The 72,089-nt window shown below is 40.4% G+C and overlaps 2 protein-coding genes, 1 non-coding gene and 1 pseudogene across 4 annotated transcripts; 2 read left to right on the top strand and 2 right to left on the bottom strand.

The window, feature by feature from the left end:
• Positions 1–17,779: 17,779 nt before the first annotated feature.
• LOC110744989 (plasma membrane ATPase 4) lies at positions 17,780–24,778 on the top strand. Of its 2 annotated transcripts, XM_021945037.2 has the most exons (16): positions 17,782–18,049; positions 19,837–19,956; positions 20,073–20,309; positions 20,682–21,443; positions 21,558–21,680; positions 21,784–21,888; positions 21,991–22,135; positions 22,230–22,394; positions 22,494–22,732; positions 22,849–22,881; positions 22,972–23,053; positions 23,134–23,294; positions 23,391–23,564; positions 23,709–23,891; positions 23,973–24,154; positions 24,416–24,778. In XM_021945037.2, exons 1-16 carry the CDS (start codon positions 17,990–17,992, stop codon positions 24,510–24,512), a joined length of 2,868 nt encoding a protein of 955 aa, XP_021800729.1. In that variant the 5' UTR covers positions 17,782–17,989; the 3' UTR covers positions 24,513–24,778. The 2 variants fall into 2 exon arrangements, with proteins under 2 accessions (XP_021800728.1, XP_021800729.1); XM_021945036.2 differs by having other exon boundaries at positions 17,780–18,049; positions 22,230–22,732.
• A 10,284-nt stretch (positions 24,779–35,062) lies between these two features.
• Positions 35,063–35,665, bottom strand: LOC148297198 (antimicrobial ginkbilobin-2-like protein). Its single transcript, XM_088253778.1, has one exon. It carries the CDS (start codon positions 35,663–35,665, stop codon positions 35,063–35,065), a length of 603 nt encoding a protein of 200 aa, XP_088109904.1.
• A 20,736-nt stretch (positions 35,666–56,401) lies between these two features.
• LOC148297197 (small nucleolar RNA R71) lies at positions 56,402–56,508 on the top strand. Its single transcript, XR_015833223.1, has one exon. It is a non-coding gene; the product is annotated as a small nucleolar RNA R71 (small nucleolar RNA).
• Positions 56,509–67,531: 11,023 nt separating this feature from the next.
• On the bottom strand, positions 67,532–71,104 carry LOC110758418 (flavonoid 3-O-glucosyltransferase-like; annotated as a pseudogene).
• Between the last annotated feature and the right edge of the window lie 985 nt (positions 71,105–72,089).

Genomic DNA, 72,089 nt, shown 5'->3' with positions numbered 1-72,089 from the left:
CCAAAAAGCATTGGTGGGGCTAAAGGGTAGTGGCAGTGGGCATTGGCAATAATAGGACACACACACTTAGTTGAATTTTCGTTTTGCAATTTGTCCTCAAAAGCTGCATGGGTCTAGGCTCTAGGATTGAAATAGAAACATACCATTTTCTCAGTCCTTGCCATTTTTTATTCTCATTTGCTTGTCCTCTTAGGTTTCTAAACCCCACTAGCATTATATAATGCATAGCCTTTAATAGGAACTATACATAAATTATACAATTGAATGGAGTTAAAGTTGGTCTATCCTGCAGATATGGGCTTAATCAAGTTAGTTAGAGCGGATGCACTCTTTACTCTGATATGAGTTTGAATCTTCCTTCTCGTACTTATTTTTTTAGTATAAGCGATAGTTTAAATTATAGGGGAGATGAATTTCCTGTAGTTTAGATTAGATTAAAGCATAATATCGCTTGTATACCCACAAAAAAAAAAAGTTGGACTATCCTAAAACCCTTTTATTTTTGTTTTTAAATGTTGGACTTCTGGAAAAAGCAGAAATTCCATTTCAGCTACATTGCTTCTTTTTTTTTTTTTTTTTTGATGACATAGGGGAAAAAAAAACCCAAACAAAACCTACACAACACGAACTAAACGGGGCCTAGAGACCAAATCAACACACGCCTATGTCCATATTATAGATGCCATTAGCAAGATAGTCTGCCAAGCAATTCCGCTCCCGATAGACATGTTGAAGATCCCAATCACTGATCAAATTCATAAAATCCCAGCAACTAGATAACAAACCAGCAAGGGGATGACCTCCAATAGTATCATGATTTTTCATGAGATGCACAACAAGCACTAAATTTATTTCAATCACAAGATTAGAGATCCCTCGAGCCACAACAAGCTGCAAACCAAAAAACAACCCCCATAATTCAGCTTCCAAAATCTGTCATGTCCCCAAGTTAACAAAAAATCCACCAACCCAATCACCCAAGGAATCACGGATTACAGCTACATTGCTTTTGATATTGAGAAAGAACAGAAAAACAAACAAAAAAGAACAAATAAAAAAAAAAGTGCAACACTTTGTCATGTTTTTCCATCTTGGCAACACAAAAGTGGATTTCAATCTTGGCAAAACTTTTACATTTTCAAGTTAAATTTCATTACTTCTTGATCATGATAAATCTGTCATTTTCATGACCTTTAGATCCTGATCATTCAGAAAATCCATTATTATGTTTCCTTCAAGTAGTAAAATCGAGGATGGCATTAGGTTTTTTTTCTTGGTCAAATAATCCTACTGACCCACATTAATTTGTAGACCTCATATTTCACTGACATATTATCCCCCTTGTGATTCTTTGATCCTTTGACAATGTTCTACCACACGAGATGCCGCTTCTTCTGTTATTTGACTTCCAATAATGTAAGGGAATGGAAATTGCACAACTCCAAGTTGCTTTATTTTATTTGGTTTTCGAATATATATATATATTTATCTTGTACTGAAAGATAAGCTTAATGCTCCTTTGGAGCTCAAAGGAGCAAATTTGCCAAAAATGCCCCCACCCCTTCCTCTATTTTTTTTTTTGGCAAGTCAAAGTGCCCCCACCTCCTCCTTTATTTTTGTTGGTAAGTCAAAATGCCCTTAATTTGTTTCTCCACATACTTGAGGTCTAGTAATGTTATCAAAATGCCCCTACCCCCTCTATTTTTGTTGGTAAGTCAAAATGTGTGAGAAAACCCCCTTCTCAGTTCTTAACTCTATCAAAAGAAAAAAAAAATGTCCCTAATTCATCTATGGCCATATTCGTCATTGGACCTGTCTAATCCAAATGTAAAGTATTGGGAATCCTTTGTTTTTCTACATGCCTAAGGTCTAGTAATGTCATCAAAATACTAATTAACTCTTAATTTAGTAATATTTTTCTTTTAATTTCTGAAAGCGCCAAACTTCAATTCCCCTCCCTTTATTGTTGAACCAAGAGAATAAAGACCATGATCAAAATGATCATTTTTAACTAGTGGGAAACCTTTGAGCTAGCTTTGACTGAGTTATCCAATATTTTCCGTCCACACAATGCCATCTCATTATCATTTTGAAGTCAATGTGGTTAAATTTTGTTACATAATGAGTGAGGAATGTCGGCCGGTTCATAACTTCTTCTTCTTTTTTCTTTTGCCTCTACAGTGAATTCACTTTGGCAACATGTTAGGTACCTTGATAGTACAAATACCCTACATTTTTGTTCCTTTGCTTTGCATTGACAGGTGAGGTTTGGATAATGCACATGTACCTGTAGTCCTCCATGATAATGGTAATTAATGCGTCCAAAGAAAAAGCCAAATCAACAATGTCTAGTATCGATCCCAAAGGGCCAGTTTTGAGATTAGCTTTCGAGCCACCGGCTTGTTTTTACTTCTTCTCAACCTGTAAATAGTATATTGTACTGAAATATGACTTAGGGTTTATGTGCTGATTAAATTTGAGTTTAGAATGTTTTCATGTTTGATAGTTCAATTTGGATTGGATTGGAGTTGAGTTTAAAATCACTCTTATGAGTTTCACCTCTCTAAATGAGACTTGTAAGACATAATGTTAACGCAACTTTCCTTTCCTAGCACACACGAAAGTCAACTTCACAATCTCAGCAATTAGTTTTTCCTACTGTAAATCGGATTTCCTGCTATAAATCGGATTGTATTTATGTCTATATTATTTCCTACCTTAAGTAGATTTCTTGTATCATTATAAATAGGGACTTTGTGTAATCTGTTTAATACAAGGAAATATATTCTTTACATGGTATTAGCCTAACCTAGGGTTTCCTCCCTCTCCCTTATTCGATCCTCTTTTCCTTTAGGTCCACCTCATGGCTTTGTCTGAATCCACCATCTCCCTCCCTAACCCCAACTCTTCTCATTTTATCAAGCTTACTGACTCCAACTATCTCATTTGGCTCCGCCAACTCAAACCCTTTTTAGTCGGTCATGACCTCTGGAAATTTATTGATGACACTCATAAACAACCTTCTGCCTGCCCACACCTCCACTTCTACCACCTCAACACCCACAACCACCACCGCCACTCTTACCCAAACAAATCCCGCCCATGCTCAGTGGTACCAACAAGACCAACTCATTGTTAGCTACATCACCAGTACACTCTCTGAGTCCATTCTCTCTCTCACCGTCGGCTACACTTTTGCCCCGGATATCTGGGAGTGTCTCCAACGCCACTTCTCTCAATCCAGTATGACCAGTGAATCTGCTCTCCGTTTTCAACTCATGGATATGCAAAAAGGCTCTCAACCCATTGATGCTTACCTTCGTCATGCTAAGTCCCTTGTTGATTCACTAGTTGCCATCAATGAACCTGTCTCCCCAAAAGAACTTGTCACCGCTGTGCTCCGAGGCTTAGGACCTGATTAGAAAATGCTTGTCATGGCAATTCTCAATTTTCCTCCGCTTCCTGACTTTGCTTATTTTCATGCTTGTTTGTTAGCTTTCAACGCACAGGCTCCTCAAATCTCTCCTGATTAAAACACAGTGCTAATGGCCACCCAGTCATTTCCTAACACCGCCGGCCACACTTCCTTCAATTCCCACGGTGGTGGTGGCTCCTCCAGCAACAGGCGTGGTGGCTGCGGTGGCTGGCGCAGTCGCAGTCGCAGCTGTGGTGGCTGGTGCAACTTCTCACCTTTCTGGAGCAACCCGTGGAATGGCTCCCAACATCCTCAATGGCCTAATCAATCGTGGCATCCTTTTGCTCCAAGTTCCAGACCCCGAAGCAACTGGCCTTCCTTTTAGCCCTTTTAGGCCCAATCTGCCGCTTCTAGCAAACACTCTACCCGGCCCAACTTAGCTCCTGATGTCTTGGGACCCTACAATGGCCTAGAATCCTTTCCTTCCTTTGTTGGGGCTGAATTCATGCAGCCACCTGACTCCACTTGGTACCCTGACATAGATGCCACTCATCACATGACTGGTAGTTCTTCTAATCTTCAAAATCAACAGTTATATCAGGGTAATAATTCTGTATTTCTTGGTAATGGAGATTCTCTCTCTATCTCTCATACCGGCTCTCTTCCTCTTCCTTTAGGTTCTCACTTTTTCTCTTAAAAATGTCTTTTGTCTTCCTTCTCTTCATACTAATCTACTCTATGTTGCCCGTTTTACTCATGATAATTTAGTTTTCTTTGTCTTTACTCCCGAATTTTATCAAATCTATGACTTACGTACTAGTTCATTACTCTTTCAGGGCCCTTTTAAAGATGTTCTTTACCCACTTTCCCTCTCCTCTCACTCATCCACCGTCCCTCGTGCCCTTACCACCATGCACTCTCCTACTTGGCATTGTCGCCTTGGCCATTCATCCCATCATGTGCTCTCTCACTTAGCGCCATCTTAGGATTTAAAGTTTCTCATGCTTTCTGTAAGGATTGTGCACTTAGCAAATCCACCAAACTATCATTTATTAGTAATACAACTTTTTCCCCTTCTCCCTTTAATTTAATTCACTCTGATGTATGGATGTCCCTAGTTACTTCTGTTACTGGTTATCGCTATTATGTCTTGTTTACAAATGACTTTTCCCGCTACTCCTGGATGTATCCTATGCATCGTAAAAATGAGGTCTTTTCTCACTTTCAAATCGTTCTTGCCATGGTTAAAAATCAATTTCACACAACTGTGCAAATCCTTCAAAGTGACAATGGCACTAAATATGTTAATAATGCTTTCTCTGATCTTTGCATTCAACTAGGCATCCATCAACGTCTCTCATGTCTCCACACTCCCCAACAAAATGGCCTAGCTGAACGTAAACACCAACACATTGCCACCATGATCTGTACCCTCCTTACCACTTCTCACACTCCCCACAATCTCTGGGGAGAAGCTGCCCTCACTGCTGTCCATCTCATCAACCTCCTACCTACTCCTAATCTTCAATGGGACACCCCATACACTTGTCTCTTCCAACATCCTCCCTCCTACTCTCATCTCCGAGTGTTTGGGTGTTCTTGTTTCCCTTACCTTGGACCATATATTGAAAATAAACTCATCAACCGCACCCTTGAATGTGTTTTCCTTGGATACAATTCTCACCACAAAGGTTACCGTTGTTTACATCTCTCCACGGGTCGTGTTTACACGTCCCGTCATGTTTTATTTAACGAAACACATTTTCCATTTGAGCATTTACAGGTTTCATCTTCTTCAGAGTATGTGGATATTGAATTCCACCCAATTCTGTCCTCCTCCGCACCCGGGCCCAAATCAATCACTCATACCGCATACCCAGACTCGAAAACTCACAGCACCTCCCTGGTGCACACCTTTCCAGTTACTGCAGTCACAAGCCATGACCCCGGCCCCTCTGCACCCCCTAGTCCACTCTGCGACACTTCTTCAGCGTCAACCCAGCCATTGCTCCAAACTTATTCCCGACGCCTCGCATACACCTCTGTACACTTGTGCCTGCCCCAATTCTATCAGCTCCAAACCCCCCAGTTCCAACAGCTCCGCAATCTCTCGCTCCTGCCCATGTTCCTCCCATGCGCACCCGCCTTCAGGATGGCATTCAAAAGCCTAAGCTTCATACCGAGGGTACTATTAAATACCCCCTTCCCCGTGCCTTATTAACTGTTGTTGATCATACTGAACCCACTTGTTTTTCACATGCTACTAAGCATCATGAATGGCGTGACACCATGACTAAAGAGGTCAATGCACTTTTCAAAAATCATACATGGTCTTTGGTTCCTTCCTCTCCTTCTCAGAACTTGGTTGGGTGCAAATGGGTTTTTCGGATTAAGAGTCACTCTGACGGCTCCATTGAACGCTACAAAGCCTGTCTAGTTGCCAAGGGTTTTCATCAACGTCTGGGCATAGACTATGTTGAAACCTTCAGTTCTGTTGTCAAGCCTGCCACCATTTGCACTGTTCTCGGTCTTGCAGTTTCTCGTGGTTGGTCCCTTCGTCAACTTGATGTCAAAAATGCTTTTCTCCATGGGTTTCTTCAAGAAGATGTCTACATGGCTCAACCCTCTGGTTTCATTGATCCCACTCGTCCTTCTCATGTTTGCAAACTCCACAAAGCACTATATGGCCTCAAACAAGCACCTCGTGTTTGGTTCCATCGCATCAATACTTTCCTTCTCTCTATGGGCTTTACATTGAGCCAAGCTGACACTTCATTATTTATTTTTCAACAGGCCTCCCATACCATCTTTCTTCTTCTATATGTCGACGATATCGTGGTAACTTGTAGTTATTCCACTCATCTCCAACAATTCATCTCTCTTTTAGGTGGCCACTTTGACATCAAAGACCTTAGTCCGCTCAGCTATTTCTTTGGTTTACAAGTTCTTCATAAGGATGGCACTCTCCACATCAATCAACTCAAATATGCACATGATCTTTTATAGAAAGCCAATCTTCTCAACTCCAAGCCCGCATCTACCCCATTGGCTGCCAAGGTTCTCCTATCTGTCTCTGATGGTGTTCTAATCTCTAACCCAACCGAGTATCGCGAGCTTGTTGGCAGTTTACAGTATCTCACTCTTACTCTCCCTAACATATCTTTTGCAATCAACACTGTTGCTCAATTCATGAGTGCCCCTCGCACCTCTCACCTCGTTGCCGCCAAACGGATACTAAGGTACATCAAGGGCACTATTGATCTCGACCTCACCTTCACTCCTCAAACTGCCGCAGCCCACCTCTCCACCTACTCTGATGCCAACTCGGTTGGGTGTCCTGATTCTAGTCGGTCAACCACTGGATATGTGATTACTCTTGGAACTAACCTCATCTCATGGTATTCCAAGAAACAACCCACAGTATTGAGCTCTAGTACATAATCGAAATACCGTGCCCTCTCTCATGCTTGTGCTGAAACCACTTGGCTCTGCTCCCTTCTTCATGAATTGGGATCTTCGGTTCCCGGTCCAACTCTTTTGTGAAAATCTCAGCACCACGTACATGGCTGCCAATCCAGTTTTCCATGCCCACACAAGTCACATTGAGTTGGACTATCACTTTGTCCGTGAAAAGGTTGCTCTTGGAAGTCATCAAGTTTGCTCTGTTCCTTCTGTCGACCAACCTGCGAACCTGTTTATCAAAGCCCTTCACAATCTCCTCCTAGCAATTAGCTTTTCCTGCTGTAAATCGGATTTCCTGCTATAAATCGGATTGTATTTATGTCTATATTATTTCCTACCTTAAGTGGATTTCTTATATCAGTATAATCTGTTTAATATAAGGAAATATATTCTTTACACATAATATGTTGGATTGTTGTTTGATTTAATAAGTCTGACCCAACAAATGTGTTAGTTAGAAATATACCAAAATAGAAGTGTAAAGTAACTTAATTCAGACACAAGCAAAATATATCAATAGAAAAACATAAACAAGTAGAGGATAGAACTCATCACGATTATGCCCTAATTAGTAATGTTCTAATTAAAGATTAATAAGTCCTGACAAATTGACCCAGACGACAAAGAGTAAGTTAATGTCCACTTAAATTTGATGGACATTTATGACAAAAACAAGTATAAACTAAAGCTATAGAGGAATTGCCTCTCCCTTTTTGATGGACAAGTATGAATTTGACCTCTACAATAATTCAAGAGAATGCCACTACACACTTAGCGTGTTGCATGGTTGTAATCGGTGGTATAAATATTTCCAAGAAGTGTCCTACCAAATCGTCTTTTCAATGGCATTGGATCCAGTCAAGTACATTTTTTGGTATATGTCACATGTTATCAGAGTTTGTACAACATGTTCTGCTATTTTAATACTAGAAGTTGAAAACTATATGCATCTCCATGAGAGAGAGAGAGAGAGAGAGAGAGAGAGAGAGAGAGAGAGAGAGAGAGAGAGAGAGAGAGTTAATTAATCATATACATACCCCTTCGCTAATCAAAGGGTTACATGAAAAATGTCTGTCAATGGCTATGATTAATCACAAAATAATCTCAATTAGCCGGTTGGATATGTCTGATTTCCAGAAACATATTTCTCCAGTGTAGGGTTATTAGCACCGACTTCCCATGTTACCACTACTACTATTGCAATGGAGGCGTCAAAATTGGTGGCTTGGCTCACTAATTAACACACGAGATTAATTACTATTAACAAAACATAAATAAACACATTTGGTATATGAGATAATATGACCCTAACTTTTAACATTAATTAGTGCAGATAATGCCTTCCTTTGTCTAAACCTTGATTAGAAATAAGAAAAATAGAAAACAAGTAAATACGCTTTGTCAAATGAGATTAGTTTAGCCGCAAAGTTACAACTAACGGGCAAGATATATTACTAGAAAAAGGGGCAAAAGCCACGTTTCGTCTAGAAAATTAACAGATGACATTTGCCTGCGTACGTTTTCAGGTGTGCATGGTGAAAGCAAAACGAGATGAGTGTTTTTTGTTTTGGAAATGGGTTGGTCATGATCATACTAATTTTTTATTAAATTTCAACTCTCAATAATTTCACAAGATATGGCTAAACAAAGAGTAGTTAACAGAACATAAAAGTTGTCAAGACATGGCATCACGCCAGTGAGACGAGCGTCACGCAGCTCGGTTGTCAATTTGGTTTTTAATTTGAATACAAAATTAATAGTCAGATTAATTAAGCAATCAGGCGTCACTACAAGAAAAAAGGTCTTTCGCGACGAAATCTTTTGCGACCAATCCAAATTTGGTCGCCAAATAGGGTTATGGGCGACGGAGTTTTTTAATTCGTCGCCAATAATTTCATCAGATTTATGAACTAATTGACCATAAAATATGTCCGAATGGCGACCAAAAGATTTGGTCGCTAGGGGAGGAATTGGCGACCAATATTAAGATTGGTCGCCTTTAAGCTTGAAAATTATTGGCAACCAAAGTATTTCGTCTCTAAGATTGCTTGCGTCGTCTCTAAATTTGAGATGCTGCGAAAATATTTTGTGAGATGCCGCCCAAATATTTTGTGAAACTTGGCGACCAATTGTTTTGGTCGCGGTTCCTGTAAAAAAGAATATAAAGTATTAAAATTATGTCGTTTTCCTTATTTGACGGATGCCGACCAAATAGCTTGGTGGCTAATTCTAGGAGACTATAAATTAAAAACATTTCCCTAACCGGTTACTTCCCCCAATTTACTTCTCTCGTATCCAGTCTCTCCATCTTCCCCCAATATATTCACTAACAATTAAGAGTTTATTTATACTTTCATTAAATATAACATAAGATTTTGTGGTATTCAATAGTGTAAATATTTTAAATTGAAGATCAAATTCATTCATTGTATTCATATAGGGTCAAGGAGTGTAGCTCTAAAAAATCATCAAAATCGGAGTTAAAATCACCGTTAAATTGTGATTTTTCGTTTATAACCGTCGAAAAGTTTTGTCCCGTTACTAGATCTCTGGATGTTTGTTTTTTGCGATTTTTGGGGTATACGATCTCGAAGTATATGCAACTAAGTACTGTTTGGCCTTTTCGCGGGAACCCTTCTTTATAGGCGACCAACTAAGTACTGTTAGGCAACGAAATAAATTGGTCGCGTAAAGATTTTGGCGACGAAAACAAAGTTTCATCGCCTGATACTTTCAGCGAAGAGCCTTAGGCGACCAACATAGCGACGAAATAATGTCGTCGCCAAATTGTTTTGGCGACGAAATTTAACCTTTTAGCGACCAAAGATGGTGGTCGGCAAAAGGGTTTTTTCTTGTAGTGCGTGCCCTAGACCTTTAAAATCAGACAAACGTTGTTGTCTTTGCTTTCTTCTAATCTTACGAAAATGTATTTCTTGAAGTAGACTAATATTTTAGAATATGGATTAGATTAGCAGACTAAACTCCTAATTATGTCAATTCATAATGCATTTCAACTCCTAAAATAATAAACGAATTTTGAAAATCATGCATGTTATAGTTGACCTTTATTTAAAGTGGAAAATTAATAAAATTATTTGGCTTACATCATAGGGGTCTCTATGCACGCACAAGAGAAGCCCCATGTTTCAGTTACAAACTAATGAGCAAATTTATCCTAATAGTGGTGTGGGTCTATTGAATGGAGAGGTCTTCGGTTAAACTCTTATTGAAGCAAAGAATTAAAATTTTAAAGGTGGGAAGGGGTTTAGGGAATTAAGAATACTAGCTATATATCTTTTGTCGGGTAGTCCAATCATTGAAATGAGAAATTAAAGGCCTGTTTGATAACCATTTCATTTTTCATTTTTTAAAAGCTGAAAACATGAAAACATGAAAATTGTTTGGTAACTATTTTCAAATTTTAGTTTTATATGACATTTAGAAATGAATTTTTATTTTATTTATCAAATTGTGAATTTAAGGTCATAGAATGATTGTGCATGTTCCCAAGAGTTCGTAGTATTTTTCAGTGAATGCTGTGGAGGTTGGATGAATTTTGGTGAATTTCGAATCTAGAAGTCCCAATGCTCAAACTGGATCCGTGGCCGAACCCAGGAGTCAAGCAGCATGGTTGGAGTCAAGAGGTTCCAAATATCGAGTTTTTATGACTGGAGTGCAATGTATGTGTGGTGATGCGAATTTGGTGAATGAAAAAGGAGGGGAAAAAAATGAAACTGACCGAAAACACTTTGAAGTTGTTTTAAAAAATAAGAGTGACTTTGAAAAGTAGTTTTTACTTTTTCACTTTTTTGAAAACTGAAAACGAAAATTGTTATCACACATGTTTTTAGTTTTAAATTTAAAAAATTAAAATGAAAAGTGACAAATAAAAGTGAAATTGTTATCAAACGAACCATAAGGTTACATTAATATTAGACAAAGAGAAAAAAAAAAATCTTTTGGGAAACATAAAATAAAAATCATTAAAAAAAAATATCATATATTGTGCACATGACATTTTGAATGAAAAATTAGATTTTAAGAAATCTAAAATTAGATGCTGCATTGACTAATTTAATATAGTATGAATGCTAAATTGACTACGGATTTAGGGTTTAGAGTTTAGAGTGTAAAACTACAATGCGAAATTGACTAACGTGTCGTTGAATTGCTGGGAGTTAAAACTACATGGATTGAATGTGACTTTACACCTAAATTTTTTTAGCAGACGTGTCAGCAGCTGATAGGATGATGAAAAAGCACATTGAGAACAGTCACACACAGTGCTGACAATTAACGGTCTTCCATATGCAAAGCGGGTGCTTTTTTTTTTTGGTCGAAAACGCAAAGCGGGTGCTTAGATAGTAGATGCAGCCCCCTCTGCTCCCTTGCTAGTTGCTGCAGTTATAATATGAGCCTGCACTTTGGGGGCACATGCTCCAAGTACATCAAAGTTCGTATCTTACTTGTAACGGGTATATTACTGTTTTATTATTTCCGACTAATAATATAATAACACATGAAAAAGTCATTCTACATATTATTGTGTCGAAAATAGCAAAAATTGATATTCCCATTACATGAGAATCTCTCCTAATCATGTGGAGTTCTTTTCTAGACAAGACGTTTGCTCATTCTTACCATACGGATGCATGGGTTGGCAGCTTATTTATCTAGTTTTCTTTCAGTTTTTATCTAGTTTATTGATATGTGATTATAATCACCATTTAGAGTTTCGGCTGTAGATTTCAAGCTTTTATGTCTCTGTCTTTTCTTAGACGTCATAATTCACTCCCACAAAAACATTTACTTGTAATTTCTTTTAGCTTTTATGTATTTATCTTAATTTCAATATTGTTGCTAAATTAAATATGTTTTTCCAAAAAGTTATGTAGAACTAGAAGACACCACGAAGGTATCTTACTTATACAAGCAATTAATTAATGTTTGACAATGAATATGAGAAACAAAAAATTGCATGCCTCAATATTAATGTACTTTTGTACTGATCACAAGTTGGCCTATTTGGTAGGGTCTGGAATACAACTTATACTAATACGTATAGTATTGTCGTTAATGGGGTCTAACTCAATCGAAAAGGACTTTAACTTGCAGACAAGAGGTCTCAAGTTCGAATTCCCATGACATTATAGTTGTATGTACGTGAAATCTCCATTTTTTGTAGTTTAGATTATTGATATATTATATAATATAGCCGTTGAAAATTGTTACTATTAAATTATTTTTTTTGGTTTGAATTTCGAAGTTGGTGCTCCAGCCCTGGGTGCATGCTCCAATTATATAAGTTTATAGTTTATAGTTTACTCGATGTATGTGAAGAAATGAAATAATACATATTGTACATGCAGATGCAGGAAACAGTTCAACTAACTTTAGCCTCTCAACAGCACATGTGCGGGGCCTTGCATAACCGCTGCCTGATCCTGCAAAGCCTCTGATTCGTATAACATGGAAACTAAAAACTAAAAATACTTTAAAGTTGTTCTAAAAAATAAAAATGATTTTGAAATTTATGTTACAAAACATGTTTTCAGTTTTTAGTTCTTAAAAATAATGAAAATGAAATCGTTATCACTTACGGGCACTTAGTAAGCTAATAAGGTGATGATTTTCCCGGTCTAAATAAAGTAGGTTTTACATAAAGAAGATTCAACTCAACATGTCCTATTCCATTATCCACACCATTCATTTTTTTCTATGCTTTAATTGACTAAAGAATTAAAATCTTCTTGATCTAGAAGCGTCAAAATCACAATATGACAATACTCATGAATTGCCTTGAAATTCATAGAAATCACTAGGACAAATCTATTACGTAAAAAGACTGTATATGAAATAAGTCAATTGCAGGAATGCAATATTGATTTCAGGTTGAATAAAGTCTATAATCTGAAATCTCGAAGGCAAATTGTGCTTCAAATCTGTATGAAATTTGTGTAGAAGTTGTGTCTTTCTTGATGTATTTAAACATAATTAACATTTATAGGAGCCTTGATATGTTATGTTGGCCACCAAATTAACTCTTGAAATACTGTTTCTTTTTCCGAACTATTTACTCTACTTAGTGTGTGGGACAAAGAATTTTTTGGGTCATGCAAGACACTCATGAATGAAATGGAACTCATCACCCTTTGAATTTCCAAAGATGCAGTTGGATTCACAATATTTTAGTTCCATAATTGTGCTAGGACTTCAACTACAGATATATTATATACAAAATTCCTAGTTGATGCCATGATTGATGTCATTGAAATGATCCCTTCATGCCTAAATATTTAATTTTTGTCCTAATTAGTAAACCCTAGGTGTGGGTTCATGCTCAGCTCTCACGCAATGTTGGAAAAATATTGCAGAAAAGGCTGAAAGCGGAAATTTTCTATGCATTTGATTATTTCTCCTAGGAAAAAGAGTAGGGGAACCTGGGGAAGTATTATATGAAAATATTTTCAATATGTTATGTTGTTAGACTGTGATTATTAATTATATAAAAAGATATCAATTTTGTTACTCTTTGTTTAGGCATATAAACGCCATATGAGATTCTATAACTTTTTTCTGCCTTCACATAAGGAATGAGGTTAAAATAGGAGTGTTGAAATTATGTTTGAATTTGGGATATCCCACTACAAGAAAAAGGAGGCAAAAGCCACGGTTGGCTTAGCCACAACAAATCAATAGTCGTCATTAGTGGTGTATATGGTCACGGTTACTGTGCATCGGTGGCTTATAATATAACATGTTAGACAGTTGTGCATATATAAAAATTAGGTTTTACTTTTAAATATTTAGTCCAATCTTGTAGGCTCGAAAAACCAAAACCCAAATCCACATTGTACTGCATATTTATTTCTTGTGGCTTCATCAATCCGTATTGCCGGTTGGTTATGTAATCGTAGCTTTGTATATGCCAAGGAAAAGTCGTTTTGATTTGGACATGGCTCATGGTGTGGTCTGTTGCTGGCCTACTCCACCAGTGGCACCCAAGCCTAATTTTGCTCTTCCATGTCGGAGAAGCAACAAAACAGAAAAAGCCTAATTGATGTAGCAGTTTCACCGGCTTCTTCTGAACCAGAAAAGTGGAATTATTATTATTATTTATTTAACACAAATGAAACTAGCAAATTTCACCTCTTACTTATGTGGGATGGTGGTGTTTAGGCTTAATCCATTTCTAATTGTAGTGTCGGATATGAGGCTAAGTTGTAATTGACACTTCAATTTTATAACAATACGACCGTGGCCCGTTGGTCATAAATAATTCTAATATAACTTTTGGTGGTTTTATTTTTTTTTTTAGAGTAAAAGGGATTTCATTCATAATTCAATAGGTTCATACATAGTTTACCTGATTTGCCCTTGTGCGCACGTCACTCCAGCTCCTCTTCGATTGCTTCTGTCATCTGTTTTACTTCATCATGGAGCTAAAAATATTAATCAATTTTCATAAAGATTTCTATTTTAAACATCAAAATAATTGAGAAGTACAGCAATGTTGCTCTCATATATAGCTACAATAATTGCCAGTTACCAAAAACAAAGAGAGCAAATAAAAACATGGTAATTATAACAAAGAAAATGCTCACCCGGCACAATGATACTCTAATTAGGGTACATAAATTATTTATTTATACAAATATGTAATCTTCCCAGACTCCTAGTTTCCTATAATTAAAAAAACAAAAACAAATGCTATAACTGCAGCCAGCCAATTAAAATATATAGTTATTGGAAAAAATAAAATAAAATATACAGTTAAAGTAGGAGCCCAAGAATTAACCAACATAATAAAATTGTTTTTGCAGATAAATAATTACAGCACATTGCACCTGAACGTTCATCTTCCGCTAATCCTGGCATTTTCTTAGTAGACGCAGTTGAAACTTTGAATTTTGTATTGGGAAAAAATGGGATCAAGATTTATTAAATAACTAAATGAGGCAAGCTCGAAACCCACCCAATTCTACAACTTCATCAGAACATGTCGCCAGAAAAAAAATCATCAGAATGACCGCAGTAGCCATGCAAAACCACTAATAAGACATTTTACTTTCATTTGCTCCATCTTAAACCTAGAACATTCTCAAATGTGGAAAAAAAAAAACCTAGAACATTCTCACATAATTATTCATCTATATAGGGGTGAGCACAATCTAGATTGGATGGATTTTAGATCAAAACCGCAATCGAATTAATCAATAATATAACGATTTGGTTCCGTTAGGTTTAACAAAAATCATTTAAGAAGCCAAATAACCTAAAACCATCATGTATTTTAGACACTATGTTTTCAAGTATGCAATAAGAGGACTATAGATGTAAAATATAAATAGATATTTAAGTGACCGATTCAATTCAGTTTAAGCCGATTTTCAAAAGCTCAAAATTGTAATAGAACCAAATTATTACAAGATGTTGGTGGTGCAGGCTGGGGGTTTACAGGATGTTGGCGTTTAGGTTTTTTCTTTGACAGTATTACGTTGTGGTGGGTTGTTCTTTGCGGGGCTTGGAGTTGTGTGTTGTTTTGTCTATTTATTTCGGGTTCTCTATAGTGGCCCAAAGTGACACATGTCGAACTCTCTTGTTAGTTCATGGCATGTGTGGTACTCTTTCTTATTTTTGAGTTTCTCCCATGTGGTTTTCCTATAAATGTTTTAACGAGGTCATTGTATTTGTGGCGATATTTATATCCCTGTTTGGTTTAATGAATGAAATATTATTGTAAAAAAAAAACTCCAATCAAAGGAATAAAGGAAAAGAAAAACTAAAAATCCAACGGTCGGGAGAGTCCTTGGCGAAATGGCATCCCAACTCTATTATTGTTGTTTTTTTTTTCCATTCTTCTTTTAGATATTATTATTATTAAGAATATGTGTTTTTCTAGGCTGCCAAGGTTCGACGACTTTCCATTATTGGGGGTCCCACCAAATTAAAGTCAAATCCTCTCATCATATAATAATAAAGAACTCTGTTATACTTCTATTTTATTGTTTTTCCTATTTATAAAATACAATATGTGTTTAGGCCAAGCATATTTACAAAAATTATTCCTACCATGTGTTACTAGTTCTATACTCATCATGTTATAACCGGACCCACAGGGGCACTATGGATAATAAGATGGTCCTTCTTAAGTGGACGGCGGAAATGCATGTTTCTGTTTCTTTGTGCTATTATTCATGTCATTTTATTGTGAATATTTTGAGAAATTTCATTTGGGTTAACTTATATCTTTGCCAATCGGGTCTAGTCCAGTAATAATTGACCTTAACTTGCAAATCAGTGGTCTCAAGTTTGAATCTCATGACACTTTGGTAGTATGTGTGTGAAAAATCTGTCCCCTTATAATTTAGACTGTCACTTATATACGATTTACATGTCGTATTATATGCTCTAAATTTATTCACATGCTTTAACTGGAGTATTTTATTCATCCATTTACTCCAATATGCGATTTATTGAACCTTTTATAGTCAATGAATTAAAGTAATCAATTATTTAAGGTAACTATGACTTTTGATCAAACAACCATTTTTGAACCAATAAACATGGAGTTCAGGGTCTACGTTGCGTTTGAGTTGTGTCACATTTATAATGTGTTTTTTCACATCAATGGTTATTGCGGGTCATTTTAGTTTACCAATTATATTTAAGTAATTAAATTAAGTAACCACACATTTGATGCTTCAATTGAAAATTGGTCATAATAATTAATGGAATCAACGAGTCTCTTATAAGCTGTCTTCATTTTAAAAAGATAAGCAAAATCAGATTGTTGAATTGCTTATGATATGTTTAAAGATATTTCCAAGAAAAAAAAAAATTAGAAATTATATTGACCCATATAAACATTTGATCGGTTTTTACGTTTAATAGCAATAATCTACTAACGTATTCATTTGATGATAGTTAGATGATTAAACACTTTCTAGTACACTTTCTGGTTTTTAGAAAATCAGATGATTGAAACGTTTACCGAAAATCAGATCATTGAAACGTTTTTCATATATCTCAAATCCACACGCCAAATCTTTGAGGCTTTATTTGGATGAAGGGATTTAAAAGGAAGGATTTGAATTTGACAACCAGGCTAAATTTACTTTTACATATATCTCAAATCCACACGTCAAATCTTTTAGACTTTATTTGGATGAAGAGATTTAAAAGAAAGGATTTGGATTTGACAACTAGGCTAAGTTTGCTTTTAAAACAAGAATTAAATTAGGTTGAATGCATTTGAAATACATAAAATAGTACAAACAATTTCACATTATAATACTATCTAAATCCATAGATTTAGAATCTGCCGTCGAAATAGTTAAGGTAGGATGAACTACTGCTCTAAATTTACATTTCACCAAATATGCCTTTTGCAAATTTGCAATTGGTCGTGGTGCATGACATCTCCCATGTCAGCAAAGCAATGGGTTGGGACCATTTTATTGGGTGTGTGAGCAAGGGGGGGAGGTCAGAACCCCAAGGCAATCCCTATCTTAAAAACAATTAACAATCATCATCACCAACTGCAACAGCAACCGACAAGTCACCGGTTACAAGAGAAAGAAGAGAAACAAAGACTCTAAAATACCTAAAATTTATTCCATTATTTAGCTAGAACTTAGAACTAGAAGAAAATAGCCAATAGGTATAGCCCAATTAAAAAAGGATTTAACTTGTACACGAGAGAGGTCTTAAGTTTGAATCCCTTTAGTGTGTGAAAAATCTCCTTATCCTGTAATTTAGATTATCGTTTATAATAATAATAATAAAAAATAGAAGAAAATAATAATTTGACATAAGAGATAGATTAAAAGTCATAGAGGACCCCACTTATGGGACGGGGTTAAACGGCGGGATCAAATTCTCTCTTTCCTTTAGAGACGTATAAAACCAGAGGCACCACAACACCCCCCTCTCCACAATCCTCATATCTCTCTCCCTCTTCTTCTTCTTCATCTTGGGATTCAAACATCTCATTCAATGCCCTTTAAATCTTCTTCCTCTCTCTCTTCCTTTTGATACATAAACAAAAAAAATCGCAGCATTTTTGTTGTTAGTTTGCTTGCTCTGGTTCTGCTTTTAAGTTTGTGAAAGATGGGGGGCACAGAGAAGGCTATCAGCCTCGAGGAGATCAAGAACGAGACTGTTGATCTGGTATGCATATATATATGTTTCTTCCTCATTTTCTCAGGAAAATATAGGATTCTTGGTTTTCTTCATGTTTTTGTTGTTGTTAGTTTTTGCTTTTCTTGAGATGGGTTTTTTTTGCTTAATCTTTAGACCAACTGGGTTTTAGGCCGTACATGGAATTGTTTCCTTTGCTTAACAAATTTTGAGTTTTGCTTGTTTCATATTTGGTTGATGTTCAGATCTGAGTATTGAGTTTTCTTCACTTGTATAATAATATATACTTCTATTTCCAAATTGATTCTTTGCAAGTATATACTTTCTTTCTTTTTCGAGCTTGCTCGAACAAAGTGGAGACTGAATGTCACGAAACTACGTTTGTTTCATGTTTCTTAATTTCTTAGTTGCATGCATACATAAGAAGCCTTTAAGTCATAAACTTTGCAGCTTGGGTTTTCATCACAAACCTTTTTCTTTCATGGGTACATCTCAAAATTCAAAGTTTTCAACTTTCTCACCAACCAAGCAGCCTATAAAATATATCTTCAGGTAGAATCCAAATTGAATGGATCTACACATGTGACTGACAGAGAGAGGTTGAGTCCACTAGGGTTAATAATTTCAAAATACGTTAATTTATTTATTTAATATATCAATATGAGTTCTCTCTCTCTCTCTCTTTCTTTCACTTTCTCTCTCCTCCTCCCTCTATGTGCCCTCTTTGTTTGCTTTAGAATTTGGGAGTACCTTTCCGTGGTACTTTGGGCTTTTCCCTGTTTGAGAAATTCTCTTTTTGTTTTTCTTAAAAGACTTGAACCGTTTCCTTTGATCCAACTCTCGCACTCAGCAATCCTCTCACCCCTGACACCGCTCATCTCTTCCTGGATTTTAAATTAATTAAAATTAAAAAAGTTCTTTTATTTGTATTTGTATTCTTCTCTCATGCCTCTCTTGCCCTTGGACTATTTTGTTATTTACTCTCGTATCCCAACGATTTTTCGGGTACTGAAGCGTGTGTTGAACACGCACCAACAGGCTCCGGCGTTGAAAAGTTGAGCTGCCCACTGACACAAACAGTTAATTTATTTTATTTTATTTAAAATAAAATGCATACGTTATCTTTGGCGTGGGTCAACACTTTACTGATTGGGCAGCGTCCCTAGGCTAGAATTTAGAATACCATAGTCTTGTACAGTTCCTACATTGAGTGCCGAGTTGACTCGCTCGATTCAAACCGTCGGATAAATATTCCACATTAATCCCCAAAAATAAAAGAAAACAAAACTTGATTTTATTAAGATTTAATTCAAACCCATTTGATTTTGATTTTGAGGTTTAAAATTTTGATTTTGAGTTTTTTTGTTGGGGGGAGATGGGTTGATTTGGTACTATCATGCCTTTATTTGGGGTGGGATCTACCAATCTGGAAAATAAAATTGTAATGGATTTGTGGGTAATATTAATGCATGAAAATATCACATGTGGACCTCAAAAGAATGTCAAACCAATGAACTGGCTATACTCTTATGTGCATGTTACATTACATGTTCTTATAGAAGTGATTCTCCGACAGTTGTGATTGTTGCCAACACTTGCTTGTCTAACTTGTACCAACTATCATTTTTTTTCTTTGGTATGTAGCTGTAACAGCTATAATTTGGTTGGCTTCTTTTTAGTATATTTCTTATAAGCGGAATTATTTTACATGTATTACATTTACTGATCACGTCGGTACAAATAGTATTACCATACGAAGATTGTTTCTGGATTTTCCTTACATATTCCAATTTTCCTAACAATGAGTTGGTTTACAGGAGCGGATTCCAATTGATGAAGTCTTTGAACAGTTGAAATGTTCCAAAGAAGGTTTAAGTGGAGAGGAAGGAGCCCAGAGGCTAGAGATTTTTGGTCCCAACAAACTAGAAGAGAAGAAGGTCCTTTTTGCTTAATAATATAACTTGTTCAGTAAAATAACAACAAAACAATAAATTTGAGTGTAGTTTAGTTCAAATTCTGATGGAATTGGAATTTGTGTTACAAAAATGAGCAGGAAAGCAAATTTCTCAAGTTCTTGGGGTTCATGTGGAATCCTCTGTCATGGGTCATGGAAGCTGCTGCCATTATGGCAATTGCTCTGGCCAATGGAGATGGGAAGCCCCCAGATTGGCAAGACTTTGTTGGTATTGTCTGCTTGCTGGTCATCAACTCCACTATCAGTTTCATTGAAGAAAACAATGCTGGAAATGCAGCTGCTGCTCTTATGGCTGGTCTTGCTCCTAAGACTAAGGTAATAATGGCAGAAACCAAATAAGAGCCTCATTGAAATCGAACATTTGAAATTTATCTTCGTACTGAAGTTACCGAAAGTTTAGGAAGCATGAATTTTGTTTTTGTTAGTAAATTTATGCTCATTTTTGGATGCTAGTAGGGAAACCTCCATGCTTTGGACCAATGTGATTAAAATGGTAAACATACTGAGAATTCTAGATTTAAAGTACTCAGAATATTGACAATGATAAGGTAGTGGTGACATAAGCGTGATGACTTATAAACAACTAGTCATTTGTAGAGTTTGTCTCAATTGTTTATGCAGTACAGATGGATTTAACAGATAATTGATATGAGACTGCGTTTATGTTTCATGTTGATGTATAAATAGGTGCTTAGAGATGGAAAATGGAGTGAGGAGGATGCTGCCATTCTGGTTCCCGGGGACATCATCAGCATCAAATTGGGAGATATCGTCCCAGCTGATGCTCGTCTTCTTGAGGGTGATCCTTTAAAGATTGATCAATCTGCCCTCACTGGAGAATCACTTCCAGTGACTAAAAATCCAGGCGACGAAGTTTTCTCCGGTTCCACCTGCAAGCAGGGTGAAATTGAAGCTGTTGTTATTGCCACCGGTGTTCATACTTTCTTCGGGAAGGCTGCACATCTCGTGGACAGCACTAACCAAGTTGGACACTTCCAGAAGGTGCTCACTGCAATTGGGAACTTCTGTATCTGCTCCATTGCTATTGGAATGTTGATTGAGATCGTAGTCATGTACCCAATTCAGCACCGCAAGTACAGGGATGGAATTGACAATCTCTTGGTTCTCTTGATTGGAGGCATTCCCATTGCCATGCCCACTGTCTTGTCTGTGACAATGGCTATCGGGTCTCACCGGCTGTCTCAGCAGGGTGCCATCACCAAGAGGATGACTGCCATTGAAGAAATGGCTGGTATGGATGTGCTTTGCAGTGATAAGACAGGAACACTAACTCTTAACAAGCTCAGTGTTGATAAAAACCTTGTTGAGGTGTTTGCAAAGGGTGTGGACAAAGAACATGTGGTTTTGCTTGCTGCAAGGTCCTCAAGAACAGAAAACCAGGATGCCATTGATGCTGCTATGGTTGGAATGCTCGCCGATCCAAAGGAGGTATAACTATTTGCCAAATTTTCTTATTGTCAGCCCTGTACTTGCTTCTTCATTAATTCTGGGAGGGAATATTTGCAACAAATGTGCTTATCTGGTGAATTCGTATTTATGCAGGCCCGAGCTGGTATTAGAGAGGTGCACTTCTTACCATTTAATCCTGTGGACAAGAGAACTGCTTTGACTTACATTGATGGTGATGGAAACTGGCACAGAGCAAGCAAAGGTGCCCCTGAGCAGGTATTTCTGTTTTTCCCTATATTTAACATGCCCCACAGTTGCATTACAGTGTCGAAATGTAAGCATTCTTACGCCATACTAATTAATTACTGTGTGTTATCAGATTTTGACCCTCTGCAACTGTAAAGAGGATTTCAAGAAGAAGGCTTTTGCCATTATTGATAAATATGCTGAACGTGGCCTTCGGTCATTGGCTGTTGCTAGACAGGTTTTATACGCAACCTTAATGTATTTAGTATTGTCTTGCATTTGTTCAGTTTTCTAAGAATTAAAGCACCCTCTTACCATTGCTGATGATATATGTTTACAGGAAGTACCTGAAAAATCAAAAGAAAGTGCTGGCGGTCCATGGCAGTTTGTTGGATTGCTGCCTCTTTTCGATCCTCCAAGACATGACAGTGCAGAAACTATCCGCCAGGCTCTTAATCTTGGTGTTAATGTTAAGATGATTACAGGTAAGTCAGTTCACATTTCCATCCTCCCTTAATGCATTCATTTTCTGTTTTGTATGTAGTTGTGCTCACTTGCCAATTGTCTCTATATCTGCAGGTGATCAACTTGCCATTGCCAAGGAAACTGGTCGAAGACTTGGAATGGGAACAAACATGTACCCATCTTCTTCCTTACTTGGCCAAGACAAGGATGCCAGCATAGCTGCCCTTCCTATAGAAGAGTTAATTGAGAAGGCTGACGGGTTTGCCGGAGTGTTTCCAGGTGACTACTTTGATAAACGAGAAAGAGTTTCACGTATTAATTTTGATGAGAAAAACAATATTTTGATTTGGTTTTGTAACACAATGTTGTTTGTTGTAGAGCACAAATACGAAATTGTGAAGAAGTTGCAAGAGAGAAAACACATTTGTGGAATGACTGGTGATGGTGTGAACGATGCCCCAGCATTGAAGAAGGCAGATATTGGAATTGCTGTTGCTGATGCTACAGATGCTGCCCGAGGTGCTTCCGACATTGTTCTTACAGAACCCGGATTGAGTGTCATCATTAGTGCAGTGTTGACCAGTAGAGCTATTTTCCAGAGAATGAAGAACTACACAGTTAGTTGCTCTGCCTTTCTTTTCAAAAGACTACTTTGAACTTTTTGGTTTGAAGAAACAGTTTATGACTCAGAACTGTAACTTTTTCTTTGTTTTTCTGTTTTGTTTTCTCGCAGATCTATGCAGTTTCCATCACAATCCGTATTGTGGTAAGTAAACGGTGGTGGTTTAAAATTTGTGGTTTGTTTCTCTACTCAAGCCTTGATCTAATTGCTTTTTGTTTTTGGCAAACATTGCAGTTTGGTTTCATGTTCATCGCACTCATATGGAAGTTCGACTTCTCACCTTTCATGGTTTTGATTATTGCCATATTGAACGACGGTAAGCTTCTATCAAGTGAACTTGTAAAACAGTATTGAGAATTATGACTGTTGACACCATGGACTTGTTAAATTTGTAAGGCACAATTATGACAATCTCAAAGGATAGAGTAAAGCCATCACCCTTGCCTGATAGCTGGAAATTGAAAGAGATATTTGCTACCGGAATTGTGCTTGGAGGTTACTTGGCATTGATGACTGTTATCTTCTTCTGGTTGATAAAAGAAACCGACTTCTTCTCTGTAAGATACTCTTTGCATTTTTTTGGCTCCTTCTGTTTTACAGAAACTTTCATGAAGTTCAGTTTCCAATATGCATTTTCTGTCATTCTGTTGTAGGAAAAATTTGGCGTACGATCCATAAGAGAGAGTCCTGAGGAACTAATGGCTGCCTTATACCTACAAGTGAGTATTGTGAGTCAGGCTCTCATTTTCGTGACTAGATCCCGCAGCTGGTCCTTCCTTGAACGCCCTGGACTGCTACTACTCGGTGCTTTCATGATTGCGCAGCTGGTAAGAACATTCCCATGCATATCCTTTCCAAGCTTTTTGAAATCACAGAAAGTGTTTATACATGTTACCAGTTAGTTCCAAGCACAGCCCTGCTTCTTATTGTCATAATGCTGCTTTACGAAGCTAACGATTATCCTGTTTCAGATTGCAACTCTGATAGCAGTGTATGCCAACTGGGGTTTTGCAAGAATACATGGAGCTGGTTGGGGATGGGCCGGTGTCATCTGGATTTACAGTATTGTCTTTTATTTCCCACTCGACGTGATGAAGTTCACCATCCGTTACATCTTGAGTGGAAAAGCCTGGCTTAACTTGCTTGAGAACAGGGTACATCTATTTTAAATTATACATTTAGTTAGTTTGATGAGAGAAGTCAAGGCTTTCTAATGTTTTTTCCTGTTGTAACAGACTGCCTTTACCACCAAGAAAGATTATGGAAAAGAGGAGAGAGAAGCTCAATGGGCTCATGCTCAAAGGACCCTGCATGGTCTCCAGGCACCAGAAGCTACTAATATCTTCAATGACAAAAGCAGCTACAGAGAGCTGTCTGAGATTGCTGAGCAGGCCAAGAGACGAGCTGAAGTTGCAAGGTAAGCCACCATTCAGAACATCGCTTTCGAAGCCACGAAAGATGGGTTATCTTCTCTTGCCAGATATCTAGTATGTTATGTGGCCATACTATCAATCTGAATCCATACAACTAGCTCAATGGTCCAGATTGACAGTCTAGCTGCATGTTGACATAATATATCAGACTGTTTGGCAAGAAAACATTTCCCCGTAAGAGATAATATATTCCGTTTTCCATTATTTTATTGAAAATAAATATCTTTTGATTTTGTGGTTTATAGACTTCGGGAGCTTCACACACTCAAGGGACATGTGGAGTCAGTGGTGAAGCTAAAGGGCCTGGACATCGATACAATCCAGCAGCATTATACAGTGTAAGAATCCAGAAATATTACCTGGGAAAGGAAGGGTCGCAAGCAACGATGTATCAAAGTGAAGAGGACAGATACAGGAAGAAAGAGATGGAGAGCATGTCTGTGCTATATATCAAACTCTCCTACTCTTTTTACTTTTCCATTCTAATGTATTTCAAGTGCCAGAAAGGGGTTGTGTTTGGTTTATTTTTGCTCTGGTGTAGGGGCCAAACAGTGTCCCGCAGTTTTCTTGCCATAATCTGCTATCTATCTATCTTTCTTTCTTTATCATTTGCAACATATATCTTTGTATCCACTCCTTGAGGCCTTCAATAATGTGGGATCGAAAGTCTGAGACAGGGTTGGAACCATGATCACACAATCTTCTAATTTGATCATGGGTCGTTAGAACGCTGTCTCACGTTCTATTCGATTCCCGCATTGGAGGATTCGTACTCTTCTGCAACATAATGTTTCTATCAGTTTTGAATGGCTATTGAAACAAGAGAATTTGCATGAATGCTTAAACCTGTGTGTATAGTTTGCCAACAAAAGAAAAAGCTTCGAGTCTAATTTGTGAGTTTAACTTTTCTATGGAGTTACAATTTTTATCAATACTTCGCTCGAAATGTTTTCTTATAACTTATTACTTAAGGAACCTTGCAATTTTTTTTCAACAATGTCCACCTGTTATTAGTTTTATGGTTTTGAGTGATCTATTTGCCTAACAAACTTAATAGTGCGTTTCAGAAAATGTTTGTTCTACTGGAATGCTCAAGTCATTGTTTGGGTTAAATAAACCGATTAAGTATGTTAAATATGAATTTATTGTTAAATTTAAAAAAAGTTTCCAAATTAATTTCTACATCCATTTGGAGATCTTTCCAAATTCAATGTGTGTCATTAGCTACAATCCAATTAAAATTTGTTTCTATATTGGTTCCTACATTAATATACAGGCTCGTTTGGTACGTCGGACTGTACTGATTAATTTCCGTCGGATAGTACTAATCTGTTCCGGAGAGTACTGACTATTTATCCATAATATTATAAGGCGTTTGGTGCTATTCCGGATAAATAGTCTGACTAAGTTATACTGTGTTTGGTGATGTTCCGGATAACATCAGATTAGACTATTTTAAAAATAAAATAAAAATCTTTGATAATTTTAATGGAAATTGAGACATGACAGAAGACTACAAAATACCATCCCGCTTGCATATACATAAATATATGTGGTTTAACTATTAGAATTGTATTATGAATATTGATATACATATGTCTGTACTGGACATCAAGGTTTCCATGTACAACAAGAAGAAGGAGAAAGTAGTAGCAGAACAGAAGCATTGCAATCAAAAGAGCCAAGGCCACAAGCTTGGGAATCATAAAAAGAAAAGGAAAAGAGAAAAATTATTAATCAAGAATGGTTCAAGAGGAAAACATCAGAAAGGGCCCATGGTCACCCAGAAAAAAAAAAAAGGTTCCTAGAATTCAGGTTCATACAATTTTAATTTTGTAATTTTGCTCTCCTAATCGTCAAGTATGTATGTATTCAACTAAACTACCAACACTAGCACAGTTGTTTGCTTTTGGACGAAAACTAGCACTACTCTGTTTAATACCAACAATCTAAATATTCCCACAACGTCGAATCAATATATCACATACAAAGAAAACATTAGATTAAAAAAAATGTCAAAAAAGAAAAATTAATAACCTAATTTCCACAAAAATTTAATAAAATTGAAATATATAAAGAATAGAGAAGAAGTAAGAAGAAGCATATTGGAGAGAGTGTGAAAAAGAGAGAGAGTGAGAGATGGATACCTGGAGAAGAGTGAAGAAAATAACATGTGGAGAAGATATATAGCAGAGAAGAATCCTAGGGAGAAGAAGATGAAAAGAGCGTCTGATTTTTTTTGTAAAACGCGTGTTCTATTTCCCTAGCCGTATAATTAAGCGTGTATTATCTAATCCGGGGTGTGTGGGTTGTATTAGTTAGTCAGGTAAGGAGAGTATTAAAAGCCCAACCCGTATAAAATAGTCGGGTAATTAAATAATACAAGTTGACACCAAACACCTGACATAGACTATTTACTCCTATCCAAAGTCTAATACGGTGTACCAAACGAGAAATGGCTTAGTTGGGGGTATCTTAGAAATCGAAAAAGTACAATAAATTCAATTTTGCGCTTGATTAGGCAACTTGCCAAGTTGGATCCTAGTCATCGGGTTTTATTTAGAAAAAAACAGGATTTTATTAAAACAAGATTTTATTAAAACAATAATAAAAAGATGGGTTGAAATTGAGGAAAAATGATTTTCAAGGAGTTAAGCTAAATTTTCTATTTAATAAAGTGCTTGTTTTGTTTTCTTTTGTCGAGTAGAGCATAATTTCCTATATGCTAGTTGGTTTTTTTATTTATTATTATTTTTTTATAAGATTTTTGCTAAGGTATATGTTGCTAGGTTAACTTATTAAACTAGTTTGACTTGTAAAGAAAAATAATTGTTGTATTAATAATTGGCACAAATTAATGTGCTAATCATCTAATTAAAAATACCCGCAAGTGTACAAATCTACTGGAGTATAGATTTGTAAATAGGGGATCGTTCCCACAAGAAATTGGAGGCTTATTCAAAGGTCTAGTTTGAGTACGTAAAGAACACTTATTTAATACAATACAAAGGTTAAATACAAATCAAATACTAGAAATGAGTAAAGAAAAGTGAAAGGAATGAAACAAAGCAAGAAACCAAAGATAAACACAATCAAGATTTTATATCACTCTTGTATCACCACTTTATCACTAATTTATCACCATTGTATCGCTTCTTTATCACTCGGATACTGTAGCACTTTTAGGTCAAAGAGGAATTTATGAACTTCCTCTATTTTCCAGTTTCGACCTCTGTCTCGTTTTTGACCTGTAACTTTCAAACCGTTAATCCAAAGTTTACGTTCTTCATGTGGTTGGATTCAGCACGGAAAAATGAAGAACTCAGCGCGAGCCAAATGTAAAAAACATATACAAAGTGAGCAGAATTCAGTGGAAAGAACACTCAAAACTTCAAATAACACACATACATACAAAACCAAGGAAGGACTGATTAATTCAGTGAAGAGGAATTCATCAACAACATCTAGAAATCCATAAACTCAAGCATCAAAACAATAGAATATTCATGTTTAGGGCTTCAACCTAAGCCCTAGCTATGAGGTTTAGTTCCTCATGTTCATAGTAAATACAACTTGAAATAAAACTAGAAAGAAGTTACAAATTTTGTGAAGATGAAGGCACAAGATCTTCAATCCATAAGTGTTTTAGAATGTTTCGAATGATTTCCTCCCCCTAGCTGCCCTCTCTTCCTTGCCAACTCACCAATTCATAAGATACTTAACCTTTCCCTAAAGCAAGGTAGGCTAATGTCCCCATTTCATCATTTCTTTGGCTTTTAATACTTTAAGAGGGATCCACTTATCTAGGTAAAATATTGTTACAAAGTGGTGTCGTAACAAGTAGAAAAAAGAGGGTGACATCCAATAGAGGTAAAGGTGGTCCAAACCACAATTCCAGAGTTATGATCAATGCTGGATCGGTTGGCTAGGCTATACTTGTTCAATGGAGCTCACATTTGGATATGTAGTAGTCAACATCCATTGGAACAAGTTTCATGAAAAGCTTCACCTCATTCGAGCACCGGAGCATGGTGATCCACGGTCAACAAGTTGACCTACGAAAATGAGCAAAATCAGAATTTATATTCAATAATTCACTTTTAACTCGCATTTATTCCAATCAAGGTACAATATATAAAAACACAAAAAGGAAGAAAAAACCTATAAAATGTCAAGAATTAACTCAAAACATTGGGTGAATGACAAGATAAATCATGTATAAAAATGAATATAAAATAACGGGTCCTCTATTGAGTTTCCTCTTCTTAATTAGTTTTAGAGAAAATAATTGGGCTTATTAGGCTTAATATAATATTAATATAGTATAGTGTTTTAAAAGTAACATACATATGTATATTTAGAGGTTTATAAAAATTGGGACCCTCTCAATTTGGAGGCCCTAGGCAAACGCGGTGCTCGCCTATGCTCAAGGCCTCCCCTGGTTGGTGTAATTGGCTTTGGTCTTCTATTTAATGAAACTCGATTTCGACGGAAAAAAAGCTATTGAATTGGTTGCTAGAAATGCTTTAAGTAAAACAAAAGGGAAAGATAGAGTGGTCTAATGCTTGTTCATTAGTCATCACATAGGGACGGACCCAGGATTTGAAAATAGGGTGGGCTAAATTTATCTTACATACAAACCTAGAAAACTTGATGGTACGAGTGAATTTCATTGAAGTATGAATTTTAAGGTCAATTAGCAATTACATGATAAACTTCTCCATGAAAGGAAAAGAATTGAAAGTATTTATTATCCATTACAAAAGAAGAAGAAAAAAAAACTGAACCATTTTAATCCATCCAAACCAACTTGGAAAATAAAAATGAGAAGAAGTAGCCAAAATTTATAAGAAAAAAAAATGAATTGACGTTTTATATACACTAAAAAAGGTAAAGGTCAACCAAGGTGGTTGGTGTGAGTGGTTCGGCACTCTCATTCCTTAAGAGAGGTCAGGGGTTCGATCCCTGCTCTCTTACGAAGTCACCACTTTGGCCAACACTTTACCCCTTACGGGCCGACCCGGTGTGAGTGGGGATTAGTCTGGGTTGTGGTTAAGGCTTAAAGGTGCCACCCATAGTTGGGGCCCATCCAGGACCACCTTATGGTTTAGACCCAAAAAAAAAAAAAAGGTAAAGGTTTTTTTTTGACAGAAAAAAGTAAAGGATGTTCTCTAGGAATGTGTGTTTTATGAAAAAGGCTGAGTAATAAATATTAATTAACTAAAGAAAAAAAAAGATTTTCTATGGGTGGGATCACTGGGATGGGTGTGTGGAGGTGTGCTTTGGTGGGCTGAGTATTAATATTGGACTATAAAATATCAAGTCGCCCGGACTATAGCCCATGTTAGCATGGATCCATCCCTAATCACATTGCCTTCTCACATGTTGGAGGATACAGTTAAATGGTTACATTTATTAGCTTGATTGAGTGTATTTATTAGAAAATGATTGAAATGAAAAAGACTTTGGATGGAGGCAATTGACGCATTCGGCTGGCATTTAAATAGTTGTAGTATATATCTTCTTTAGAAAATTAATTAGTTAGGAGCCCAAAAATATTAGAGTTTAGTATAGTAAAACCCGCTTAATTTTATTTTTCGATGTAAACCCATTGATTATGTTTTCATTTCAGCAAACGTGATGAGTAAAACAATATTTATGGTTCCCCCTTTTTCAAATTTTTTTTTGTTTTTTTAACCCTTAATAGCTTTTTATATTGCCAACCCCTTAACTATTACCTGATTCGTTTTTAATTGCAATCGTCACTGAAATTGTATCTGAATTTTATTTTGGTCCTCCAATTTAGATTTTGAATTCTATGATCTTATACTTTCATTTGTGTGTCATTTTCGTCTTTACTGTCAATTGTATTAATTTTTGTTTCAATTTTAGAGAATTAATATTAAAAGCATAATATATAGTTGAAAAAAAAGGATTAAATAAAGAAAAGATACATTGAAAAACAAAGTTTATGTTCCCTTCATCATCCACCACCCAAAACCACACCCACCATTCATCTAACTGGACATATATTTCCAGAGTCCATAACACAACGAAAACATCTCTGCAAATGATTTAATCTCTATACTATTTTCTCCCTACCCATCTTCAACTGCAAAAAACTTCATCGTATCAAACTTACTCCTAAAACTTCTCATTGCCCTCACCAATTGAGGCTATGTCTCTTTTGCCAAAGATAGTGTAATTGAGAGAATAGAGATGAAAATGGAGAAGAAGATTTGCAGAGAATGCTAATCTAAAATTGTATTACTCACATGGAGAGTTATATGCAATTGTACATGGTTAATTATTAGTTACATCTAATACCACAAATCCTGGAAAGGTATCCCTAAAACATGGATATGTAAACATGGAAAAGTATGAGAGATGATAGACAAGCTTTCCTTGGTTTAGGGTCTTGTCTATGTCTTGTCTTTGTCTTAATTAACACTCCCCCTCAAGTTGGTGCAAAGATATCACGCATGCCCAACTTGTCAACTGAGTCATGAAAGACTTTACTTGATACGGCCTTCGTCAGAATGTAGGCAAGTTGGTTTTCCGAGTTTACAAACGGAAACTTAATTATACCACTTTCTAGTTTCTCTTTGATGAAGTGTCGGTCGACTTCCACATGTTTGGTACGGTCGTGTTGTACTGGGTTATGTGCTATCTCGATGGCAGCTTTATTGTCACAATATAGGTTTGTGGCATTCACTTGTTTAATGCCAAGATTCTTTAGCAATCTTCGCAACCAAAGCAATTCACATACTCCTTGAGCTATTCCTCTAAACTCAGCTTCAGCACTGGATCTTGCTACAACTCTTTGTTTCTTACTCCTCCAAGTAACTAAATTGCCACCCACAAATGTAAAATATCCAGAAGTTGAGCGTCTATCCGTGATACACCCTGCCCAATCAGCATCAGTGTATCCTTCAAGATCCATAGGTGTATGTTTGGAGAACATCAATCCTTTTCCAAGGGCAGTCTTCAAGTATCGCATTATCCGTATTACTCCATTCATGTGTGCTTCACTCGGTTGATGCATGAATTGGCTTACCACACTCACAGCATAAGCTATGTCAGGGCGTGTGTGGGATAGATAAATCAATCGCCCAACTAACCTTTGATACCTTTCTTTATCAGTAGGAGCTTGATCTGGATACATTCCCAATTTGTGATTCTGTTCAATAGGTGTGTCAGCTGGCTTGCAATCCAGCATTCCTGTTTCTGTCAACAAATCTAACACATACTTTCTTTGGGATAAAAATATGCCATGTTTAGATCTAGCAACTTCAATGCCAATAAAATATTGTAACTCACCCAGTTCCTTCATCTCAAATTCACTTCCAAGGAGCTTCTGTAGATTCTGCATTTCTTCATTGTCATTACCGGTAACCACCATATCATCTACATAGATGATCAGGGCCGTAAGCTTTCCACCACGACGCTTTAAGAACAATGTGTGATCTGAGCTACTCGGAGTGTACCCAAATCGTTTCATGGAATCAGTAAATCTCCCAAACCAGGCTCGGGGTGATTGCTTTAGCCCATACAGAGATTTTCTCAGCTTGCATACAGTATTAGGACCAGATGTCATAGGAATCCCTGGTGGTGGATCCATATATATTTCTTCTTGTAAGTCCCCATGAAGAAAAGCATTTTTTACATCATATTGCAGTAGTGGCCAGTCAAGATTTGCAGCCAAGGATATGAGAACACGTACAATGTTGATTTTGGCAACTGGTGCAAATGTCTCCTGGTAGTCAATTCCATATGTTTGTGTATATCCCTTGGCCACTAATCGAGCTTTGTATCGGTCTATGGATCCATCAGCTTTGTATTTAACAGTGTATATCCATCGACATCCAACTGGTTTCTTCCCATGTGGTAAAGGAACCATTTCCCATGTAGAATTCTTTTTCAAAGCTTCCATTTCAATTGCCATTGCTTCAGTCCATCTAGAATCTGTCACTGCATCCTGCCATTTACTTGGAACACATACAGTAGATAATTGATTGACAAATGATGCATATGACTTTGACAATCTATGAGTGGACACATGGTTATTTATGGGGTATTTAGATTTAGCATTAAGGTCAGGGCAATATTGAGGTTTAGGTTTTCCCCTAGTGGATCTAGGTGGAAGTGTATATGGTGCAACATTAGGTGGTTCAGTGGTTACCTCAAGTACTTCTTCATCACTAGACGAATGATGCGATGGCAGGGCAGGAGGGGTTGTATTTTGTAGTTGATCATCAGGGGCATCTGGATCACCTTCTGGTTCCATAGTCTCAAGGTCTTCACTGAGGTCAGGACTGGACATATCATAATTTTCTTCAGAATTTTCAACTCTGTGAAAAAGCGACCGGTCGCTTGGTTCTTCACGACCGGTCGTCTGGGGAATTTGAGTTGCATTCGTCTCTGTGTAAAAACGACCGGTCGTAAATGTGTCTCGACCGGTCGCATGGGGAACTTCGCGACCGGTCGCCTGGGGCACTTCATGAGAATCTTCAACTCTGTGTAAAAACGACTGGTCGCAAGTAGGGTGGCGACCGGTCGCCTGGGGTACTTCTCCGTTTTCTTCAGCATTTTTTTCGATATTCTCTTCAAATGACAAGTCCTTCTCTTCACTCCCCCTCTCCCCCTGAAGAGAAGGGGTCTTGGAAACCATAAAGTAGGCCAGATCTTCATGAAAAATAGTATCCATAGTGACAAAGATTTTTTGAGTAGGAGGATGGTAACACTTGTATCCTTTTTGATTCAAGCCGTATCCAATAAACACACATCGGAGGGCACACGGATCCAGCTTACTCCGTAGATGAGAAGGAACATGAGCATAAACAACGCAACCGAACACACGAGGAGGCAACTTGAGATTGGTAGGAAGAGAGATGTGATGAGCCAAGGTATCTAGTGGACTTTGGAAATTCAGAACACTACTAGGCACCCGATTAATCACATAGACTGCAGAGAGAAGAGCATGACCCCATAAGTGATGAGGAACAGATTTATCAAGCATATAGGCACGGGTAACTTCAAGTAATTGGCGATTCTTTCGTTCGGCGACATTATTTTGTTGTGGAGTGAAGGGTGTGGAGGTTTGATGGATGATACCTTGGTCCTTGAAGAATTGAGCCAAGGCACCATTCACATACTCCCCACCATTGTCAGACCGAAACACTTTGATGGATGCTTGGAACTGAGTGGTGATCATAGCATGAAATTCGCGGATTGTGGTGGTAACATCACTTTTATGGGTGAGCAAATATACCCATGTCATGCGGGTACAGTCATCTATAAATGTAACAAACCACCTCTTGCCAGTAGAAGAGACTTTAGCAGGGCCCCAAACATCGGAGTGAATCAACTCAAAAGGAAATTATGTTTTACTATCACTTGAGGGAAATACAGTGCGATGGCTCTTGGCCAACACGCATGTTTCACACTTAAACTGAGAATCAACTAAGCCTTGGAATAAAGATGGAAACAACCGTCGAAGGTAGCCAAACGATGGATGTCCTAAGCGACGATGCCATAGCCAAATCTGTTGTTGAGCACGTGAGTTTTGAACATGGACAGCTCGTGGTGGTGATGAGACCGTCAAGGTATACAACCCCCCTCTCCGTTTACCATGCCCAATCGTCTCGTGAGTCGTAAGGTCCTGAAACTTACAATGAGAAGGATAGAATGTGGCATAACAATTATGTGAGTCAAGGAATTTCCCAACAGACAACAAATTGCATTTAATAGAGGGGACAAGTAGTGTATGAGGTAAGGACAATTTAGGGAAAAGTGATATAGTCCCTTCTCCAGCAACATTAGAAGGAGCCCCATTGGCACTAGTGATGTAAGGATAATGAGATTTAGGAGATAAGGTGGAAAAAATAGTGGAGTCAAAAGTCATATGATCAGTGGCACCAGTATCAATTATCCATGTAGTAGAGCGTGTACCTGAGTCGAGGTTGGAGTTGGAGAGTAAGGTAGGAGATGGAGACTCACCGGTAGTCATGACATAAGCAGTCTTGGGTGCCATGTTGTGGGTCTTGTGTGAAAGTATGGATACGTAAATGCAGCGGAAGATTTCAAGAACACAACAGGGGTACAACAGAACCAAGTAATCAAAGGAACACAAGTTTGAATTATGCAGGGACAAGGTTAAGTAGAGACAAGGTTTAAGCAAACAAGCTTAGAACTTCAGCAAACAAGAGCACAAATTAGGATTGTGATCACAACCAATTTTAAGGTAAGGCAAAGTATGAGATAGGAATGATATAACAGCAAATTATGGGCAAGGATAGGTAGAGATTAGGCAAGAACAAGGTTATGCAGAGGCAACCAAAATCGATTGCTCTGATACCATGCCAAAGATAGTGTAATTGAGAGAATAGAGATGAAAATGGAGAAGAAGATTTGCAGAGAATGCTAATCTAAAATTGTATTACTCACATGGAGAGTTATATGCAATTGTACATGGTTAATTATTAGTTACATCTAATACCACAAATCCTGGAAAGATATCCCTAAAACATGGATATGTAAACATGGAAAAGTATGAGAGATGGTAGACAAGCTTTCCTTGGTTTAGGGTCTTGTCTATGTCTTGTCTTTGTCTTAATTAACATCTTTTGGTCAATTATAAAATCCCAACTCTTTTTGAAGTAATTATCATCAAATTGCACATAATAAATATTCTAATTTCATTTCTCAGATTGCTGGAATCAATGGCAATGAGGCGAATCAGGCTGGCCGCTCCATCCGTATTCAAGTCATTATTATAAAACTTCGAAGTATTTTCCATCAGTACTTCATATTTAGCATGGTCTGTAATTTACTTCATATGTATATATGGTTACTGTATAGAGCACAGTAACTCTGTCTGACTAATTTAACATTTATAGCACAGTAGGGGACTCACCCATAATTGGGACGATGCTAAAGTAAGTATTTTCTAATGACAAAGCTACCCAGCAACTCTCAGAATAAACCATTGCTCCGGTTTTTCCATGAGAACAAGTTGGAAGTTCCAACATCAAATGATCAAGACACTTCCTGCAATGACATCTCGAAAGGTCCCCAGTGCATTGAGCCACAAGATGAAGATCCTTTTTCTTTTTTCCCCACCACATAATTTTATGTACCTTCCCATGAGGAACCCGAACCGTCTCGAGAGCGTAGTGTGTTTCAGGTGTGGAAGCGTTGACGATAAGGACATTCAATAGATATTTTGTCAATTTATTAAAGGACTTCGGATTTGTCACATTTTGCGGAGCCACATCACATCGAACTTTGTTGTCAATTTGGCCTGAGAAATCATTGTTCGAGTATCTGATCACTTGGCATGCTCCAAACCATATGACTGCAGCTTTGTTATAAGGGCATAGTCCCCGAATCTGAGCAATTGCCTTTCGAACATAATCTCCCCAATCTCCAACAGAGGTATTACCAAAACAAAGAACGCTACCATATACTTTGTATTGGCCGTTGTCATCAACCATTGAGAGATTCCTAAAACCAACAGGTGTGTATTGGGAAATAAAACTTGTAAGTTTGTCCAAATTTTCCTCATAAGAATCATTTGAAGTGAAAGTATCCGAGCCTAAACATTCATGGATGCCATCACTAGTCTTAGAAAAATCAGTTTTGGAGCAGAACAAATGTCATATGATGAATTCTGAGAGACGCATTTTTGACTTGTATGTCATATGATGTGGGGGATGGTTTAAATCAACAACACAACTTATAATATGTATATATATACACACAGAGTTGAAGGATGCCTCAAATAACACTACTATGAGTCCACTTTGTATTGAATTTCGAAGATATAAATGGTCTAGTTTTTAAGTATTCAATGTTTGATACCACTCAAATAATGGTTGTTATTTTAGTGTTTTCTTGAAACACGGTATTCGTCTATTTTGTTCATAGATGCCTTAATTGTATAATTTGTCTAATTTTTTGTAAGGAAGATTTATAAATGGAGACTTGAAAACAGATTGGATATTGGTGAAATAAAATTTCTAGTCTATCCCACAATCTAAAATTTCTAGCCAGCGGCCCACTACTAACAACATCGATATTATCCCCAACTTAACAAACTACAAAGCTCAATAGGTGTGGAGTTTTATCACAAAATAAAGACTCAGTGTTATTAGTAGTAGAACCATTTATTATATTTTGTATTTTATTTAGTCAAGTTTCCGATGTGGGACTCAAATTCTTCAACACGCCTCCTCACATGGGACCACCATATAGTATACCACACGTGGAACCAAGTCCACAGTGGAGTCAAACATTCAAGCCCAACACGTGAGTATCACGTATTGGATAAGGGTGTAAGGGGTAAGGGTAAATGCCTAATAATTCAGGGACAATCAATTAACCCGCTTTGATACCAAGTCAAACAATATGAGTAGAATATTTTCAGATTGTATTAGCATTTACAATCATACACTTTAGAGTAAGAAAATAGGTTTTTATTTTTATTTTTTACAATGTTAAGTTACAAATGAAATAAGGTAATTTCCACTTTACTACTATAAAGTTTACAGACTTTTAGAATTTGATACATCAATTTTTTTTTTTTTGGTCTCAATCGCATACAAAAAGTTGATTTTCTTACCACTTTCATACGTACCGGAAGGCTTTCCGTTAACAAGTTTAGAAGTCTGATTTTGGGAACTTGGAATTTGAATTTTCTTCAATATTAGTCCAAGACTGTCCAAGACCCCAATCCCCAAAGCACTCTCACTCTTCTCAGATTAGAGCCTCACTCTCCTTCACTCCAAATCTCGATTTCTCCACATGGGTTTCCGAGAATCTATACAAGATCGTCACATTCTCTGTATTTGTGGGTTTTGACTCTTTCTACAATTGAAGCTCACAATTGCGAAATTGCGATTGGGTAGACCTGGCATTTGTGTCGTGTTATCAATGTTCGTGTCAACTCGCTTTTCTTAACGGGTTGACACGACACGACACGATAAGAAAACGGGTTGGAAATGCCCAACACGAACACGACTCGTTACAATTTGTGAATCACACGACACGACACGATTTACACGATAAGAATTATAAAAAATAAAAAATAAAAAATAAAAACAGAAATATTAAAGAATTAAAAATCAACCAGTTCAAAAAAAAAAAAAAAAATTTCAAACAATCACTGGATCTGGAAGAGGATGAGAGTGAGCGAGAGAGAGAGAGAGATGGAATAGGGGTATTTGCGGTACCACTCTCTTAATGAGTTTGAACCTTTCCTTGAGAGCTTGGGTTTGAAACCTCCAGAGTATGTTCCTCTTCTTCCTCATAAATTGATGCTCTTGATTGATGACGATGTGCTGCTGCATAATTATGGTGGAGGAAAAGACAGAAGAGAAGAAGAAAGTGAAGAAGAAAGAGAAAAGTTGCTGCATAATTATGGTGGAGGAAAAGACGAAAGAGAAGAAGAAAGTGAAGAAGAAAGAGAAAAGCAAAGAAAATCGGAGGAATGGGAGAGGAAAAGACGAAAGAGAAGAAAGAGAAGGAAAAAGAGAGATAAATTTACAAAAATACCCCACCCTAAACCCTAAATACCCCCACTTAACAGGTTGATTCATGTTTTCGCGAATTTACACGGAAACAACCCGTTAGCTTATCGTGTGGCTAATGGGTTGACACGATAGAAACACGACACGATAACACGGACTCGAATACTGAATTTTTTTTGCGAATTCGTGTCGTGTATGATATTGCCAGGTCTACAATTGGGTTGGAGTGTATTTATTTAATAATGTTTTCTTATTTATTTATTTATTTAAATAATATATGTAGACCACGTTGAAAATAATTTGATGTATTGAACTTTAAAAGTCGGTAAATTTTACTGTAATAAATATAACATAATAATAATTTTTTATTCAACAGTAACTAGAATAGAAAGCAGTGACAGTTCAAATATAGTTGGGTATACTGCCGAATTGCCCCCTGAACTTGTACCTAATTATCAATTTACCCCCCGACCTTTTTTTTTTAGCAAATTAAAGGCTCGAATTAAATTTTATTCTCAATTCCCCCCTTACCGTCTAAATCAACAACATGTCATCCAATAATCCGTCAAATATGAGGGCAAATTGGTCATTTCATATGTTAAAAATAATTAAATACTTCTAAATAAAATAAAATGACATAAAAATGAAAAAAAATATTTTATAAACAAAAGAGTGGGACCCACCCACCCTACCCCCTTCTCCTCCGCCTCTCCCCTTCTGCCCTCTCTCTTTCTCTGCTACCCAAGACCCATTCGTGCCTTCCCCAGCCATATCCACCTTTGCTAGCACTTTGCACCCACCAACGGTGCTACGGTTCTGTGGTGGTCGTCGAGGAGTGAGGAGTGTGGTGGCGGCTGGCTAGAGTTGTCGAAATAGAAATTCATGGATGCAACAAAACCCATCACTGACTTCTGCAACCCTAAAAAAGCCACGGCCCTACACCGCCAAACTCACCGCCTCTCCACCTGTCACCGCCACCCTACCAAACCCATCACCGGCTTCTGCGCCCCCTGCCTCAGTGAACGCCTCGCCGGCCTCGACCCGACCAGGCGCAAGTCCTGCGACGTTCGAGCTCGGAACACTCAGTTGGAGCTCTTCAACATCGACGACGACCGCAAAGGCCTGCCCAGAAAGTTTGAGGTCAAACTGAGAGGAGAAGAGCAGAGAGACGATAGTGGAGATGAAGCTAGGGTTTTGGATTCGGATGCGGAGTTCAAGACGATGAAGGAGCTGATAGATCTTGAGTGGGAGAGGAAGAAGGGTGCGGGTCGGGATTTGAAGGAAATCGCAGGGACATTTTGTGGTTTTCAGAAACCAATTAGTTTTGTTTTTTTATTTGTTTTAATTTGGAATAATTCGGTGGTTGTGAATTTGGGGTTAGGATATTGATTTGAAAAGTTAGGGTTGTGTGGATGATTTCTATGGGGACTAGGGTGTTTGTGCCTGATAAATCTCGGCCACAAGCTGGCCGAAGGAGCCCTTTCTCTCGGCCCTGGCACTTGTTTGCAGAGACTGAAACGCAGCGTTTCGCCAGGGTACTTCGCCTTCTTAAAAATAAAAGAAGGAAATGCTAAGGCATGATCATCTCGGCCTCAAGCATAGGCCGAGGCCGAGGCCGAACAAATTTGCGGCCAAGGCATTAAAGGCAAATCATCACGTGACAGCAGGGTCCCAGGCTTCATTTAATGAAGTAGTGCCTGTTTAATGCAGCAAAACCCATTGGCCACAAAGTAGCATTTAATGCATGAGGGAAGGTGGGAAGTGACTGAAGTCAGGATTTGGTGATGAAGATCAGATTGATTAGACGTGGACATTCTCACAAGAATTCTGACAGCTTGAGATGTTGGTTCACCAGCTATCCAGGCCATAAATGCGTCTCCACGGCCAGAGGTTCAAAACCCACGATTGAGCGCGACGGCCGAGATTCACCAGGATTTCTGGGGTCTCATCACCATACTTCACGATCCCAAATGTCGATTGGACTACCCACTTGCGCTAATCAGACTCCACTATGCGCAAATTCAGCCTCGATTACTCATCCAGGGACTCTTCCTATAAATACAAGACTCGAGCTACATTCAAAGGGTTCAAACACCAAAACAAGCCTCCCACGGAGCAACTTATTTTCTTCTGTAATGCACTTTCAATATCTTTACTTGCTTTCCTAGGAGTAGTGTTAGATTGTAAGCAGAATCCATTCATCAAATATATCATACGACCCTTGATTTTCAAGGCACCGGAGCACCATCCTTGTTTGTTCGTTCATTCACCCCATATATCATACGACCGTCGCTCCCTGAGCAGCGCGCCGGAGCACCGCCCAAAATCCACCACCAACACCATCACTCGACGGCCTTGTAGTTCAGGCCGTGAACCTAACAGCCGAGACCAGTTCCTCTCTCGACTACAATCGTTTGACCAGGAAGACAGATCAAACAGGCGCAACATTCATCCATCCAATACTCATCGAAACATCAACGCACGGTAAACCGTGCTGGCACGCCCGCGCACAACCGCACCGCATCCAAAAGCAGGAAACCCCGTGTTAACGCACATCCCCTCGGCCCGGAACTCCAGGCCGTGAGATTTGCGCGGCAGACACTTTTGGCACGCCCAGTGGGACTTCTGTCAAAAACTTATGGTGGAAACTAAGGCACAGGCAAAGCTCAAAAACAAAGCAGTCGAAATGACTTCTGAGACTCCTGAGTCCACCTCACCGATCACAAGTATCGAGGCCGAGCATACGGTCGGGATCTCGGCCGGCGCTCCAGTAACGACGGATCGCACGGCCGAATCCATGCAGGAACAGGCTGTGGTGGAGGAACAGATGTCCAAGCAGGCTTACAGGATAGAAACATCCTTCATGGCCGCGATGGACAGGTTCTCCTCAGAACTGCGAACGCTCTTTCAAGAGAGGATGCCGGTGGCCTCACCTACCACACCTCCCAGAACAGGACCGAGGAGCCAAGAGCGCGATAGAATCGAGCCTTATGGTGAAAGCAGCAGCCTCGGCGTCTCGGCCCATACCCAAGCATCCGGCTACGGCCAGCAATCTCTGCCACCAACAAACAGCTGGGGGCAATCCCAGCCTGTTTGGACGAATTCCGGACCAACCTACTCGGCGGAGACAGCGCGCGGACCGCTCCATGCTTTGGCCGTATCACTAGGGCACGACAGTTTCACACATCCCGCGGTTCACCCTCTCGGCTCGGTTCATACTGCCGCCTTCCATACCCATCCTGTCCCAAGCAACGCATCCGCAGTAACGACACAATAGTACGGTCAGGGGAGCCTGACCGTCTCACCACCTTTGCAGGCGTCGTCGTGTCCGTTGGGCTCCCACCTTCACTATGGGTCGGCCGTCCCAGCAACAACGCATATGCACGCTGGTCAAACCTACGGTGCTCATCTAGCATCGACCAGCTCGGTCATCCCGGTCGAGCCTTTTGTTCAAATGGCCCAGCAGGCAAGGCCTCAGAACGAGGTGCCACAGGCCACGCGACCGTTTGCAGCCCAACAGGAGGCACCACCTCAAGGGATCCGGCTCGAAGATGTCCGGCGGATGATCGAAGACGGCTTAGCTCAGAGGCGGCCGGACATGCCAAGATACACGAGGCCGTATCCGCCAGAAATTGACCGAACCCCTCCTCCCCCGGAACTATCGATTGCCAGAGTTCATGCTTTTCTCCGGGGATGGGCAGACCTCGTCCATTGAACACATCGGCCGTTTCACGGCCCAGTGTGGAGAGGCCGATTCGGACGCTCAGAGACTCCGACTTTTTGTTCATTCGTTGACCGGCGCGGCGTTTTCGTGGTTTATAAACCTTCCGCCGAACTCTATAAGGGATTGGTCTGATATGGAAAGGGTGTTCCACGAACATTTCTACCAGACCAACCGAGAAATTACGGTCGCCGAGTTGGCAAGAATGAGCCAAGCATCGGACGAATCACCTCGCGATTACCTACAGCTGTTCAAAACATGTAGGAATTGGTGCCGCACGAACCTACCAGAGAGGGAGTTCGTCAAGATGGCCGAGGAAGGATTGGAATTCGAATACCGGAAGAAATTCCAGGGGATCGAATTTCGGGACATGCATGACCTGACCAACAAGGTGGACAGATATGCGTCCTTGTTGAAAGAAGAGATGCAGAAGAAAACGGCCTCAAAGGGAACCTATTATAGGAATCCCATCGTCAGCTACGCCGAAGCAGACGGCTCCGCAGAGGCCGAGGGCGATGAGATCGAGATGAGCTCGGCCGAAGTCAGCATAGACAAACCCTTCGTTTGCAGAGGGCTCGTTAAAACTGACAACAGCCGCACAAAGATCCCCGACGCCAAGTTCGCGACCCGGGAAACGAAGGCGTACACTTTTGACTTAACAAGGGCCGAAGCTATCTTCGACCTGCTGGTGGCCGAGAAGAAGGTAAAATTGTCCTTCGGCCATAAGACTCCGAAGCCCGAAGAGCTCAAAGGAAAAACGTTTTGCAAGTACCACAGTTCTTGGTCTCATAACACCAACAACTGCGTTGTCTTGCGAGACGTTATCCAGAAATTGATAGACGAGAAGAAGCTATAGTTTCCGGAGAAGGCGGCCATGCAAGTCGACTCCAAGCCATTCCCTCCACCTGTCGTGAACATGGTCGATGCTCAACTCCCGGCCGAGGATAGAGGAGTTCGCAGTTCGGAAAAAGGAAAGGAGCCTTTGGCCGAACTCGAGCCAGCCCTTTGCGAACGATGCAGGTGTAAGATCGGCCAGCCCGGGCCGCAGGAGAACAAGAGGAAGGCCGCCGAGCCATCTCAAACGGCCGCAAGAAGATTCGGTGGTCAGTACGGTCGACAGCCGACCGACATAGCTGTTTTCAGCCGACTAGGGCCACAAAACCCCAGCGCCTCGGCCAGTCGCGAAGAAGAGGCTCCCCCAAGATCGGTAAAAACGTTCAAACCCCCAGTCACGAAGGATGACCGTTGGTACCATGCACGGCCTGGGGGGCAGGACTGAACCACTGACGAAAACCCAGCTGAGGAGAATGCAGAGGCAGGTTCAGCAGGCCAGGATGCAGACAAACGAGGTCGAGGGCTTCAAACGCCAAAAGAAAGTGGCGACGGTTGACAGGTTGTCATCCGAGCCGGTTGTCTCCCCAGCCGTAAGAGCAGCCGGCACCAGGCCTTTGAGGGCATGGCGCCTTAGGCACGACGAAAGTCCCTGTGGGTCGCCGGCCATTTCAACCCAGCCAAAGGCCGCGGTCGCGGAAAGAACGGACGAGGGTGTCGTCAACATCTACCACGGGAGGGATCCCCCTTTTTCGGCCAACGGTCTATCCTTCCTCAAAGAATTCCATAAAGACCATTCGGCCGTGGATCTATACGGTATGACCCCTGAGAACCGAGAAATCGTGGAGTTGGACCTCAAGAACACAAAGGCAGAAGCACTCCTCATCATCAGCGGTTCTGACTCGGCCATTAAGGCCGTATACCAGGCAAACAGGGAGTCCAGGGCAAGAGGCCTGCCGAGTTACCAGCCCAACCTCGACGGATTAGAGGCCAAAGTTCCCTTCAGCAGGGACGATTTGGATTATCTCCGCCGGTACTTCACTGTGACGCCGACAGACACGTTCTTTGGTTTGACGACCGAGGAAAAGGGCCGAGTGAGCCGCCTAGACGATTACCTAGCCGCCAGGGACGTATTGGCAGAGGCCAGACGGACCCTCAAAGTGGAGGTCGACACCTTAGAACCCCCCGCGGTCAAAGCATCCATAACCGATAGTGCGGGGGCCGTAAAGCTGATGGACGAGGGTTTCGGAGATCCTCTCTTCGGACACGAGGCCGAGGATGACCCCACAATGGGAATATCCGATGAAGAATATGAGGGAATCCTCAGGATGGTCGAGGAAACAGCTCTCACTAAAAACGGCTCTGAGACCGAAGAGGAAGCCGGTAGGGGAAACCCGCATGAGCCGGAGGAAGTCGGCATCAACATGGTCCTGGTGCTGCCATTCGAGTTTTCAGCCCCGAGAGGGCAGACCAGCGGTTTGGAGGATAACGTGCCCGAGGAGCAATTTGATCAGAGGCCAAAAACTAAGGAGGAATTGCTGGCCGTTGCGTTTAACGAGGTAATACCAAGAGACGAGCCGAACAAATACCGGCACTTGAAGCCGTTGTATATCTCAGCTCACATAGAGGGCGTGCCCATATCCAAGGTCTTCGTTGACTGTGGGGCGACGGTCAATATCCTTCCCTTTTCATTAATGAGAAAGCTGGACAAGTCGAAGGAGGACCTCATCCCCAGCGACGTGGTCATGAGTAGTTTTGTCGGCGATAAGTCAAAAACCATTGGCGTATTGCCCCTGAAGATTACCGTGGCCGATCAGACGAGGGTCGCGGCCTTCTACGTGGTCGAATCAAGCGTCGACTACAACGTGTTACTCAGCCGTGATTGGATCCATCAATCTGGGTGTATACCATCTTCCCTTTTCCAACTGTTATTTTTCTGGGACGGCCAAAAGGTGTCCATACACCCGGCCGACGAAAAACCATTCGAGGCCAACGCCGTCCAAGCTCGGATTTACGACGACGATGTTGGATGGGTTGTCCTCACCGGCCACGATGCAAACGGCCGACCAACCAGGACTACGGCCCAGAAAGTGCTGGAGTTAGGTGCCGAGAATATCCGACAGGATTCGGCGCGCGAAGTGTTGATCGACCTCACCAGTCTTTAAATGATACATAAGGCCACTAAAGAAGACGGGGCAGCGGCCGTGAGGGATTTGGTAGAGCGTCTGCTGGAACACTGGGCGGCGGAATCCTTACGGCCAAATTCACCAATCAACCTGATCGAATTCCTCCATGAAGCAGACGAAACGGACGCATTGACGTTGGATGACCTAGAAACAGCGCCCGCCGAAATGGAGGACGACTACCCTGAAGTACAGGACCCTTTGTTAGAAATTAATGTAGGGACCGAGGCCGAACCACGGCCTCTTTTTGTAAGCCATCTTTTGGATCCTGAGTTAGCGGCCGAGGTTATCGGCTTGCTCCATGAATATAAGGACTGTTTTGCTTGGGATTATCATGAGATGCCTGGTTTGCCAAGAAGTTTGGTCGAGCATGAATTAAGAATCAAGGAGGGGTTCAAGCCTTTCCAACAGCCGGCAAAGCGTTTCTCGACCGAGGTACAGCTTAGGGTAAAGGAGGAGATTGAACGGCTCCTTAAAGCCGGCTTCATACGAACGGCCCGGTACGTTGAATGGCTGGCCAACATTGTGCCAGTCTTGAAAAGGTCTGGGGCTTTGAGGGTTTGCACCGATTACCAAAATCTGAACCTCGCGACCCCCAAAGACGAATACCCCATGCCCATGTCGGATCTCCTGGTGGACGGAGCCGCAAAGCACGAACTCCTGTCTTTCATGGATGGCCATGCGGGTTACAACCAAATTTTTATGGCCGAGGAAGATGTTCATAAAACGGCGTTCAGGTGTCCAGGAGCAATCGGAACCTACGAGTGGGTGGTCATGCCATTCGGCCTGAAAAATGCCGGCGCAACATATCAAAGAGCCATGAACCTTATTTTCCACGACCTTATAGGCCGAACCGTTGAAGTCTACATCGACGATGTGGTTGTAAAGTCCCCGTCCAGAGCTGACCACGTAGGACATCTTCGACAGGCTTTTGACCGGATGCGAGCGCACGGCCTAAAAATGAACCCGAAGAAATGTGCTTTTGGTGTCACCGCCGGGAATTTCCTCGGTTTCTTGGTTCACCAACGAGGAATCGCGGTCGATAAAAATAAGGCTACGGCCATTATGGCGGCCCCTCCGCCGAGGACTAAGAAGGAGCTGCAGTCTTTCCTCGGTAAGGTGAACTTCTTACGGCGCTTCATATCTAATCTGGCGGGAAAAATTCGGCCGTTGTCTCCCTTGCTCAAACTCAAAGACACCGAGCGGTTCGTATGGGGAGCAGAGCATCAGGCGGCCCTCGACGACATCAAGAAATATTTGTCCCAACCGCCGGTCCTGATGCCGCCGAAAAGGGGGAAACCATTGAGGCTTTACATTTCGGCTTCAGAGGGTTCTATCGGCTGTCTGCTGGCTCAGAACAACGAGTCTGGGCGAGAACAAGCAGTGCACTATCTGAGCCGCACCCTCAACACGGCCGAATTGAACTATTCGCCGATCGAAAAACTATGCCTAGCCCTCTATTTCGCGGCCACCAAATTGCGGCATTATATGCTTCCTTCGGTTGTTCAGATCATTTCTAAAACCGATCTCATCAAATATATGCTTACCCGGCCGATCATCCGCGGCCGCATCGGGAAATGGACGATGGCATTGTCCGAATTCACCTTTCAATACGTGGCTCAGAAATCGGTCAAGGGTCAGGCTTTGGCTGATTTTCTGGCTCATCACCCGGCCCAAGGACAAGAAGAGGAGTTGGAAGTCGAGATCGGTATGGCCCGCATGGAAAAGAATTTTTGGACCATGTTCTTTGACGGTTCCAGCACCAAGGCCAGGTCAGGAGCCGGAGTTGTGATTGAATCTCCTCAAGGGCAGAAGTGGCAGTTTGCTTTCCAACTCGATTTCAAATGCACTAATAATCAAGCTGAGTACGAAGCGCTCATCATTGGTCTCGAGATTTTAAGAGAAATGAAGGCAACACGTGTTTTGGTCTACGACGACTCTCAGCTGGTGATTAACCAGCTAACTGGGGAATACCAATGTACGAGTGAGAATTTGGCCGTATATTATGTGACGGCCCTCAACACGGCCGATGGATTTTCTAGAATCTCTTTTGTTCATATACCGCGCGCCGAAAACGGCGAGGCCAATGAGATGGCCCAGGTAGCGTCTGGCGTAAACATCCCAATCACTGACCGTGATCGTGTGATAAGAATTGAGAGACGCACCTTGCCAGCCTTGACCGAGCGAGGAATGACAGCGCAAGTGTTTTCGGCCGACATCACCGACGAGATCGACACGGCCGAAGCCGATTGGCGCTACCCCATAGTGAAGTATCTACGTAACCCTTCTGGCAGCCATGAAAGGACTACGCGGTTCCAAGCTCGGTGTTATTTGATTTATCAGAATGAGCTGTACCGAAAGGGATCAGACGGTTTGTTGCTCCTATGTCCTAGCGCCGAGGACATCAAGGTCATCATGAGTGAGTCTCACGAGGGGATTTGTGGTGCTCATCAGTCTGGGGTCAAGATGAGGTTGTTGGTCCGGAGGCACGGCTATTACTGGCCGACCATTTTGAAAGATTGCATAGAGTATGCAAGGGGATGTATCAAGTGTCAAATCTACGGCCCCATACAAAGGGTACCGACCGAAGCCTTCCACCCAGTTACCAAACCATGGCCATTCAGAGGGTGGGCCGTGGATATCATCGGAAAAATCCATCCGGCCGCGTCCAACCAACACGCTTGGATTTTAGTGGCGACCGACTATTTCACCAAATGGGTCGAGGCCGAGTCCTATCGGTCAATATCCAGCGCACAGGTGGTCAAATTCTTTGACAATCACATCGTTCATCGGTTCGGTATTCCAGAGACTATCACGGCTGACAACGGCCCAGTATTCGCATCGGCCGAGACGCGGGAATACACTGAAAAGATGGGGATCAAATTGATCCACTCAACACCTTACTACCCTTAATCCAACGGACAGGCCGAAGCAAGTAACAAAGTAATCAAGGGCATCCTAGAGAAGATGATCGAGGAAAAGCCTAGGGCGTGGCACGACTTACTCCCCGAAGCTCTTTGGGCTTATCGAACCTCAAAGCGGTCGGCCACGGGCACATCTCCTTACGCCTTAACCTACGGTCACGACGCCATCGTCCCGATGAAGTTAAAGGTTCGGTCTCTCCGCGTGGCCGAGCAGCTGTTGTTAATATTATGTTAACTCGCAATTGTACGGGGCAATTAGTAGTATAGCAAGACAAGTACGAGGTCGTACCCACGAAGACTGAGAAGTTAAAACTAGTTATGTACTTAGATTACCAAATTCAAGAAAGTAGGAGGTTATGTCTAAAACAGAATTTAAAACAAGAGTGGTTGTGATTGTTGAACAAAAGAAGCAAAATGAAATTGCAAACAAAAACAAGTAAACAAATGTAACAAAGAGTGGTTTTAAGAGTTGGAAAACAGATTTTGAGACTAGGGCATTCGAATCACCATAACAATTCAATTCTGGGTTATAAAGATTCAAGTAACAAGTCTAATTCAGATTCAAAGATTGATTCTAGCTAAAGTATGATTAGGCCATGGTGTTTGGTCCTAACCTTGTGTTCCTAATTCCCTAATTTGATCATTTGTTGTCTAACCTAAAATTAAGCATTAGGAACCCATTAAGCATAGAAGAACATTTTAAACAACCAAGTATGTATCTAATCCCTGTTGTCGAATGTCCATACATACTCTTCCTATTCATAGTTCAATTCGAATTAAAGCATGGTGTATACTCTTAATTCAAACCAAGATAGTTAACAAACAAGTTCTAATGGTGATCAATCATTCAAACAAGCATGTTAACTTATAAGCATAATGAATAAGAACATGAATCATGAATCAAACTTGAAACTCCAAACTTATAAACCCAGAATATTCATGTTAGGTTACATCGAAGCCCTAGTTATGGATTTAGCTACTCATAATGGAAAAGAGACTTGAACAGAAATGAGAAAACATAATGAATACAATAAGAGTAGAAAAACCCTTTTTCTGAAGTTCTTGTGGTGTCCAAGGCTTCTCCAAGTGCTTCTCCACTTCTAATGCTTCTCCAAGAGCTTCCCCACTTCTAGAAAGATGTATGAAGGATATGGAGGTGATTTGGGATGAGTTTGAGTGAGTGGTGATGGCTAAGGAAGATGAAATTCGTAGGGAAATGGAAGAGAGGTTTGCTGGAGTTGTTTTGGTGATTGTTGGAGTGTTTGGGATTTTGAGAGTGTTTGAGGATGGTTGGAGTGAATTGTGGGGGTTGTGAATCTCAGGATTTGTTGTGTCTTGAATGTGGAATGGATGTGGTATTTATAGGGAGAGGGGAGTGACAAATCTGAATTCATTATGGCTAATGCATACAACACTTGCATTATAAAAGATGAATTGGTTGATGCACTTCACCAATAGATCCCACCAGCAGCCCTAGCTCATCTTCATGTCACCATGACCAAGCTTCCAACCAGAAATGATAGCTCATACCTAGCTCACCATGACCAAGCATCCAACCAGCACATGCTGAGGTCAGCATAACCAGCAACTTCAAGGGCTTACAACTTGGGCTTCTCTTAATCAAATTAGGACTTTAAGCACTCGAAATTGAAGTTCAGAATGTCTTCTTTCCAGCCATATGTCATTTGGGCCAATCCAAGGTCGGAGGAGGAAGTTAAGGCCAAAACAAATTGCTAACTCATTTTGCGCGCTGATAAAATCCATCCTGAGCATGGCTCTGTGTTTGCTAGGTAACAGACTCCATATTTATCCAATGGGGCTGAATTTTGGATATGGTATAGTACACACCCATTGGAACAACTTTCATGAAGAATGCTGCCTCATCCGAGCTGTGTAGGTTGCTGAAACAAAGCTTCCAATATGACCTACGGAACTGGACTGGCAGGGGGCTGTAGCCAAAATGAGTTTGTCTTTTAAGCTCTTCTTCCATTCATCCAAATTAGGCCTTAACATGCTTGAATTGCATGAATTATGCTCTCTTGCTCTATTGGCCTACAAAACACACAAAGGGAGGGAAATAACTTAGAATTATAGGAACTAAGCAAAAGAAGTAAGTAAATTGGGCATGTATATGTATGAAATTATGAGCTTAACACACCCCCAAACTTAGATTTTGCTAGTCCTCGAGCAAAACAAAAGAGAAACAAAGATAAAAACAAAACAAGAAGTTAACTAGACCACTTTCGTAGGTAACTCGATTGCATTGAGCGTATGCAACAAGCCTTTAAACCTCTAGGCATCCCTAGTAGGAGGAGTTGTGTCTCCTGAGGGTTTAACAGATACGATACCCACAAACGTTTTTCTAACTCTACAAAACAAAATGGTTAGAAAAACAACTTTGAAATCAACTAATGAAAATGAAAGAAAGTTTTAGTCATACCTCCAACACCATAGAGTTGCCAAGATAGGTCATCAATCAGTGTGTACAAGTGGAAGCTATAGCTCAAAGGCACACAGTTTCAAAGCAAGCACACTCAAACCTTGAATAGAGAACATGCTTCGACTCTAATTCTCACAGATAACACTCAATCACTCAGAACCTATGTTTTAATTCTCTCAAGAAAGCATAAGTGAGTGTATGAAATAGAAGCACAAATTTGGTTAGATCTCATGAAAGGAATTAAATACTAAGAATAGAGATACACACATACTTACCAGCACCCATGAATACATCCTCAAAGATCAGCTAGGTCTTTCACAATGTTGTAATGAAAGGCTAAGGTTTAGGGGAAATGGAAGAATTGGAAGGAAAAACAAATAACTTAAGAACATACCAAGGTTGCATGCTTCATTAATCTGCAAGGCATCATTGATTTAGATTGGCATGGCAGCAAACTTCATGGTATCTCCTGGCATAGACTTTATTTTTCACACTTAGATCAAATCGAAACACTTTCATCTTCGTTGATTTGATCTGAATCTTCATTAACTTCATTGCACAGATTCACATCATCTTTATTTAGGTACATGGCTGCAACTTCCTTGCTTCAAACTTTATCTTGGCACACCTTGGTATATTTCTAAGCTATAGGGTATGGCTACAATAGGTCAAGTATCTCAGATTGAGATACAAAGGTAGGGAAATGATGAGGGTGATAGAAGAAAAGGCTTTAAGTGTTTGGCTTCAAGAGGGTTGATGGAACACACATATAGGTAGGGTGAAAAGAAAGCACATAGAATGGTTATGCACACATAGCCTAGCATCACTTCAATGAGTTCATTCATGAATGAGAGCAAGCACATGATATCTGCAAAAGAGAATCATCCTTAGTATTCAATCAAAATGGAATAATGAGATCAATTAGAGTGAATTGAAGAAAATAAGTATGGATGAGAAATAGAACACTTTAAACCCTCTCAAGAAAGCAATTAGGCTCGATATAGCTCACTAGGGTAGTCTCCACTATTTTCCTTCAAGAATTTGAGCGTGGTACTTTAGCCACCAGAATTCTAAGAGCAAAAGCTTTGTGAAGTGCAAAATTCTGATATGAAAACCTCAAATAGCAGCTCCATAGCATTGATTGTATGACATTCTTTAAAAAAAATAAAAATAAAAAATAAAAAAAATAAAAAATTGTGACAAGAGAACGAAAATTGAAAACACAAATGGATAAGAAAATTGAAATTGAAAACCTTCCCCCCAGACCTGAATTGAACATTGTCCTCAATGTGAAAGCATACAAAAGATGATTGAGAACAAACAAATGATAAAGGGAAAAGTTTAGAAGAAGGTTTAGGAAAAATAAAAAATAAAAAAAATGAATATATAAGCAACTCATGGATGACCAGTTAAGGGCCTCAGAAAACACAGCCAGGGGATCCGGGAAGGTTGGAGGGGTCACAATGGTCCCGCTTAAAACCCAAACTTCTTAGACACCGAAGGTGTCGCCTAAAGAACTCCTAGACACTGTATTGACGGAAGTGCTCACTGGAGTTACCATAAGTTAGCTCATATGAAAAATCTTTTTAAATTTTTAAATTTTTTTATTTTTTTTTAATTTTTATAAAAAAAAAAAAAAACTGAAATTTAAAATAATAACAAGTAAAGAGAAAGGATTGAAATGCTCCCCCTTGATGCGATTAGGTCGATTGCTACCAAGCACCTTCTTCTTGAACACATGGGTTGCCTCCCAAGAAGCGCCTTAGTTACTGTCTTGGCAAGACATTGTGCAATCAGCTAAGTTGATGGTACGAAGGGAAGTTGATCTACCACATGGCCAGTTTGGATGCCAGCTGAAACTCCCTCATAGAATGGCTTTAAACGTTGTCCATTTACTTTGAAAGTCGAGCCATCTTTAGGGTTTTGAATCTCCACAGCTCCATAGGGAGAAACATTGACCACGGTGAATGGGCCTTGCCATCTAGACTTCAATTTTCCTGGAAAGAGACGCAAACGTGAGTTAAACAAAAGAACTGACATACCTTTGGAGAACTCTTTCCGTTGAATGTTTCTGTCATGGTAACTCTTGGTTCGTTCTTTGTAAAGCTTTGCATTCTCATAAGACTCATGTCTAATTTCTTCCAATTCATTCAGCTGAAACTTTCTTGCATGGCCTGCCTTGTCTAGATCAAAATTTAACTTCTTGATGGCCCAAAAAGCATTGTGTTCAAGCTCCATTGGCAGGTGACAAGCTTTCCCAAACACAAGACGATAAGGGCTCATTCCAATGGGAGTCTTATATGCTGTCCTATAAGCCCATAATGCATCATTGAGCTTGGCTGCCCAATCTTTCCTTGTATTGTTCACCACCTTCTCCAGGATGTGCTTAATTTCTCTATTGCTTATTTCCACTTGACCAGAAGTTTGCGGATGATATGGTGTAGAGACTCGATGGGTGATGTTGTACTTCTTCATGAGTGCTTCGAATGGCTTGTTACAGAAGTGGCTGCCTCCATCACTAATGACAGCCCTTGGAGTACCAAACCTTGTGAAAATATTATCCTTCAAGAACTTCAGCACCACCTTATAATCATTGGTTTTGGTGGCTATGGCTTCCACCCATTTAGACACATAATCAACAGCAACAAGTATGTAAGTATAACCAAAGGAAGATGGGAATGGTCCCATGAAATCAATACCCCACACATCGAAGAGCTCCACAACAAGTATGTTATTCAATGGCATTTCATTCCTGCGACTTATGTTCCCCATCCTTTGGCACCTATCACACTTAACACAAAAATTAAATGCATCTTTAAATAGAGTGGGCCAAAAGAAACCAGATTGCAGAATTTTAAGTGCTGTTTTCTTAGCTCCAAAGTGACCTCCACAGGCCAATTCGTGGCTATGCCTAAGTATGCTTTCTTGCTCTTCTTCTGGAACACATCTTCTGATGAGTTGATCCGGGCAATGCTTGAATAAGAAAGGTTCATCCCATACATAATGTTTCACCATGGAAAAGAACTTCTTCTTATCCTGAGAAGTTAGATCATTTCTAAGAACACCACAAGCAAGATAATTAACAAAATCAGCATACCATGGCTCTTTGACTTGGGCAGCATATAGTTGTTCATCAGGGAAAGTCTCATTCAAGGGTAGCACAGCTCCTCCTTTTTCTTCAACCACAATTCTGCTCAAATGATCAGCTACCACATTCTCACATCCCTTCTTATCTCGAATCTCCAAATCGAATTCTTGCAGCAAGAGAATCCATCTAATCAAGCGTGGTTTGGCATCCTTCTTAGTGAGCAAGTATCTAAGGGCTGCATGGTCAGAATAAACAATTACTTTAGAACCAACAAGGTAAGAACGAAATTTTTCTAAAGCAAAAACCACAGCAAGCAACTCCTTCTCTGTTGTGGAGTAGTTGATTTGAGCATCATTCAAGGTCCGGCTAGCATAATGAATCACATGGGGCAGCTTGTTCTTCTTTTGACCTAAAACTGCACCAATAGCAAAGTCAGAGGCATCACACATTATTTCAAATGGTAAAGACCAATCCGGAGCTATGATAATAGGGGCTGAAGTTAGCTCCCTCTTCAAGGTAGAAAAAGCTTCCATGCAAGCTTCATTAAACTCAAAAACAGCATCCTTAGCAAGGAGATTACACAATGGCCTTGTAATGCTTGAGAAATTTTTGATGAACCTTCTATAGAATCCAGCATGACCTAGAAAGCTTCTAATTCCTTTAACAGAGGTAGGGGGTGGAAGATTTGAGATGAGGTCGATCTTGGCTTTATCCACTTCGATTCCCTTGCTTGAAATCACATGGCCTAGTACAATGCCTTGTCTCACCATGAAGTGACACTTCTCCCAATTCAAAATCAGATTTGTTTCCTGGCATCTTTTAAGCACTAGAGACAAGTGGTGAAGACAATTATCAAAAGAGGAACCAAAAACTGAAAAATCATCCATAAATACCTCAATGAATCGTTCCACCATATCTGAAAAGATTGACATCATGCATCTTTGGAAAGTTGCTGGGGCATTGCATAAACCGAATGGCATCCTTCTATAAGCAAACGTACCAAATGGGCATGTGAATGTGGTTTTCTCTTGGTCTTCCGGAGCAATGGGAATTTGATTATAACCTGAAAAACCATCAAGAAAACAATAGTAAGCATGGCCAGATAAACGTTCAAGCATTTGATCAATAAAAGGTAAGGGGAAATGATCTTTTCTAGTGGATGTGTTCAACTTCCTGTAATCAATGCAAACTCTCCAACCAGTGACAGTTCGTGTAGGAACTAGCTCATTCTTCTCATTCTTCACAACGGTGATTCCGGACTTCTTTGGAACAACTTGCACAGGGCTCACCCACTTAGAATCTGAAATTGGGTAGATGATTCCTACATCGAGTAGCTTTAAAACTTCAGCTCTAACCACCTCTTTCATGTTGGGATTTAGCCTCCTTTGGGCATCACGAGATGGTTTGCTGTCTTCTTCCATTAAAATCCGGTGCATGCACATGCTTGGACTAATTCCTTTGATGTCTGCTATGGTCCACCCAATGGCTGTTTTATGCTCTTTTAGAACTTTAATTAAGCTCTCTTCTTCATGTGAGGAGAGACCTGCAGCAATTATAACAGGGAGAGTTTCGTTAGCACCCAAATATGTATATTTAAGATTATTGGGAAGAGGTTTAAGTTCTAGCTTTGGTGGGATGACAATGGATGGCTCCAATTTCGTGGATGATGGTCCAAGAGGCTCGATTGGTGGCCTAAAGGATGGTGGGTATGGCGGAAACACTTCTAAGGCAGCCACCACTTCTTGGAACTCCGGTTCACAAAGATCTTCCTCTTCTTGTGTTAAGACAGCTTCTAGAGCATCATTAGACTTTCTCTGCAAAATTTTGGAAGAAACCTCATGATCCACAACATCAATTGAAAAGCAAGAATCAAGAGAGATAGAAGGTTGAGATAGAGCATTAAGCATTTTAAATTCAACAGTTTCACCCAAAACAGTCATGGAGAGAGTGCTATCTTTCACTTTGATGATTGTGTCTGCAGTGGCCATGAATGGCCTGCCTAGGAGAATGGCCTGCCTAGGAGAATGGGATCAACACGATCTCCATTTGGATTGTCTTCCATGTCCATCACTACAAAATCAGCAGGGAGAATTAGTGTATTAACTTGAACTAGAATATCTTCTACAATACCTTTTGGATATTTTATAGAATGATCAGCTAGTTCAAGTCGCATTGAAGTCTTCTTCATCCCTTCTAAGCCAAGCTCTTGATAAACTGAATATGGCAAAACATTGATGCTTGCTCCCAAGTCCAACATGGCTCTTCCAACCTTCTTGCCTCCAATGTTAATGGGAATGTCAAAGCTGCCAGGATCATCTAGTTTTGGTGGAAGCTTCCTTTGCAATACAGCACTTACATTCTGGTCGAGCTTTACTCCTTCATTTGGAGCGAAATTGAGCTTGTGAGTTTTCAAGTCCTTGATGAATTTTCCATATGCAGGAATCTGTTCAATAAGATCAAGCAAAGGCAAATTGATATTAACTTTACTCAAAATATCATAAATCTCTTTAAAAGCCTTATCTTGCTTTGCTTTCTTAAGACGGCCTGGAAATGGAATCTGTGGAACATATGGAGCGGGTGGCACGTATCTATCTTCTTGAAGATGTGGTGGCACAAATTTGTCATCCCTTTTATGCAATTGGAATTGATCGGATTTCTGAGAATCTGATTTGGCCTTAGGAGCAGATTGAGAAGTTTTGAGTTGTTCTCCTTCCGTGGCCATGGTCTCCTCCTCTTCAATTTCTACAATCACAACATCATTTGAAAGATTAGAATCATCTTTATTATCAATGATCTTACCTGATCTGAGCACATGAATTGCCTTGGCTTCTGGGTTCTTTGGATTGATCTCAGTTTGGCTTGGCCATTTCCCAGGCACTCTTTGAGTTATTTCAGCAGCTATTTGGCCTAATTGGACTTCCAATTTGGAGATGGCAGCTTGTGTAGTTTGCTGAAAATTGGATTGGTTGATTGCCATCTGCTTCACTATATCTTCCAATGATGATGATGATTGTTGTGGCCTTTGGAATGAAGGGGGATTTGCTTGATTCTGGGTATTTCTCCATGAAAAGTTTGGATGATTCCTCCAACCTGGATTATAACTTTGAGAGTATGGATCATTTCTTGGACCTTGGTTGTAGGAATTTACCAACTTAGCTTGCTCTTGCACAAATTCTGGATATCCAGCCCCAAGTGGACAAGCTGTGGTAGCATGGTCATGAGATTCACAAATGCTACACACTTCCTTCGGAGGGCTTCTTGAGTTTAATGCAAGAAGAGCATCTAGCTTTTGTTCCAGTTTTGAAATCTGCACACTAGAAGCATCATTAGAACCACTAATAACACGTTTACCTCTTGTATCCGTATGTTGGGTCTCCATTGCTATCTCCTCAAAGAGTTCGTACGTTTCTTCTGGAGTTTTGGTTTTAAAAGAACCACCTGCAAAATTGGTGACTATATTATGACTAGAAGGGGTTAGTCCTTTATAAAACATACGCATTTGAAGCTTCAATGGAATCCCATGATGAGGACATTGGTTGAGCAACCCATTGAATTTCTCCCATGCTTCACAAAACGATTCATCATCTTGCTGTGCAAATAACAAGATCTTGTCCCTAAGCATGTCGGTCTTTTGCGTGGAGAAGTATTTTTCCAGGAACTTCTTTTGAATGGCAGACCATGTAGTGAGTGAACCAGGCTTCAAAGAATTCAACCAATACTTCGCCTTATCCTTTAAAGTGTATGGAAACACTCTCATTCGAAGTTGATCTTCTGTCACACCTGTCAAGGGAAAAGAACTCACAACATTAAAAATATCCTTTATATGAGTCAATGGATCTTCATTAGGTAAACCATAAAAGGAAGGCAGCATATTAAGATGAGAAGATTTAAGCTCATAATTTCGAGCTACAGTGGGCAGCAAAATGCTTGAAGGAGATGCTGGAATTGTTGGGATATCAAGTTCTCCCATGAACTCAATGGCAGCCATCATTTCTTCTTCTTCTTGGTCTGAACTTGCTTCCGAATTTGAAAGTGAAGAACCGGGAAGTTCAGTGTGGAGAGCAAGACTTGTAAATGTAGCAAGAGCTTGCTCTTTTGCAGTTGACAACTCCCTTTCTAGACGATTCTGAATTTCAGAGGTCACTCGTCTGGGTTGCAATGATGGTCCTGCGTTCAAAGATCTAGAACGTTGGAACGAAGACCTCACTTGTTCAAGTAATGGATTTTTAGACATAAACTACCTGAAACAGAAAATTAGATTAATTAGAAACACTAAAAAGAATAGGGTAACCTTGGGCACATAACCAGGGAAGAACTTTCGTTCAGTCCCCGGCAACGGCGCCAAAATTTGTTGTTAATATTATGTTAACTCGCAATTGTACGGGGCAATTAGTAGTATAGCAAGACAAGTACGAGGTCGTACCCACGAAGACTGAGAAGTTAAAACTAGTTATGTACTTAGATTACCAAATTCAAGAAAGTAGGAGGTTATGTCTAAAACAGAATTTAAAACAAGAGTGGTTGTGATTGTTGAACAAAAGAAGCAAAATGAAATTGCAAACAAAAACAAGTAAACAAATGTAACAAAGAGTGGTTTTAAGAGTTGGAAAACAGATTTTGAGACTAGGGCATTCGAATCACCATAACAATTCAATTCTGGGTTATAAAGATTCAAGTAACAAGTCTAATTCAGATTCAAAGATTGATTCTAGCTAAAGTATGATTAGGCCATGGTGTTTGGTCCTAACCTTGTGTTCCTAATTCCCTAATTTGATCATTTGTTGTCTAACCTAAAATTAAGCATTAGGAACCCATTAAGCATAGAAGAACATTTTAAACAACCAAGTATGTATCTAATCCCTGTTGTCGAATGTCCATACATACTCTTCCTATTCATAGTTCAATTCGAATTAAAGCATGGTGTATACTCTTAATTCAAACCAAGATAGTTAACAAACAAGTTCTAATGGTGATCAATCATTCAAACAAGCATGTTAACTTATAAGCATAATGAATAAGAACATGAATCATGAATCAAACTTGAAACTCCAAACTTATAAACCCAGAATATTCATGTTAGGTTACATCGAAGCCCTAGTTATGGATTTAGCTACTCATAATGGAAAAGAGACTTGAACAGAAATGAGAAAACATAATGAATACAATAAGAGTAGAAAAACCCTTTTTCTGAAGTTCTTGTGGTGTCCAAGGCTTCTCCAAGTGCTTCTCCACTTCTAATGCTTCTCCAAGAGCTTCCCCACTTCTAGAAAGATGTATGAAGGATATGGAGGTGATTTGGGATGAGTTTGAGTGAGTGGTGATGGCTAAGGAAGATGAAATTCGTAGGGAAATGGAAGAGAGGTTTGCTGGAGTTGTTTTGGTGATTGTTGGAGTGTTTGGGATTTTGAGAGTGTTTGAGGATGGTTGGAGTGAATTGTGGGGGTTGTGAATCTCAGGATTTGTTGTGTCTTGAATGTGGAATGGATGTGGTATTTATAGGGAGAGGGGAGTGACAAATCTGAATTCATTATGGCTAATGCATACAACACTTGCATTATAAAAGATGAATTGGTTGATGCACTTCACCAATAGATCCCACCAGCAGCCCTAGCTCATCTTCATGTCACCATGACCAAGCTTCCAACCAGAAATGATAGCTCATACCTAGCTCACCATGACCAAGCATCCAACCAGCACATGCTGAGGTCAGCATAACCAGCAACTTCAAGGGCTTACAACTTGGGCTTCTCTTAATCAAATTAGGACTTTAAGCACTCGAAATTGAAGTTCAGAATGTCTTCTTTCCAGCCATATGTCATTTGGGCCAATCCAAGGTCGGAGGAGGAAGTTAAGGCCAAAACAAATTGCTAACTCATTTTGCGCGCTGATAAAATCCATCCTGAGCATGGCTCTGTGTTTGCTAGGTAACAGACTCCATATTTATCCAATGGGGCTGAATTTTGGATATGGTATAGTACACACCCATTGGAACAACTTTCATGAAGAATGCTGCCTCATCCGAGCTGTGTAGGTTGCTGAAACAAAGCTTCCAATATGACCTACGGAACTGGACTGGCAGGGGGCTGTAGCCAAAATGAGTTTGTCTTTTAAGCTCTTCTTCCATTCATCCAAATTAGGCCTTAACATGCTTGAATTGCATGAATTATGCTCTCTTGCTCTATTGGCCTACAAAACACACAAAGGGAGGGAAATAACTTAGAATTATAGGAACTAAGCAAAAGAAGTAAGTAAATTGGGCATGTATATGTATGAAATTATGAGCTTAACAGCAGCCTCGGCATGAGAAGGAGCGTTATGCGCAAGCCATGGCTCAGGAGTTGGAAGATTTGGAGCAATCTAGACTCGATGCCTATAACTTGATGCAGGCGCAAAAGCGAATCGCTGCGAGAGCTTACAACAAAAGGGTTAAGCAAAAGGCCTTCGCCGAAGGCGACCTAGTTTGGCGAGCCGTACTTCCTATTGGGACAAAGGACCCTCGGTTCGGCAAATTCTCGCCCAACTAGGAAGGACCGTTCATCATCGAGCGAATTCTTGGCCGAGGTGCATTTCAGTTGAAAGATAGAGATGGGGAATGGCACAACTTGCCGATCAACGGCCAATATCTGAAGAGGTATATCCCGTCATTATGGGAGACGGCCGCGGAAGGGTTGTGAGATTTGCAAACGACGAAGTGGGGTATACAAAGTAACCAAGACAAATTAAAAGAAATCATACTTCATTTTATTCATTTAGGATGAAAAGGGGGTGCGTTTACAAAAAGACGGCCAGGTCCTGGCCGAGTACAAACACATAAGAAAAGTCACACCCTAAATCTACACGCTTCGGCTCCTCGGTCCTTTCTGCGAGACGATCAGACGTTTCCTCCGAGGCAGGACCTTCGCTACCTATGTCGTCATCATCCACGGCCAGCCTACGCCCAGGGCCTCACTCCAGGCCATGGGAGGCGCATGGGCCGTCACTCCGGACACGGATGGCCACTGCCATTCTAGCCGTGGTAAGCAGTCGCCATTCCTGCGGTCGCAGCGGCCGTCGTTCAGACCGTGACTGCGGCCATCACTCCGGACATGGTAAGCGGTCGTCATTCCGGTTATAGTAGAAACCATCACTTCAGCCTTGATAAAGGCCGTCGCTCCGGCCATGGGTGCAATCCGAGTATTCGGCCGCACAGATTCGGCCACGTCGAGGTCATCGTCCCAGATCTTCTCGCCCTCATCAAACTGCCAAGTCATCTGGACCAGGCCAAATTGCCCAGTCATGCGACTCAGCAGGTTTGGCTCCCTGGTTTGGAGGAAGCTGCAATAAGGATCTTTAAGACAGTTGGTAATAAGGGAGGGCGAAGCCCAGGCCGTAACCCAGGAGTCAAAAAAGGGTTCCAGAGCGATTGAAGCAAGAAAAAGGCTCGCTGGATAATAATGTTAAGTTTGGGGAACGAGGGTGAAGTAACTGGGGAAGGACAGTATGAACCTTCAAAGAAAAAAAAAAAGAGTTCAGGAAGCCTGGGAGTGTGAAGGAAAATACGAAGGAGTTTGGGTTTTTATACTAGCACTGGAGCTCAAAACGGAGGTTTGATCTCGAAAGATGAAACGGCCTGACAGCGCACTCAGAGCACGCGAAGTTATGACAGTGACCGTCGTTTCATTTGACGAGGCGACGCGACGCCCTGGGCAATGATGGCCTGCGCGACGTGCTTGAGGCATTAAATGCGCGGAATGCGCCGTCTGGCCTGCGCATTTAATGCCCCAGTTGTCAGTCACTTCAGAAAGGAATGCAAAGGGTCCATCCCTTGGAATCCATTCAGCCCCTACCCATGCCGAGGCCGAAGAATCCAGGGATGTGGGGGCAATGTTTATGCCTGATAAATCTCGGCCACGAGCTGGCCGAAGGAGCCCTTTCTCTCGGCCCTGGCACTTGTTTGCAGAGACTGAAACGCAGCGTTTCGCCAGGGTACTTCGCCTTCTTAAAAATAAAAGAAGGAAATGCTAAGGCATGATCATCTCGGCCTCAAGCATAGGCCGAGGCCGAGGCCGAACAAATTTGCGGCCAAGGCATTAAAGGCAAATCATCACATGACAGCAGGGTCCCAGGCTTCATTTAATGAAGTAGTGCCTGTTTAATGCAGCAAAACCCATTGGCCATAAAGTAGCATTTAATGCATGAGGGAAGGTGGGAAGTGACTGAAGTCAGGATTTGGTGATGAAGATCAGATTGATTAGACGTGGACATTCTCACAAGAATTCTGACAGCTTGAGATGTTGGTTCACCAGCTATCCAGGCCATAAATGCGTCTCCACGGCCAGAGGTTCAAAACCCACGATTGAGCGCGGCGGCCGAGATTCACCAAGATTTCTGGGGTCTCATCACCATACTTCACGATCCCAAATGTCGATTGGACTACCCACTTGCACTAATCAGACTCCACTATGCGCAAATTCAGCCTCGATTACTCATCCAGGGACTCTTCCTATAAATACAAGACTCGAGCTACATTCAAAGGGTTCAAACACCAAAACAAGCCTCCCACGGAGCAACTTATTTTCTTCTGTAATGCACTTTCAATATCTTTACTTGCTTTCCTAGGAGTAGTGTTAGATTGTAAGCAGAATCCATTCATCAAATATATCATACGACCCTTGATTTTCAAGGCGCCGGAGCACCATCCTTGTTTGTTCGTTCATTCACCCCATATATCATACGACCGTCGCTCCCTGAGCAGCGCGCCGAAGCACCGCCCAAAATCCACCACCAACACCATCACTCGACGGCCTTGTAGTTCAGGCCGTGAACCTAACAGCCGAGACCAGTTCCTCTCTCGACTACAATCGTTTGACCAGGAAGACAGATCAAACAGGCGCAACATTCATCCATCCAATACTCATCGAAACATCAACGCACGGTAAACCGTGCTGGCACGCCCGCGCACAACCGCACCGCACCCAAAAGCAGGAAACCCCGTGTTAACGCACATCCCCTTGGCCCGGAACTCCAGGCCATGAGATTTGCGCGGCAGACATAGGGATGCAAGGAAGGGTGGCTTGTGGTGGTGGTCATGAGGGACGATAAGGGAGAAGAAAACGGCGGTTCATGGCGGGTGGGTCTGTGATGGGGGATGGGGTTGGGTCTGTGGGTTCTGGGTTCGTTGAGGGGTGGTAGTCATGGGGGAATCGGGTTAGGATGGGAAGGGGTGAATGGTCTGGGGGTAAAAAAAACTGAAGAAAGGGAGGTGGATTGGTCTGGAGTGAAGGGTTTCGATCTCTTCAGCAGAGCATTGCAAAATTTTGATGTGGTTCATGGTTTCAATCTCTTCAGATTTTTCAGAATTCTTCTTTTCTGTGTAGAAAAGCCATAGGGATTTTTTTTTCAATTTTGTTTTTTTTCTTTAATTTTTTCAAAAAAAAAATATTTTTTTAATGATTTAACGGATTATTGGATGACATGTTGTTGATTTAAACGGCAGGGGGAAAATTGAAAATAAAAGTTAATTCGAACCTTTAATTTGCTAAAAAAAAAGGTCAGGGGGTAAATTGAGAGTTATGTACAAGTTCAGGGGGAAATTCGGTAGTATACCCAATATAGTTAGACAAAATAACCTTTTTATGGTAACTTTTTTCATCTCATAAGGGAAGGGGCCCTCCCCTATACGGGGTGACGATTTGAGTTAAAGTAAGCATCTCCTAATGAAAAAGCTATCCAACAACTCCCATAATAAATGGCTATTCCATCGCAACGGGTTTTGAGTTCCACAATTAAATAATTGAGGCAAACCATTGAACCTTACCATGTAATTCATTTTCATAATTTTTCCAAAACAGGATCTTGTGTGAATCGCGAACCCAAACGGTCTTCAATGCGTTTGGTTTTGGAGCCATTCAGGCCTCATCTGCAAGCTGTGTCAACATCTCTACTGTCTTTGAATAACCAGTTCATGATGTTTCCCCTCCACATTTTCTGATGCCAAATCATACCGAACTTTGTTGTCAATCTGGCCGAAGAAATTGAAGTTCGTGTATTTGACTTGGGAGTCCGCGAACCATGCGTATGACTGCAACTTTGTTGTAAGGGCAGTGTTCCTCAATCAAGGTAAGTGCCACATCAATGTAGCGAGCACAATCTAGGGTAGTTCTATAACCAAAACAGATACTAAAACCATATATGTCGTTTGAGACTTTACCAACTGAACCTTGTAAAAACTAGTGTAAGGTGCATAGTCAGATAGAGAAATTCTAAGTTTTTTCAAATTGGTATGGTAAGTTTCATTATTTGTAAAAGTATCTGAATCTAAGCATTCATGTATGTATGCCTTCGGTAATGTTAGTAAAAAAAATTTCTGTAAAAAACAAATGTTATTCTTAACAAGAGGAGAAAGAGTCAAACAATATGGGTAGAATATTTTCAGATATATTTCATTCTCCAAAAGGAGGTATTTATAATATAAGGTTGTAACCCTAGTAGGGTTATACAAGGAAATAAGATAAAATCATAATTACACAATATCTGTACAAAAGGGAAATAAATAAAGTCCTAATAGACTAGGAAATAAATCTCCTAATTAAGCTAGGATCTCGCTAACACTCCCCCTCAAGTTGGAGCAAAGATGTCACGCATGCCCAACTTGTCAAGCGAGTTGAGAAAGACAGTAGTAGACACAGCTTTTGTAAGTACATCTGCCAGTTGATACTCGAATGATATAAATGGAAAAAAAAAAAAAACAATCTCAGCTTCCACCTTCTCTTTAATAAAATGTTGATCAACCTTCACGTGTTTTGTACGATCATGTTGCACAGGGTTATGAGCATCGCAATTATTGCAGCTTTGTTATCACAATACAAATCCATGGGTTTCTGGGGTGCAAACCCAAGATCTCTCAACCATCTCCTTAACCATAGTAACTCGCACACACCTTGAGCCATCCCACAATACTCGGCTTCGGCACTAGACCGAGACACCACCTTTTGCTTTTTACTCCTCCAAGTAACAAGATTACCACCAACAAATGTGAAATACCCAAACGTAGAATGTCTAACAGTGACTGAACCAGCCTAATCAGCATCCGTATACCCTTCCACATCTATATAACCATACTTGGAAAACATTAACCCTTTGCCAGGAGTTACTTTTAGATACCTCAAAATACGCATCATAGCACCCATATGATCTTCACTAGGAGAATGCATAAATTGACTCATTACACTCACTGCATATGCAATATCAGGACGTGTATGAGCTAAATAAATCAATTTCCCCACAAGTCGTTAATAACGCTCTTTATCAGTGGGGACTTAATCAAGATACAACCCTAACTTATGATTCTGTTCACTAGGGGTATCAATTGGTTTACAATCCAACATTCCAGTTTCTGCAAGTAAATCCAAAACATACTTTCTTTGGGACAGAAAGATACCATGTTTAGATTTGGCAACTTTAATTCCAAGAAAATACTTCAAATCACCCAATGATTTCATCTCAAACTCAGAAGCTAGATACTTCTGAAGATTTTTCATTTCTGCCTTATCATCTCCAGTTACAATCATATCATTAACATAAATAATTAAAGTTGTCAATTTACCTTTATGACGCTTTAGAAACAAAGTATGATCTGAGTTACTCTGCACATACCCAAATTTCTTCATAGATGTTGCAAATCTTCCAAACCACGCTCTTGGAGACTGCTTCAACCCATACAAGGACTTCTGTAGCTTACACACAACACCCTCCTTAGAGGTCACAAGAATACCAAGAGGGAGATCCATGTATATTTCTTCCTTGAGGTTACCATGTAGGAACGCATTCTTTACATCAAACTGTAACAAGGGCCAATCATGATTAGCAGCCAGGGACAAGAGCACACGCACAGTATTAAGTTTTGCTACTGGAGCAAAGGTCTCCAAATAATCCATTCCATAGGTCTGAGTATAACCCTTAGCTACCAATCTAGCCTTATAACGGTCAATAGAACCGTCAGCTTTATGCTTCAAAGTAAACACCCATTTGCACCCAACAACTTTCTTCCCTCTTGGTAAAGGGACTAAATCCCATGTTTAATTCTTGTTTAAAGCTTCCATTTCAACATTCATAGCATCCACCCATTTGGGGTCAGAAAGAGCATCCTGCAGCTTAGTTGGCACACATACACTAGATAATTGACACAAATATGATGCATATGACTTAGACAAATGATGAGTTGACACATAATGGCTAATGAGATATTTAGACTTGACATGTATATCAAGAGAATATTGTACTTTAGGTTTCCCACGAGTGGTTCGTAGGGGTAACTGATAAGTTGGCACAGATAAATCATCATAAATTACCTCACTTGATTCACTATCATGAGTAGATTGGGGCACTGGCAGGGCAGAGGGAGTATTGCATCGAGCTCATCCATACAAGAATCACTATCACTATTTTCAGATACAGGCGACCGATCGCTTGCTTCAGTGTGACCGGTTGTTTCGGCACTGAGAGCACCTACTTCATCTCCAGGTATTGGCGACCGGTCGAGTTCCAAAGGGTGACATGTCGTTTCTTCACAGAGACCACATGTTTCATCTTTAGATATGGGTGATCGGTTGCTTGCTTCAGTGCGACTGGTCGTTTCCTTCCCTAGAGCAGTATCTTCAAACACATCATTCTCCAATTCAAGTACAAGATTCTCCAATCCAAGACTCTCTAATTCACTCCCCCTGAATTGGAGAGGAGGGAGAAACATAATAAGGAACTTTTTCATGGAAAGTCACGTCCAAAGTTACATGCATCTTTTGGGTATGTGAATGATAGCACTTATAACCCTTCTGAGTAGAAAAGTAGCCAATAAATACACAACGCAGAGTATAAGGATCAAGTTTACTTCGTTGATGAGAGTAAACATGAACATAGGCAACACACCCAAAAACTTTAGGAGGCAACTTGGAGATGGAGATAGGGGAAACATGTTCACCAAACACATCATGCGGGGTCTTGAAATTAAGAACCCGACCAGGTGTACGATTAACCAAATAGGCAGTAAACAGAACAACATGCCCCCAAAGATAATGGGGAACAGACATATCTAATATGAGTGAGCGGGCAACTTCAAGCAATTGTCGGTTCATCCTTTTAGACACACCATTTTGTTGAGGGGTAAAAAGGGTTGTTGTTTGATGAATAATACCTTGAGCACGGAAGAAATAAGCCAAAGTATTATTTACATATTCTCCTCAATTATCAAGCCGGAATACTTTGACCCGAGCATGAAACTAAGTAGACACCATAGTACAAAACTTTGGAAGGATGGAAGCAACATCATGTTTATTTTTTAGCAAGAAAACCCAAGTGAGTTGGATACAATCATCAATAAATGTGATGAACCAACGAAATCCGTTCGAAGTAACGCAAGCCGGACCCCACACATCAGAATGCACTAAATCAAAAGGCTTTGCAACTTTACTGTCACTCAAAGGAAACACAGTGCGATGGTTCTTGGCCAAAATACATGTCTCACACTTAAAACTGGACTCATCATAAGAGCGGAATAAAGATGGAAACAGACGCTTAAGGTGGCCAAACGACGGGTGTCTCAAGTGACGATGCCATAACCAAATTTGTTGTTTGTCTTTGACACTGTAACTTTGAACAGTATTAACGACACGATCATGAACTGGTGCAGAATGCAATGTCAAATAATATAACCCCCATATCAGTTTATCATGCCCAATCGTCTCGTGAGTTTTGAGATCCTGAAAAGAGCAATGTGTAGGATAGAAAGTAGCAGAAGCATTAAGTGTATCAAGTAATCGACCAACAAATAACAAGTTACAATAGATATTGGGAACTAGTAACACATGAAACAAGGACAGAGTAGGAGTGAGAAAGATTGTACCCTCGCCAGTAATTGGAGAAGGCAAGCCATTAACACTAGTTATGAATGAGTCACGGGTGTTACTAGACAACTCATCAAAAAATTTAGCATCATAAGTCATATGATCAGAATCACCAGTGTCAATTATCCAAGTATTGGAGCTAGTACCTAGAATATAGTCAGAAACACACAAATTTGCAGAAGCAGCAGAAACAGCACCAACAATGGAGTTATCACCCATGATTGCAGTAGAAACTCAACAGATCACAACAGAGTACATATCAGAACACAACAGAGTCACAAATACGACAGATGCATGAAGACAGGCACGAACACAGTAGAGGCACGAACACGGCAGAGTACACAGCAGAACATAGTAGATGCACAAATACGGCAGATGCATGAAGACATGAATGACACGAACACAGTAGAGGCACGAACACTACAACATAACACACAAACCCAGGAGGGCACATACGACACAGGTAGAAAAAAAAAAAGGGGGGGGGGGGGGGGGCTAGAACACGGGTGGGCTCAACACACAGGTCATCAGAAAGTTGGCTCTGATGCCAAGTCAAAAAATATGGGTAGAATATTTTCAGATATATTTCATTCTCCAAAATGAGGTATTTATAATACAAGATTGTAACCCTATAGGGTTATACAAGGAAATAAGATAAAATCCTAATTACACAATATCTGTACAAAAGAGAAAGAAATAGTCCTAATAGATTAGGAAATAAATATCCTAATTAAGCTAGGATCTCACTAACAATATATAATTGATATATTACTTGGTTACAATGTCCAGCAAGCTATTGAAAGCGTGGGTGGAGCTACCATTAGATTCAACCGCTTGTTGAGCAAGATTTTTAAGGGCCACGATTTTGTCTCTCATTTCCTTTCCTTCTTTATGCTTCAAAACAAGTTCCAAGGCCTTAACCATCCCAATTTTTGTAGTGACCCCTCCCTCAAACTTAGTTCCAATTCCCCAAACAGCCACTACGGTCCTCATATTGAGCATGTTATCCGCAAAAAATGGCCTGCAAATCCTAGGCACACCAGCAGCGATACTCTCCAAAACCGAATGCCACCCAGCATGTGTCAGAAAAACCCCAACTGAGGCATGTCCCAAGACTTGCACCTGGGGAGCATATGAAACTATTTTCCCATTTAGGCTACTTTTGTTGTACCCTTTGGGCAAGAAATCCTCTATGTTGCCCCTAAATGACCAAATAAATGGAAACCCAGTTTCAATCAATGCTTGAGCTAAGGCTTCTAGCTCATGAAGTGGTGGGGTTACTGCGGTTCCAAAGGCAATATATATCACAGATGCAGGCTTGTTCTTGTCCAACCACTCCAAGCAACCACTGTCGTCTTTAGGCAATTGTGGTGATTGTGATATTAAACTCTTGGGACCATAATTGAGTAACCCTTTGAATCTTGACTTGAGTGTTGGAATCCCACATCGGTGGGGTGAAAGAAAACAAATGGGTTTAAATAGAACTACCACACTCTAACTAATATCGAGGCCTTTTGTGGTAAAACCCCACACTTGACGGATTGGGCAGGTGGTAAAGTGGGGACAGTATCGATATTGTTAGAGTGGGACCCATCGGGCAGATCCAAATCCAAAAACTTCAACATTGAGCACATTATCAATTTCAGGGGCTAAATCATCAAAAGAGTTCATGACAACAGCGGCTGCTTTAGGCAGCTTTTGTCCCATTTTCTGTAACATGGTTGCTACGGGTGAATCTAAGTCTCCAGTTACTACTCCTTCAGGTAGGTCAGGTATCTGATATCTTGAGAATCCAGGAAAGGAAGTCAAGCGCCTGTTTTTCACCCCCTGAAAAAAAAAAATTAATGACACTATATATCAATAAGAATAATGAATGATGGACATGGACTATATGTACAAGACACTTCGGGATATTAAAAAGGATTGGCTCGTGGGGTTGAATTTTGGAAGATTGTATTCAATTCATGAGGTTGGCTTCGTTCATGGCCGAAATATGAAATACACATAGAGATGAACTTTTTATCATATTGATGAACAATCGATTGGAAAGAGGCAAATAATTCGAATAAGTTGTCTACTCCTATTTGTGTATACATATGAAGGTTTTAAAAATGGCGAGTTGTTGAGGCGAAGAGTAGCCTTGAGGCGTCAGGTTTAAGCTTTTAGTCCATATTTCGTGTTATGAAAATATACCAACTCTTTAGTAAAACTAGCGTATAATTCTTTACTGTACCTATATTTTTATTTTTTTTGCCCGACTTTGTGGGGGTTTCTTTGGCCATTTTTTGGCTGGAAAGGCACATGCAAATGTTTTTTGGGTCCACCACTGACTATATATATGTGCAAAACTAGTTAATCAAATATAAATTTCACAACATGCAATTAATAAAACGGGCATGCTTGTAAATACTCCTTAGTTATCCACTTCTTGATATCGATTACCAGTACTGGATATGGTTCCAACCCTTTGCCGTATGAAGTCTGTTTCTACATGAACAAGAATGGAGTGTGGTCCGCCTATCCAAACCAGCACCCAAGGCACTTTGATCTCCTCTGCCATATCTCCAGCGAACCAAAAGAAGGCATCAGTCAGCAAACACCTGACCTTCAACCCCGTAGAAGCCTCAGCATCCTTCAAAGCCCTCATAAAATTACCGGGGGCTGCCTTAAGAAACAGCCCAATAGCTTCTTCAGGGTTGACAGAGGGCACGAAGCCCTCTGGTAACCCATCAGCTATGTCGTGAGCCTTCACGTTGTGGAAGCTGGACGAGGGTTTGGAGAAGAGCGAGGTGTTGGCTTTAGAAGTGGTGAAGAAGGAGAAGAGCACGTGTGGAGCTGCTAGAGCTAGTTTCAGAACAAGGTCGAGAAGACTGCCTGGGTTCTTGGCTCTATCAAAGAAAGAATGAGAAAGAAAGTGCAAGGCTGGAAATCTAGCTCTCTCTCTTTAGCGGGAAAAGAGGTCCTCATTAAAGCTGTGGCCATGGCAATTCCTGCTTATCCAATGATGTGTTTTAAATTCCCTGCTAGCTTGTGCAAAGAAATCAACAATGATATTGCGAGATTTTGGTGGGCTAACCAAGAAAAGGATTCGGGTATGCATTGGAAAGCTTGGCACACTTTGTGCATGAGTAAGATGAATGGTGGGTTAGGTTTTCGTGACTTACAGGATTTCAACCTTGCCTTACTCGGCAAACAATGCTGGCGATTAATCCAAAACCCAAACGCTCTATGGGCTCAAGTTCTTAAAGCGCGCTATTTCCAGGAGGTGGATTTTTGGAAAGCTAAGAAGGGTCATCGTGCCTCCTGGATTTGGGCAAGTTGTTGGAAAAAATGGCTCACCTAAAGGATACAAAGGTTTTGGCGCTCAAAGGAAGAATTTGAAACTGCCTAAAAGCAACCGGTCGCTGGGCATTTGCGACCGGTCGTTTTGGAGCAGATTCGAGGTCTGGAGCTAAACCAAGGAGCGACCGGTCGCCAGTTCTTTGAGACCGGTCGCATGAAGCACGAGCGACCGGTCGCCTGACATTTGCGACCGGTCGCTGAGAAGCAGATTCAAAGTCTGGAGGGAAAACTTCTGGCGACCGGTCGCCCATTCCTGACGACCGGTCGCTCCAGTCGTGCTGTGACGATTCCTTACGTGTTTTCAACTGTGTTTTCAATGGCTATCGCTTTCCACATGATTTCAGAGGCTTAGTGGGTCACTTCTGAGTTAAATGAATGTTGACTACGTGCTGGATAAGTTGGGAGAGCACTCATGGCTAGTTGGTTATCTTATTTCAAAGATATCACTCTCCATTTTCTGGTGAAATGGGGTGAAGTAAGATAACACAAGAGGAGAAAACAAGTTGGATAATTAGGAAGTGGCTGCAGCAGAAGTGGGAGTTTTTTTCTAGTGAGAGTTTCAGAAAAGCCAAGGGGAGAGCAAGAGAGTTCTCTAAGTGTATCAAGGTGTTGAGCAAGGGTGAGAGAGAAACAGATTGTGAGGGTAGTGTTCTAAGGGGGTTTCCTTTGTAAACCAAAGTTGTAACCTATCTTCATTAGTGAAATTTCTCAAGGTGATCACCAAAGAGGATGTAGGCAATTTGCTAAACCTCTATAAACACTTGTGTCATTTGTGCTTGGTTAATTTCGGTGTGTGTGTGTAAGACTCATCCATCATTGAGTTCTTTGTCCAAAAGTCCATCAACAACAAGATCTTAAAAGGGCAGTGAGTTAGTCATTCTAATTCACAACACAAGTCTTATTGCAGGTAGAGACGAGGTGCTAAATCATGCTAGGGTCCAGATTTTGAGTGGTGAAAATACTAATATTTGGACGTACAAATGGCTTCCTGCACCTCATTGCAGTGTCATTCACCCTACCAGTACTGTCCCTGCGAATTTACCCCAGTTGGTGGCAGATATTATGGACAAAGACTCCCTTCAATGGAACTTCCAAAATGTTCCTTTGGAGACTGCTCTCACGTTCTCTCGCAACATGTCTCAATCTTTTTCGAAGAAAAATTAGGGAGTCTCCTTTATGCCATATCTGTGAGGAACTAGAGGAATCAGAGGAACATTTGTTTTTCTTGTGCCCTTGGGTCCGAATAGTTTGGTTTGGCTCTGAGCTAAACTATAGAATCAATCCCCAAAGCTTTTAAACTTTTGATCAGTGGTTTCTTAACTTGACTCAAATGGAGTTCTCTTCTAAAGTAGATAAAAATTGGTGCTTGACCTATATAAGCTTTATCTTATGGCCTATTTGGAAAAGCATGTGTCATTTTATTTTCGAAGGAGTTAAACTGAAGCCTATTGATGTTTTGAGGTCTACCTCCTCTTCGACAAGGGAATTTATGGAGATTCAAAGAACTGCTACCCTTGCTTCATTTGTCAGCCGTAGTGTGGATTACCTCTCTGATCATTGGTCACCTCCAAGGAGAGGTTGGTTTAAAGTAAATTCTGATGCGGCTTGGAGAAAGGACACCAAACGTGCTGGTCTTGGAGTGATGATCCAGGACTCGGAAGGACTGCTATGCAGTGGTTCTGCAGAAAGTATAATATGTCATTCTGTGTTGTTGGTTGAGGTAGAAGCGGCTTTGGGTGGGCTTAAGTTGGCATTGCTCTCGAATTATCGTAAGGTTACTATGGAGACCGATTCCCTCGTCCTCAAGGCTGGTGTTGATGAGAAGCATGAAAATCATGCTTGGGAAATTCTTCCTATCATTCTGGAAATTAGGCGTATGGAAGCTATGTTTGATGCAGTCGAGTGGAGTTGGATCCCTCACAAAAAGAACCGAGCGACTCACGTTGCAGCTTCGTTTGGTATAGGAGCGGTGCATAGGGTCACC

The sequence above is a fragment of the Prunus avium genome, chromosome 1 (genome assembly GCF_965620075.1).
Source record: "Prunus avium chromosome 1, drPruAviu1.hap1.1, whole genome shotgun sequence".
NCBI lineage: Eukaryota > Viridiplantae > Streptophyta > Magnoliopsida > Rosales > Rosaceae > Prunus > Prunus avium.
Note: the sequence above shows the minus strand (reverse complement) of the source record. Positions and strands in the feature narration are given on the sequence as shown.

Bases quoted from the DNA above. Each gene is read 5' to 3' on its own strand.
- LOC110744989 (XM_021945036.2), top strand. From the start codon at position 17,990: ATGGGGGGCACAGAGAAGGCTATCAGCCTCGAGGAGATCAAGAACGAG. The intron at 23,565-23,708 runs GTAAGAACATTC...ATCCTGTTTCAG, and splicing joins CTTTCATGATTGCGCAGCTG to ATTGCAACTCTGATAGCAGT. The intron at 24,155-24,415 runs GTAAGCCACCAT...TGTGGTTTATAG, and splicing joins AGACGAGCTGAAGTTGCAAG to ACTTCGGGAGCTTCACACAC.
- LOC148297198 (XM_088253778.1), bottom strand. From the start codon at position 35,665: ATGGTTGATGACAACGGCCAATACAAAGTATATGGTAGCGTTCTTTGT.